Raw genomic sequence first — 71,591 nt, forward strand, 5'->3', positions numbered from 1 at the left:
ACGGCACAAATATTTGAAAGGGTGATTAAAAATCGTTTGGGAAAACAGATTATTGACAGTTTTTTGTTTTAGAAAATCAATCTATAAACACAAACACAGGCTGCTTTAAGGAGTCAAAGGGGGTCAGAAACAGTTAACATTTTAACTCCTATTTTAGAATTAACCTCTGTCTCTTTAGAGGTCTAATGGATAGTCTTTAGTTGTGTTTCACATCTCAGAATAAATTGAATAACTTGTCGTTTCATGGACAATCATCCCTCGATATGTAACATTTCGCGGCTGAATGTTTCAACGTGTGTAGAAGCGCCAAAAGGAGCTTTGTAAGAATGTCATAAATGCCTCCTCCTTCTGTATTTCCTCGTGTACAAAAGCGACAAATAGAAAGAATCAGCTTCTGACAGCTGGGCCGCACAAAAAGTTTCAAGTGCCTCTGTTGACCACACACAAAGACACTGATCTGCTTAGCTGGCTTAAACCTCTCGCTCTTTTCCTCCGCCGTGTCTCTCTTTCTTATGTCAAGCTTCTTAAAAACCCTTCTCATACCCCCCCGAACACACCACACACACTCACACAAACACACCCTGAGACTCCAGAAGCACTGTGGACCAGATAGCCGGCGCTCAGTGCTGAATGAGGATCTTAAAGACTTCTCACAACCACCTATTAAACAGCTTAGAGGCACGTATTTGTCAGCCCACCACTTCTGTCCAGAATGTTTTTTTTAAGCCACATTGTTGTTGTGCGCCACCAAAGGTTGAGTAATCCTGAAGGCTTAAGCAGCCAAGAAATGGTCTGCTTCATTCCGCTCTTCTCCCGCTAATAAGATCCTTCCCTTTATGAACACTCCTGCTTTAATTGTTTGACATTTATGCTAATTATGCTTTTGTCTTTCTTTGTAACTTCTTAGCCGGACTTACATGTATTTGTGTCACATTTTCTCCCTGTTCTGCTCAGTGTTTCCCTTCTCTTTGTGCGTGTCGTTTTAGGGTCTTAGCATATCTCTCAGGAAAGAGGAGAAGGAATAATACTCATTAGGTCTGAGGGAATAGTCAATAAAGGGTATTAAAGGGAGCAAACAGATGCTTTGATGATGAAATGAGGAGCCACATTAGTTTCTGGAGTTGAACCTAATTACATTTGTGGAAAACAATACCGCAGAGGAATCAATCAAGGAGTCGAGTTGCCACAGTTAATCAGATTTTATTAGCGTCCTTCTTGCTCACTCATGGGTCACAAACGCAAAGAAGAAATTAGGCAGCGACTTTCTCTGACGGTGCATTTGTTTTAATTGGAGAGATGACAAAACGACGGCTCCTGAAGTCTTGACGTCTGCAAGATAATTTAAAGGTCAGAGTACAAACAAAGTGAGGACGGCAACAAGCCACTCACTCCTTAATTAAAATTTTTTGGTTCCTTTCCTCCCTGACCAGACAATTACTGTATTAGAGACCTATTAACTAACGCAGGCAGAAAGACCCAGAAGATTCTGTCTTTAACAAAGCGAGATGGAATGATGGAAGATATTTGGTTGATTAAACCATCAGTTCTCTTATTCTGTGTCTTGGTTAGTGCACTCATTAGTCTGTCTGCATGCAACAAAATCCAGGTTCTCTAAATACATATGGAAATACATTCAGATAATAATGAATATATCACTTGCTTTACTCAGGGAACTGTGTCAGAGATGAAGCCATTATACAATATTTGCTCCTCTTGTCTTCCCTAAGAAAGGAAAAAGCTCCATATGTTCTGGACAACTCAATAATTATCTCCATGTAAAGAGATTTGTTTTTAAACATTTCCATGAAGACAAGTGCACCTCCGACAATGTTATTTCTGTCATCGAGAACTTAAACCAAATAAAATGATTTGAGAGATCAGAATTGTTCAATTAGCTTTCATTGAAGCCAAGTGATTGGTGGAAATGAAATCCTGGCTCCCTTCCTGGATCTCCGGGTCCCGGGGTTGAGGATTCGTAGAGAACGTGATTGGTTGCCCGTCCCTCCGAGAGTTGTCCAATTGCTGGTCCATATGGACCCCTCTGACCCCTCCAGCCTCCTCATCCTCCCAACTCCATGGCTCCATTTAGCAAACAGAAGCTGCTAAAGGACTGCTAAGTTGTACTTCAGCGGTCCTCCAGTCCAATCACTCATTTACCTGAAGTGATTTTATCACTCTCCAGAGATAATCATTGAGAGTCCGACACAAAGTGCTGGGTTATTGAACTGACAACGAACAATTAACAAAGTTGCAAACCTTGTCAGTGATTTGTGCATGTGTGTTAGAAGCATCTTAATAAGGCATTACCAGGGCGAGTTTGAGGCACGAAAAAAAAAAAAGTGTTTTATTTAGATGCTATGATGTAAATAAATACAGCCGAGTTAAAACTCCACATTAGTCTCTAAGTAATGGACGGTGGATATGCTCTCCAGATGGATTTCTCTCTGTCAAGTAGCTCTAAAAGGTTTTGGGATTTGTGGAGTGGGCACGGCCACTGGTTTTTTGCATTTTGGGTCCACTCGCAGTGGTTGGTCTGAGGGGAGATTTTAAGAGGGGAATTATCTGGAATGGAGGGTGGAGTGAAGGCGATTTGTGTGGATCTTTTCGCAAGAGTGTGTATATGAGAGAGAGAGAGAGAGAGAGAGAGAGAGAGAGAGAGAGAGAGAGAGAGAGAGAGAGAGAGAGAGAGAGACCATGCTTCAGTGGACCCTCTGGTCAGTGTAAAAAAAAACACCCAAAAAAGCAGAGGAGCCTGTAAGCATGGAGCATTTTTTGAGAAGGCTGCCTGCATCAGCTTTGCTCAGATCTGCCCTAATCCTTCCCACTTGAACCTTAGTCCACCACAATCTGCATGCCAGCAGATTAACACAATATGCAAAGATAATTCAGCCAGCCCAGGACTGACAGTGATCTCACAAATCTCTGAACGGCCAAGGGAAGATACCTCCCCAAAACCCAGATTAAGTCCACAGATCTGAAGCCTTAGAACCCTCTTAGGGCATATATTAGCATTACTGCTGCATGCTTTATTTATATATTTATCTGATTTTAAAAACAGATAATGCTGCCTGGTCAGCTTGAGTGTCACAAAATCTGCCTTGGGTAGGATGGAGGGATGAGACTATATCCCAGATTGACAGAGGAAGAGGAAGAGAGGGAGGTGGAGAGAGAAAGAGGCTGAAGGCTTTGTAATCCATATTATATGCTGCGGGGAGCAGGGAATTATTTAAGGAGCTCTTTGTTGTACTCTTTTTGGAAGTGTCATTTAGGGATAGGATGAGAACGGTCAGGCCTATTCTGTAGGAGATTATTTGATTTCAATTAAGAGGATGAAGATTGAAGATTTTAGGATTAACATTTCTATTTTCGAAAGATAGTGAGAACAATAAAGATGTGAGGGAGGAAGTCAGATGTGCCTTGTGAAAGTAATCACATGCGCTCTGGACCACAAATGTGGACTTTTCCCCTCACTACATAAAAGAGGGGTGTCAAAAGTGATACAACAGTCAGAAATTGAACTGAACTGCAGATAGTAGTATAAATAATTGTTGTTTTCTGCAGATGTGGGTCTTGCACGTCCACACTTCAAAGCCAGGCCAGCATTTTAGAATTTCCCCACTCTGGGACCCGGGTTAAAAAGAAAAAGTTTCTCATGTAAACAGGCCATTAGGGCCTTGTCTAAGTGTCCTTAGATAATGGTGAAAATGTCTTTGCTCCATAGTGCAGTAGCAAATCACATCCACGAGGCAGGAGCCTAGGCCAATCACATTAAGAAAAATGTATGTACATTTCAAATTGTCATTCATCACTGCTGTCATACTCCCTGTAAGCTTTATGTTGTAGTTGTGGATCAATACAATTTGAACATTGATAAATCAGATAAAATATGGTGAAAATAAGGAGTTGTGTCCCTAGTAGCTTTTAAGATTTGGTCTGGGGGGAAATTCATTGTCTTGTCTTCATAAACACTTCATCTGAAGCGTATTTGTCTGGTAATGTCTCAGATATACAGTATTTGTATCCAGGCACTCATTCGTAGTCTATCCTCCAATTTCTGTTGTTGTCCAAGTAAATTAGAGGTTTTCATTCAGTGGGTGTATATGAGCTATATTGCTCCACACTGCCCCCACAGGTCATCAGTGATTCTACTCATTTTCCTACTCATCCATTAAGCTGCGGTCCCACCGCACTTTTTATGCCGGGGCGGGGCGGGATGGGTTTTCGTGTGGTCCCACCGAAAAACTTGTGGATTGTACGGAAAAAAACGTGACCACCGGCTACGATTTTCCGTCACACCCTCCGTTGAGGTACCCAGCACTGAGGGACAGGTCTGTGAGGAGGAGCAACATCGCAGCCGTCTGCTGATTGGTCAGTGACGATCGTCACTCTCGACTTGTCTCCAATATTGGAATAGTACATCTGCCGTAAATCCTCCCGTTGTTGTTTACATACGCCGTTTTGCGCTCATTGGTTGTTTTGTGAACTGGGTTTATTGAAACGTCGGTGCACAACACAACACGAGGTGCAGACGCTCCTCTCAGTAACGGGAGGAGGAGATTCAGCAGGAGCTGGACGCTGCTGTCTACAATGAGAAACTATATGGTGTATCACAGAGAATGACTCAGACGCTCGCTTTGCTCGATGCGTCCCTGCGTCGTTCACAACCCCGCCTACATTTTAACCTTATGTTCTGTGTTGGGACTGTGCGACAAAGTTGGCCCTACGTGCGTTTGGCCGTACTGTACCCTCCTGCTCCGGCACGTACTGCGTGGTGGAACCGCGGCTTAAGCTCCTTGGAAATGCACCAAATTATGCAGGCAATGAAGCCTCTGTCATAATGTCTGCGTGTTTACCATTGAGAATATTTGGGCCTTCAGTTTGTGAAAACATGCACACTATAGAAACTGCATTGCAAAGAGTTTTTAGACTGGAAAGATAGAGTGGATATCAGGTCAGATTGCACCTAAATTACTTTGGAAAGATCAGGTTGTTCATATTTGTAAAAAAACAAACATTTTAAGAATTAACACTAAAACAATTTAGATTCTGAAGATTTTAAAGGTTACGCGTCTTTATTTTTGCTGCTCCAGCCCTGACATAACGGATGCGCTCATGTTCACATTTAATATAACAAGCTGGGTTTGGAGTTGTGCAGTAGAAGAGTGGTTAGCACTGTCTCCATTGAGAAGACCATTGCACAATCCCAGGCTGTTCAGTAGGGAGTTAGCGTGGTCTCTCTGGGTATTCCCTAGGTACTCTGGTTTCCTCCCACAGTCCAGTGTTGTGTGACGTGTGGGTTTGTGTGTACATCTCTCTCTCTCTCTGTGTTGTTGCTGTGACGGAGTGGCGATTTGTCCGTTGTGCATCCTTTCAGTTACCTAATATCAGCAGGGCTCGACTCCAGACATATTACCTTGCATGAAGTTGCAGAGAAATTATTGTACATGTGAAAGCTGTAAGTAAACAATGTCAGAAGTTTAGTGACTCTCACAGAAATGTTAATACAGAACATCCAAGTTGAACAGTTACCAATTTACATCTCCACCCCTCACTCAGCTCATAACTTTTGGGGAGTGTGTGTGCACGCTTTTGAGTTGCGTGTGTGTGTGTGTTGGGTAGGGTGTTGCCAAACTTCTTCCCCATTGTGTTTTTCCCAGTGCGGTGCTGGGATAGTTTGGAGAGCTTGCTCTGTTCCCGCGGCGACAGACTGCGGCCCCTCTCTGCCGCGCTCAAGGGCCCTTGAGGCGGCCATTATCTGGACGCCCGCCTCGCCGAGGCATATGGGTAATTACTGAGCTAATAGAGTGATGGAGGGAGAGGCAGAGGCAGGAGCCTAGGCCAATTAGATGATGCATTAGTGCTCTGTCTTTTGTAAGCACCTAATGTGTGGGGAAAGGATGGGGTAGATAGAGAAAACGTGTCATTTCTGAAGGGTCAGGATCCTTGAGCAAATGCAAACAGTCTCTCCCTCACATACACACATGCACACATGCACACACACACGCATGCACGCACGCACGCACGCACACACACACACACACACACACACAAAGACACACACACACACGCACGCACGCAGAACAAGCTGCACACACATGCATACACACAAACACGTGTGCCAGATCACACATTGAAACCACAATTGCATTTAAAATGCACCACACACACACACACACACACACACACACACACACACACACACACACACACACACACACACACACACACACACACACACACACACACACACACACACACACACTTGCGCGCTTGCACACGCACACACACACACACACACACACACTTGCGCGCTTGCACACGCACACACGCACTCATGCACACATATATACACACTGATTACTGTGCTTTGTTTTGCTCTTTTCTCTAAGTGTCTGAAGAGTGTGAAGTCGTAATTATAGCACACTCTGGCTTTACCTCGTGCCTGCATACGCACATAAACACACACAGACACACATACACACACACACACACAAACCAAATGCAGATGAGTCCAAATAAACGAGGAGACCCTGCCCAGTCTATTGAGGTCTGCTATGAGAATCCACTCCATCAATTACATTAAAGAGGCTGCCTAATGATGGCCACAGCTGTAATCACGCTCAGCTGAAGCATTTTACACCCCGCTTCTTTGTTTTCACCTATTATCATCCATTCCACAAAGGAGAGAAATTCTATCTCAAGCACAGTGTTTTGAGTTAAGAATGTGCTTTTTGTCACCATCCAGTTTTGTCAGATTGTGAATCACAGTTTTGGCAGTTGCAGCTGGAGTCATTGAAGTTGGCAGGAAGCTGGGAGCAGCGGAAAGTTTGCCGCTTTGACGTAGAGTTTTCATCTTTTGCCTTTTCGCTCTGACAGGTTGCAGGAGTTAAATGAAAATTAAAGAAAAAAAAGGGGGGGAAAAAAGAAAGAAAGACAGAAATGGTCACGCGTCAACCTTTTGGCTCGGACAAAATCTGTGCGTCTTGAAACGTGAAACATTTTTGAAGATGTCCCAGATGATCAGGGCTCAGTGCAATTTTGACGTCTCCAACTTTTTTTGTAAACAGCCAAGGACAAAGTGAGTCACCACATGTGCCACACAAACGTGTTCTCTTAAATCGCAAGCAAAAGAGTCCCATGTTATTAACTTAATTATTAGTCCACTATACAATTAACATCAAAACAGTCTCATCAAAGGGTGAACACGGCCGGGACTTTATTGCCGGACAAAAGCATGTGATTAACACTCCAAATCGACTTCATTGTTACACCAGTAACAATAACTCAGAGGACCTTTGCTTTCTTTTCTGTGTCGCCTGACTGAGGTTGCCGGCCACTTCAGTAAAAACCCCTCAATTACAGACATACAGAATGTGTGTGTTGTTGAATATTCTGTGAAGCATTGTTATTCATTCAATCCCAACAGATGAAACTATAATAGCTATGTATTATTATTCCCGATCAGAAATAGCAGCTCTCATTATCACACAAAAGACTCTATTACTGATATCATTATCAAAACGGGAAATGGAGGAGGGGGGTCTATAGCTTTCACCATTTCAATGACTTTGTTTCACGGCCCTTTAGTAAATTTTTACTGTTATTGGGATTGGCACGTACGTTTTTTTTTTTTGTTTTTTTTTTGAACAGGACAGCTTCACATCTTTGACCTTGTTGCTGCTGAGTGACAATGTGTGAAGTTAGTGGGCGATTATTATTAATGGTGAAGCCACTGCTCCCTTATCATGTGGTTTTTGTTTTATGGTGGCTGTGGAAATACCTTAATTGCGCCTAATTCAAACCTATCTTTGATGAGCAGAAGGGGGGGATAAACTTAACTGTGCTTGCAGTTTCGCAGACGCATTGATCTTTTGTGCTGGCGGGAGCGGCTTCAGGGAGGTTCAAAGACATTCCTTGACAGGATCACCTTGAGGATGTTGCTTCAGGTGCTCTTAGCATCACTGAGATGCAAATTAAAGTGACTGGGTGAATGGGACCCGGCATGAACATTTGTTTTGAAGAATTTTGAAAGATAATGTGACCGTTCTGCCACAACCTGAGCGATTCTGACCCAATTTGACTGGCATAAGATCTCCCACTAGAACCGCGAGATTCCTTAAAGTCTGTTTGGAACTTTTTCTAAAGTTTTGTCTTTGTTTGTGTTGTAAATGTGTGTGGGTTTTTTTTTTCTACATCTAAATGACTCATTAGGTTTTTTATTAAAGGTAATACATAAACCGACATTGGTGTGGATTGATGATGAAGTGGATGTTATTAGGGGAGAGTCTCAATTATAAAACTAGAATCTTTATTGCTACAGGAATAAACAACAGTGACTTTATATGGGAGATCTGTTGTTGAGATTCTAAAGCATCTGCCCTATGTTGCACAGCCTTTGATTTATTGAATTAGTCTCCAGGATTTTCACAAAATCAATTTGGTGCAATTTGACACCATCCATATACACCTTCTGGTGTATTAACATTCTGATGACACATGATAGTTTTCTATTTGGTTTTTTTTTTCAGAATTATTTGATCTTCTTGATATGTTGTAAGATATATAAATGTCCCTGCATTTAATAATTTGTCCCCAAATGTGTGCTACAGGTGATGGTGGCACTGTGTTTGATACTAACTTTACCTGAAAATACATTCCGCACTCAGATTTGCAGCTCTAAAAATGTACGAAGAGATTAAGTTTGACTTTATACGGTATATTTATAAGTCGCAATGGAGTGGCAACATTTAACCAGTCCCCTGACTGCGTACTTTAAATGTGTGTTAGAAAGATTTACATAAGCCTAACGCGCTGGGTAAATACTGCTCAACAAACAAGACGGAGGCTTTACCCTCCTCTCCATCGCCCCTGGCTGTTACTGATACAACTGAGTAACGGACTCTGGGACAGACGAGCCGAAAACAAAACACATGCTAATGCGTGACCTGGCTCTCGAGGCTCACCTCCTGCGATAGAGCCCCACAGTTCTCAAGTACGGCCAACCTGGTCCTTAATCTATCAATGGGAGGCCCTTCCCTTCCAACATTCAGACACATGACCATCCTCCAGACAGAGAGCGCTCTCCTATCCTCCTGTACCGACACCCCACACACACAACACACACAACACACACACACACACACACACACACACACACACACACACACACACACACACACACACACACACACACTGGCCCCTGCCCCAGCAAGACCAGTCCCCATCTCCTCTGGGCTGAAGGGCCCTTCAGACGTCTACTGAGAAAGAGCAGAGGGGTGGGAACGAGAAGGAGAGGAGTTGAGCAAAGAACAGACGAGAGCGAGGAGAGGCGAGAAAATGACAGAGATGAGAACTGAGAAAGACTGAAGGAGGCGGTTGAGGAGGTGTGTATTGGATCAGGCCCCTGAGGGTTATGGCTGTAGTTCATGTCGTGTATTAATGTGTGGAGCTCTGGTATTCTCTGTCATGCTAATCTCACTGTGTTTCTTTGTTGTTTTGCTGGTGTCTGCTGGTGTCACATGCACTCATCCCTTCTCCCGTCCTTTGCTTTCTTCTCTCCATGCGCTTCCCCTTTGGAGTGGACGATCAGAGGGAGTAATAGGGGGTAAACAGTTCTGTTGTCTAAAAGGATCACATTTGAATAATACATTGTTAGCATTAGCATACATTAATTATTCAGCCCCGCGAAGGTGCTAGTCTTTTTCCAAATAAGCCTCAGTTATTGTTTCAGTTGTTGTTTACAGAAGGAATGCTTCCAGGAACCAGTGCACATGAAAGGAAAAAGAAAAAGGTGGACGTTAAAAGCATCTCCGCTCGCTATCATCAGCGCCGGCGACCCTGGGGCTTCGCCGAGCTTCGTCTGACCTCGTTGCACACATTTTCATGCAACAGTCAAAGAGTGAAAAATTCAGAGGTGTGCGCCGTGCCGAACAGTCAGCGTGCAGTTTTTCAGTTTCCTCCTGATTACTTTATCGCTTTGAAATCTTGGACGGGAAGAGTAATTGCGAGAACGGGTCGAGCCAGAATTTCCTGGAGGTAGCATATCTCTCAAGTCTCAGTTGGTGTGGTTGGAGGAGAGGAGGGGGATCTCCTCCTGCGTGTTTATCCACAGTAATCAGGAGTCTGTGGAGCAGGAGCGGAGGCTTGGCAGTAGGGGGACACTGCCACATTAGACAGGAATGAATAGCAATGTGCCAAGCCTGGCACAGTAACGCTTTAGACACAGCATCCTTTTTGATTTGGTCAAAACTTTAGGGGAGAGAGGGAGAGAGGGAGGAGAGAGAGAGAGAGAGAGAGAGAGAGAGAGAGAGAGAGAGAGAGAGAGAGAGAGAGAGAGAGAGAGAGAGAGAAAGAGAGAGTTGTCGAGACAGTTGAGCTGGAGCAAACTGGACCATGTTTCAGTTTTGTTGTGTTTTTTTTTTTTTTTTTATTCCTCTTTCTTTCCCCCCAATCTCTCTGCCCATGAACTTTTGCAGCAAAGCAATGGGGAGGAACAAAAGAAGCCGTTCTGGGTTGACAAAGAGGAGAATAGATGGTATGCGAACGACAAGCCGCCATCTGCTCTGGAGGACGACCAAAATCTTGACACACTTCAGCAATCCCACAATCCCCTGCTCCAGGAGCGTTCCAGGCGCTCCCATTCATACTCTCCCCTCCGCTCCCAGAGTCTGTGTGATTTCCCCCTTTTCTCTCCTCCTCAATTAAGTCATTAATTCCTTTCTTCGTCCCCCTCTTAATGACCGCAGAGGCACAAACAAGCCCTGGTTGCTTCCTATTGAGGCCCTATGATTGGGCATAATTACCGCGAGGGCCTAAGTATGGAGAAGCAGGAACGAGGGAGGAGGGATGCATTGTTTTTTGGCCGTGGCGAGGAGGAGAGCACAGACCAAGATGCACTTTGTGTAGGACCCTTCCTCTCTTGACCTGGACCACATTGGTGTCAGTGAACAGTGTCCATCTTCTGGGGGGGGGGGGGGGCCGGGGGTAGAAATGAAATGATGACACCCACGACATCCAGACTTGGAAGACAATGCAAGAATGGGAAAAAACATGCTACAGTTTAGCACAATGAAAAATGCAGGCAAACTGCATAAATTTCCATGTTAAACAGCGGGTCTTTTGTCCACCTCCTAATTATTATGATACATCATGTCTTCATCATGCAAGTTTCAAGAGTGCCATGTGTGGAGCACTTCGGGGGGAAAAGGTGTTTTTGTTGGCAGCAAAGCACAGTCAACGTGAAAACCTACCGAATGACTTCAAAAACAAACATAAAAAAAAAAAAAGAAAACAATGAAGGTGTGTGTCGGGAAATATTTTCCGGCTTCATTTATTGCAAGGTGAAGTGATCAGTCATTTCTGGACGGACGCTCGGCCTGGTCATAAAGGGATTGGGGATTAGCTGTGACTGCTCGGTAACAACTAAGAGTTTCTCGCAGTGACCACCAAGGATGTCCTCCAAAGGAGTGGGAGAGAGAGACCAGCATTTCTCACTAAAAATCAGCCGTCTTGTTTGGCTGATTGTGCATTATGTGACCATCTGCAAAGAACTGGGCGTGTGTCCGTGTGTGTGTTTTTTGGTCGGAGGGCGGGGCTGGAGTCGCTGGGAGATGTGCAGGGGGAATTAGACAGTCTTTAATAACACATTTTGGGGATAAATCCATTTTTCAAATACTCACAGATTGCTCCATTTATAGATGTGGAGGAGCTGAAACAGAAAGAGAAAAAGAGAAACAGAGGGAGAGGGGAACAGATAGAGTAAATCTCCAGATTAGAGATTAGCCATAGTAGCAGATTTAAAGGGTTGTCTGGTCCCCTGCCAGCCTGTTCAGGCATCTATCTGGCTTCTGCTGGCCAGGCCTGCCATGGCCCTTCTAAGTAGATCACTCAACCCTTACTGGATGCCATGTTACCACTGTTGTCTCCTATGGTCTCTCTTTCTTCCTCTCTCGATCGCTATCGTTGCTCAGCTCTCAGAAAGGCAGACAAAAGGTTCTGCCTGAATCAGTTTTAGACAGAATGAGCTGTGATGGAAAACATTTTGTCCACCCTTCCTGGCTGGAACTACAGGCTTTTCTTTTTTTTTTTTTTTTTTTTGGCCTTTCACATAATTTCAACCCCTTAAAATAAGACTCCAAAGCCCCCTCACTAATGTCCAGATCAGAGGAGCCGCTAAGCACTGCCGTCGACAGCTCAGTTTTTGAGTTTCAGGAAGGGTGGAGGGGCTGAAAAAGGCGCAGTGTGAGGGTATTTACTGCTTTTCAATGTGTAATGATGACAGCGGGTGTTCGCGTGATGCAATGAGCGATGTTCCCCGTTTGCCTAATGATTATCTTTGGTGTTTTTTTAGGCCCTTTAAGCAGTTCTTATTGGGGAACTAATTCCTGTTTTTACATGGGTGTAAGTAATCTGCTGTAATCGGCATATTCACCCAAACACATACGTATGCAGAGAAAAAGCAGTGGGTCGGATAACTATTACACACACTTGTGGTGCAAATCCCATTGAGGCTAAGCTGGACGGGCTGGACACAGGGGGTGGCTTCAAAGGTAAGAGGTTAAATATGATTTGTGTGAACTTGTATTGCCGCAGTCATTTAACCCCGGTATGTCTTTTTAATCGGTTTTGGAGCATGTTTAAACAGACACTTTAGGCATCTGTTTACTTACCAAATCTCATGAGCATACGAGTGTATTGTCAACAGCTGGACACAACTGCAAGTGCACTGATCCATGAGTGGCAACACTATGTTTAAAAATGATCTTCAACGAGATATATATACACAAAAGACAATGGGCACAGCTGCACATGTGACATTAACCTTAAACTATTGTTTTGCAATATGCAGAATTTTTAATTAACCTCGTATTGCACATTTCTGACAGAGCCTTAAACAAAGCCTGAGCAGCTATATCTTGCCCCACATTATTCTTCTGTAAGCTGCTTACAACCCAGTTGTGGTCTGATACAGAGATGAAATCTTGGAGAGGCGTGTCTCTGGATCCAGGAAGCGGTGGCCACTGATTTGAGAATAGAGCTCTTGGATGGAGGATGTGCTCTGGGGGTATCACACACACCCCAAAAGACGGTGGGACACAATGAGAAATCACAGCTCTTTCACTTTTCGTCCATCTGCCCGCCATGGAGCGTGCTCAGTGTGTGCCACTTGGCTTAATTCTGTCCCATCAGCCACCACAAAAGCCCCCCGATCCAATCACAGGGATCAGACCAGGGCCAAGACCATGAGATGTGGAGCCAAGGAACAGACCAGAATCAACAGCCCATTCTCTCAAGATCACACACACACACACACACACACACACACACACACACACACACACACACACACACACACACACACACACACACACACACACACACACACACACACACACACACACACACACACACACACACACACACACACACACACACACACACACACACACACACACGCGGGGCAAGAAGAGATGCGGAAAAGAATATGGAGGAGAGAGTGGCAAAAAGAGTGAGAAAATATCTTCACCTTTTTTTTAATCACCAACTCCAACTCTGCCTCTGGGGACGGAAGAAGAGATAACCAAAGTCAAACAAAAGCAGGAGCGTGAAAAGTTTCCATATGTTACCTCTGTAATACCCTTTTCTTTTTAAGGCTGGGAGATCAGGATGGAAACAGATGAGGACGGAAAAATGTTTTTCTCAAATACTACACATTCTCTCTCGCTCGCTCTCGCTCGCTCTCTCTCTTTGCTTTTGCCTCACACTCACTGACTGTTAATTGTGTGAGAGCGGGTCATCAGTAGCAGTGCATTAGAATAATGGAAATAGATGGCAGAGACCTACGGATGGCAACACAAGCCATCTTCCCTATTTGCATGGCTGTGTGCTCTGGGACAATTATGTCATTATCACAGACCTCTGTGTGTGTGTGTGTGTGTGTGTGTGTGTGTGTGTGTGTGTGTGTGTGTGTGTGTGTGTGTGTGTGTGTGTGTGTGTGTGTGTGTGTTGGGTGACAGGTGGACAAACGAAGCTGCTAAGTGCCAAGGAAATGTGAACTCTCTTTCACTTTCTCTGTCGGTTGGTTAAAATCTTTTAATGGTGTGTTTTCTGTTTGTTCCCACAGTTATATATTGTCTGATTAATTGGTTTTAACTCAAAACTTAAAAATCTCTATGCTGGTATCTACTTATATAAACTTCACGTGTGCGTTTTTCCTTCAATAGGTGGAATATCTGGAGCAATTGCAATGCTTTTTGAATTAAATCAAACAACGAATTAATGTGTATGTGCTGTTCCAAGATTTTAGTTTCACCCCGTTCACAGTGGTGATGCTGAACTCAGAGTTGGACATGAGAGTCACACATTTGACTCTAAACTCACACGCTCGTGCCACACATGCCTTTCCTCACATACTGTACATCTGCAGTGTGTAGCTCAATACAGGACTAAATTTTAACCTTACGTATTCTTTTTTTAAAATGTGTTTTCATCAAAAGTGAATATTACTTTTACCTTGCGCTTAAAATGTATTTAGTGGAAATTCTCTTAAAAAGAAATACAAGGAGGAAAATGTGACAGTAAATATTTGTCTGTTTTTCCAAAATAACAATTTTTTTTCTTTTGGACTCTAATCACCTCCTTTCCTGAAGTAACATGCACAAACAAATTATTAGTTTCCATAATTCCTTTATGGCACTTTAGCAAGCATTATGAACAGATTTTGTAATGTAATATTTAGTGACTTTTTTTTTTAGGTCAGTCGAACTGGTGGATGGAGCTTTAAATTGACAGTAGTTTCACATCTAACGTTTGACAAAAAGTAAAATACATATCAAACTTTTCTTTTTTTCTTCTCTCCACCCTTTACATGTTTTAATCATGTTTACCAAATTTACTTAACAAGTTGTCTTCCCCAAGTCTGGATCTCAAAAGTCTTTCAACTCCTTCAATATTGTTTTTGCTCTCATGCACAGGAGGAATACCTGTAGTGACTGTTCAATTCAAATGGAACAAGAAGTTTCACCCTGATACTAGTATTCATGCAGCATAACCAGGTGTTACTTCTTGGGGGAAAAAAAGCTTTAATAAATGTCTTCATGTGTTCTTTGAAACCAAAAAGTAAAATTTTTGTCGATATTTTTTTTGACACCTGGGAAAGTCCCTTATTTTCACAAAATACCATGAACTAAACCCAAATGCAAGGGAATTCCCATTTCACCCCCTTCCGCCCAGCACCTTGTGACCTTTTTTAAACTATATAGGGATGCAGACGTGACCTTCCCTCATTTCCAGTCTGCTGGTGAAAAAAAACCCGGAAAGACCAAAGAAAATAGTGAAAACTCAATGAAAACATCTTCCCGGCTTCCTCCTGTTCCTCCTCCACCTCGCCTGGAATAAGCGAAGGATGTCAAACATCGCGGGACCTCTTCAGATCCCCCGGACCTAAGAAAACAGGGCAAAAAATAAAGAGGGTGACCTTTGACTTGAATAAGTGTCGGCTGTACACGCCTGACACTTCCTGCCCTCGTCACGGCGGGCGAAGAGGAGGCCACCTGCTAACCACGCACCGTCACCCCTCATAGTGGCTGCACAGTGTGTGTACGTGCGCATGTGTGTGTTTGTTCCCGCTCAGATTTGATCCCACTAAAATAAGTAACAACCCATTGAAATCGCCTGCCGAGCGCTTTTCACTGCACTTTCAAAAACAGCCGGAAACATACAAAGTACATGTTTTGATGGTGGCGGCTGGATCACGGCGCTGTCTGAATTTTTGAAAAAAAATAAAAAAATTGTATTGACATGACAAATCTGAGCAGTTATGGGCATGAACAACAAGAGGCCATTAAATCCATCAGCAGAGTCTTCAGGCTGTTTCAGTCGCGTCAGAGATGTTGGGCAACATGCATTTATCTCACTAGCAGCAGGCATTGTGGAGAAAAGGTGTGAGGTCTTTTTTTTTTCTGTGAAACCTCTTAGCGTCCCATAATCAGGAGTGATAATGTGTCTCATTCTATGCTAATGTGTGTGTTTTACAGCAATCAGGCGACAGGTGATGATAGCACACGCTTAGAGATGTTCTGCTGTGTGCGCGTGCGGGCCGGTGTGTGTGCTCGCGCGCAAGTGTGGACGCAAGGCACCATTAGTGACTTCCCAGGTCCTCTTCAGGAATACAATGGGCGGCGAAATTGCTTTAATGGAAAAAGGCTAATGTGAGATGAACACGCACACATATACACACACACACACGTACACACGTACACACACACACACACACACACACACATGAACACACCGCCTTAGCAAATCACTCAAGCCAGTAAGAGGTAGAAAAAGGGAGGATACTATCACTTACACTTGAAAAAATAGAGATGGAGGAGAGAAAATAGACAGTGAGGAGAGAGTTGGCGCTGCTCTTCTTCCACTTACTTTATGCTTCCACCCACTACACTCAGTAGTTTTCCCAAACAGAGGCACCGATTTTCTGGTTAAGATAGTTTTTTTTTTTCCTTTTTCTACCTTCCTTAAACATGCACGTGTGATATATGAAGAGAGACTGGATGGAGAGAGAGGAGTAATGGCTGCGTGACTTAAATACATGCCATTTATTATCTGCTTTTGCAGCATGTACCTAAAAAAGTGTTTCAGCATTTCAGAAGACGCCCCTTTGACTCAGACTTCTCATCTTTTTTTTAATTTATTTATGATGTCCAATAAAGCATGAATAAGTCAAGGAAGTTGAAAGAGTAGAGACTTTATACGCCTCACCTCACGGCGGCTCCTGGGGGTCACAGTCTAAACCCGCCAAATGTACAATCAACTGAAGAAAACAGCGTTCATTAGCATAGCGTCAACAAGCAGCTCACGCTCTTTGTTTTTTCTTTTTCTTTTTTTTTTGAAAGACAGGTCCAGACACACATACAAAGACACACACGTGTGGCGGCTCTGCTCGGTAAGACAAGGCACGTTCCTCCTTTGTCACTAATGGTCTCATTTGTGCCCTGCTCAAGGCTGGCAAGGCCTGCAGCATCTGTTTGACTGGAGGCCATGCCATAAGGTGCCAGGACTCCAAGGATCCTCCACACTCCCTCAAGAACGACACTCTCTGCCCCGCTAACCTCACCCTTCACCCCACCTTTCACTTTCCTTACACTTCACCCTCGGATGTTGCGCTCTCCCCTCCGCTGTAGACGTCCCAATATCACCATGCCGGTTAACTTGTGACCTTCCTCTCCTCTCCTCTCCTCTCCTCTCCTCTCCTCTCCTCTCTCTAGTCCCAAGTCTTCCTCATAGCCTCAGGCACATCAAAGTATCCCTCCCCACCTGGTTCCTTCTTTTTGTTCTTTCACTAATCTCCTCTGCCCCATTCTTTCTTCTCCTCACCTCGCCGACACCCCTCGTCCTCCCCTTGTTCCCATTGGCGGCTCCTCCTGTCAAGACGTGTGAGATGTCATCGACTTCCCTTAATCTGTCGCCCGCCTCGCTCCCCCCCTTTTTCTCCTAAAATTCCTCTTTTGCAGCCCGCCCCCCCAGGGTGCATGAGATGTCATCTGGCTGGGACTTCAACTTACAGTGTGTGTGTGTGTGTGTGTGTGTGTGTGTGTGTGTGTGTGTGTGTGTGTGTCCCATCGCCAGGAAGCCTCGCGCCTTGGAGGAACAGACAGATTAGAGGTTATAGTCTTGCTCCCAGCGCGGCGTTCAAGCTACATTCCCAGGAATGTCTCCATCCCTAACAAGCGTCGCATTTCCCCCCAGTTTGCCCGCGGCGACCCCACAATCCCAGAACGCAGCGGCGGCGGCGGCGGAAAGTGATCCGATGGCACTTGCCCCAATATTCCTGGCTTATCTCTCTTTTCTCTTTGCTGGATAATCAAAGACCTCCGGAGCTGCGACTGTAAGATGTTTAGTGCGTTTAGTGTGTGTGTGTGTGTGTGTGTGTGTGTGTGTGTGTGTGTGTGTGTGTGTGTGTGTGTGTGTGTGTGTGTGTGTGTATGTGTGTGTGTGTGTGTTTCCCTCGTATGAGCCCCTGCTGAGCTCTCACTTGCCCTCTGGAGAGAGTGGATGGAGAGAGTGAGAGGGGAGAAGGACAGAAAAAGAGAGATGTTAGGATGCTGGGAGGAGACATGGCTTGGGGGGGAGGGGGGGGTTCTTATGACAGAGGGGGGTCTGCGGCTAACAAGCAGTGTGGAGCCACAGAAGGTGTGTGTAGCCGAGCGTGAGGAAACATTGGAGACAGCGCAGGCCCACCGAGATGACCGTGGAGCTAATGCTATGTTAGTGAGCCGCTAACGGCATGCCTGCGCCCTGGCACGACGCCCTTCCACACACATCACGGAGGCCCACAGTGCAACAAAAGGAGACACCTCAGGTCTGGGGGGGAGGTTTTACTAGTGACACATCTTTTGGGCACCAGTTGGGACTCCTTTACCATCTGAGCCTCTAATATCATGACTCACACTCTGCCACGCGGGTTATATAAAGAGACCCCCTAAATCCGATGTGGCGGGGAAGGTGAGGTAGAACAACGCTCGGAGCGCGGGGGGGGGGGGGGGGGGGGGGGGGGGGGGGGATATAACCGGCACTTCAAGTCGATGTATGCAGAGGAAGCGTCACGCAGGAAGACACCCTGGGTAATCTGACTGGAAGGGAGCGGAGACATCTCTCAGGGTCTGCAGGCATTCGCGCTACACTCACGCGCCGCTACCTGTGCAGCGAGAAACCTGAAGCCACAGTCATGGCATGTTCAAACTGGGACTGCGGGAGGGAAAAACTTTTGAAATTGTTACTCAAAACTGCTATTCATGACACTGGATTTAAAGAAATATACAGATGTCAGCTGTTGTGATAAATCTCATGCTCCTATTATGCAATTTTATGCAAAGTTTTATTTAAATTGATCTAATTGTGTCCTCTCAGCAGAATATCCTGCCCTGTTTTTTTAATTTTTGTTTTTTTTTCTGCTGATTTTATTCTTTAAAAAGCAAATACAGCAAAATCCCACACAGGTACAAAAAGTAAATACATTTTTTGTTTAAATCTCACTAGATGACTTGTCGTGAGTCTCTTGACAAAGCTGCTCAGGTTGGGTCATCTATACTTTAAAACTTGTGCAGATTGAATGTTTGGATTCAGTTTGGTTTCTTCCATTAGCAGCTGAATTGAAAGAAGTACTTGTGTTTTTTTGTGATTTACCTGAAGATGATTTATGTACTAGTAATATAGGTCAAGCATGGCTTCTGGGGGGGGGGGGGGTTAGCAATGTGTTTATGAGATCACTAAACACTGCAGGCCAATCAGGGGTTAATTTCTAGAGTAGCGCTGCATTTACCAGAAATCAGAATCTGCACTCACAATGTTAAGCACCGCTCTGTTGTTTCCCTCTGCAGAGCCTAATTTCTCCAATGTAACGGACGAGTTCAGCTCAGAGACGGCGCCGCTCCATACGATGGGATCAGAATGAAGAGTGAGACGGCCTCGGGCGCGAGGGCAGTGACCCCGCTTTAACAAGTCGTATTACAGCAGTTGATTAAAGTTAGACCAGGAGGAGATTTAGATGGACCATTTTTCTTTTTTCTTTTTCTCGTGGAGGGAATAAATTCTGATATGAAATTGTGAATGGATGAAGTCAACTCAGCGCTGTCTGCAGAGGTTTTGTTGCAGATGTCTGACTTATTAGTGTTTATTAAACATACGACCCACAAAAAGTGAGGGAATCATCGTTAGATGGATTTTTCTTTGTTGTAACGACGCTTGCTGGTGATCTTGTGCCACTCGTGGACCAAAAGCCCCTTACAAACCAATTCCCAACCATTACAACTTTATTAGATTTAGAGTTTAGGAGAAAAGGAAAGGTCATTTGTTTACTTTTGAACCTCATCTTATTGAAAAAATGCTTTGATTTACAAAATGAATAAAACTTCTTTTTATGCTTCATTGGTTGCACTTTGGCCTGTCGCCAATGTTTCAACCCAAGTTGTTCATTCACTTTTCGTTCACTTTTCTTTGAAATTTGGGGTTGTTTTCGTGGATTCTGTGACTTCCTGTGCATGCTTTACTTTGAGTGATCACGTGTTTCTCTTACATTCACAGGCCAGTGAATTCAAAATGATGCATGTATGAAAACAAAACTGTACTTAAATAGCTGCCCGTAGCTCCGCTCTGTTCCTGCACTGTTTGGCTTCTTATTGACAGTCTGTGGCCACGATGGTCCCGTGTCCTCCCCAGGGAGGAGACTGGACACCACCTAATAGTGTTATTGTGCACTGAAAACATACTCTTTATTCTACACAAGTCAAACCCAAAGTCAAGACTGTCCAAAGAATAAACTAATATACAAGGTTGATTTATCTATACAGTATATTAACCTGTTTTACATTTCTGCTCACCTGTGCAACGTGCTGCTCCTCGTGTGCGTGTGTGCGTGTGTGTGTGTGTGTGTGTGTGTGTGTGTGTGTGTGTGTGAGTGCGTGTGTGTTTACAGGGAATAATGAAGAGGCATTGTGTCTCTTCATAATGACATCATGGCTCTGACAGAAGCTGGAGAAGATGCCCGAGGTCTCGGAATGGAACTCTTCAGCTTGGCGCAAGTGTGTGTGTGTGCGGGTGTGTGTGTGTCCATCCCTGGGCTATCTGAGTCCTCCTGGGCTTTGTGAACGAAAGTCAAACCGTCAAAGACAAAAACAAAACCTGACCACCAGCAATATGAAGCAGAGGGCAGGCCATTTGGCTGCTGCCCGCTTGCTGGTGCTTCTGTGTGGAAGCGATGGGTGTGAGAGCTGGGGGGGGGGGGGGGGGGGGGGGGGGGGGGGGGTACGTTTAAGGAGAGAGAGAGAGAGAGAGAGAGAGAGAGAGAGAGAGAGAGAGAGAGAGAGAGGGGGGGGGGAGACCACAGTGAGAGTGAAAAGAGGGAGAAAGGACGGATGGAGGAAGTTGCAGTAGCAGTTCAGGGGTCAATTCAGCCTCCAGGCCCGGGTGCCGCTTTCAGGGCTCAGAAAGAGAGTCCCATATTGCATCATGGGAGTCCTTGCTGTGTCCTCTTAATCTTGCCACTGACCAGGAGGATCCATCCCTGTGGCTTTGCACAAACACAAAAGCACACAAAACCCGCGCACCTTCGTTCTTTGTGTGTAACGAGCTGCATAAATGATGCAACGAGCAAACATGTATAAATACTATTAAATTAGTTCAACTTTCATCAAATCCATACTCAAGCAATAACATTCATTAGTGTGCAAGTGGCATTTTCTACCTGCAAGTGAGCAAATCAAATGATTTTAACCATGCTGTGGACAGAATGAGCGTGACATTTGTGTGTATTAACATGAGGTCTGCATGTTCTGGTTGAGAGATGAACAATAAGGCAGGCAAGACAGATGCAACGCTAAATAGATATTTTTGGAGCGATGTGTGATCTTTTCCTTTTTATGTAATGTGACGCCTTAAGTCTTTTTTGTGAGGAGTCACTCGGAGTAAATTTATCACAAAGAGAAGAGAAATTCTCAAGCGAAGCCCCTTTTGTTTTGTTGCTCTGTTTGTGAAAGGGTTTAAAGACAATCAATTAGTTTTTGTCCATACCTTTTTGTCATTTTACTATTTGAGCTCATCGAGTTGCGGTTTGAATTAAGATGAAATTGTTCATCTCAGCATATGCAGAACAGCTTGCGAAGAGGATGGTAATAAAGTCAATCAAAGCTAAAATATTTTTTTCGGGGGGGGGATATCAAACATGAAACATTCGTGTACACAAGTAGAACTAAAAAAACTGGCACATGACCTGGCAGACCGGAGAGCCCTTCGTGCACGCACAACAGTGTTTCTCCGGCATGTAGGCGAACATGTTTTCTTGTCAGCGATCAAGAAAACAGTCAATCCTCGGCGGACTCGCCTCAAACTGCCGGCGAGCGTCAAAAACGGAAAGGTCGGGTCAGGCCGAGCCTGCCGAAAACACAAACAAAATAAAGTGACTGGGCTGCGGCGCGAAGTCCTGTGATGAAACAAATCCAAAGCAGCATCAAAATAATGAAAAAAGGAAAACACGGGGAGTTAAAGGAAACGGGCTCATGTCCCAGAGCAACGCCTCATCTGTGAAACATGGCGGATGCTTCTGTCGGAGCACTTCAAAGACGTGAGCGTCGGAGCCAAAGGGGCTATATGATGCACACAAAGCTTTAAACACGGACGTAGAGTGTGTCTTTGGTTCGGGCTCGCCTCCACACAGCAATGCAGAAAACATGTATTTGAGACTAATGAGTGACTCCAAAGTAAAAACTGTGTATAGACCACCTTTGCGAGTCAATCCCTGAACCGGCAGCCTATACAAACACATGTCTCCGTTTAATGTATGTTCAAGTCTGTGTCGGGATATATCATCAATAATTAAAGGATAATTAAAGAGGTGGAGCATCAAATATGCTCGGAGGGATCCTGCAGCTCCACTTGAACCCACTGAAGGCACGGCTCTCATCGGCGCTGAGTAAGATTGACAGGTTTCTTCTCGGAGCTGGCGCGGACCTCTCGCCCCGAGTGTGTGTGTAATGTGAGCGAGGTCTTATGACGAGCACTAATCACCTCGGACTCTTGACCCCGTGGCGGTGAAGCCGTCACCGGGGAGTACACCGTGACACCGCCAACAACTGCGTGTGTGTGTGTGTGTGTGTTTGATGAGCGTGTCACTCCAGGTAATGTATTCACAGTTAAGTCAACTTACAAAGAGACTTTTTTTTTTTTTTTTTTTTTAAATCAGATTTTTTTGCACAGAACTTTAGTCATAAGAGTCTGAGGTGTGAATAAATTAAGAGTTAGCTGCACATAAACCATTGCCCGGTCCGGAGCCAGACCTTTTTTTGGAAAAAGACACACTAGTTTTATAAATATTTAAGATCTCCCAAACCCCTTTACCTCTGAAGCGTATTTTTATTCATCCAATTTTCACCGTTTGCTAGCGATGCACTCTGAAGGTTCAGACCTCTGCCAAGGCTGCTCTTCTATAAAATGCAAATCTCAAACTGCTACCACTCTATTAGTCCGGAGGTATTTCAGGATGGACACTGTGTCCTTATTATTTTGTTTTCAAGAATTACAACTAGAATGTAACTTTCTGGATCCAGTTCATGTCGGGTTTTTCGGAAAAAATAAAATAAAGACATTAAAAAAAATAAAAGGGAAAAAAGATTTGTTGCTTTGTGATCGCGTCCTGGTAGTTTTTTTTTTTCTCCCTCCAATCTAGCAAAGAGACAAACATCATCTCTTTAATGGAGGATTGAAGCGATTGCTTCAGTCTGCTGGTTTCACATGCTTGATGATGTAACAGTTTAATTAAAGTAGCAGACAGAAATGTTGACGAGTTGGAAGAGGCTGCGCGGTGGCGTAGTGAAAACACTTTGGCTCACATTGAGACGAGTTCTGGGATGATCCGGGGCCTTCCTGTGCACATGTAGATTTTCTGCTTGGATTATTTTTGTGAGATTAAATTTCTCATATTTGCAGCCTTTAGGATCGCTGACCCACCTTTCTTAAAGTGAAAGCAGCGGGCAGGTTTCCTGGCCTGCTTGGTGTTTTATTTACCTGCTGCGACGTCCATGACCCCAGGTTAGGAAATACTGCTGCGATCATAAAATCCTTTTATTTTTTCTTACCTGGATGCAAAGTTTGGACTGTCAGCTTTAAACTACACCGTCCTGCCTAATCTCTGTCAACACTGCTCGTGGAACTCGTCAATGAAGTTCTGTATTAACATACTGCTTGATGAAAAAATTGCATTTTGTTCGGCATTACAAAAATGGGCCACATGGGCAAAAAAGAAAAAACAGTAACTGCAACACAAAAAAGCCCAACTGATCAATGCCTCGGAGGCATCTTGTCAAACTGCCATAATGGGGACGTAATGACCCTCATCAGGCGTGACAGCCTCTGTAAGACCGTCATCTGTCCACCGGTTACAATCGGAACAACGTCCCCCGATCGTTATCGAGCTATATTGGTGTATCGACACAGCCTCACTACTGTTCAGGTACTCATCCAGGTGTGTTTATTGTTTTCCAGGGAGCACCGACACAACAGAGAGCACATACGAGGGTGAGCATTAGTAAAACCCAGAAAACAATCTGGTGTCATCTCTGATAAAATAAAAAAAAAAAGAAGTAAAAAGTGTTATTTAGTGGAGTTTTGAAGTCAATACTTCACATTAGGTTGAACTGCATGATATGGAGGGAGGGAGGGAGGGAGGGGGGGAGGGAGGGAGAGAGAGAGAGAGGGGAGAGCAGCAGCTGCAGTGAAGTGATTATCGGAGTATTGGTTAGACTGGGACTAACATGTTTCAACAGCTCATGAACGCTAAAGAAGAAGTGATATATGTAATGTAACCATAAACATGTAAACCAGTAACAGCAGGAGAATCTGCACGTGGTGATGAAGTGAATATTGTGCTTCAACTCAAACAAAAGATTAAAAAAAAGGTTTGAAATGTTGCACCAGATGAATATAATCAGAACTCCTGGGTTTACCTTTTTCTCAACACAACATCCTTAAAAAGATCTATTTACACAACACATTTATTGTCCAATATTGCCCCCCCCCCCCCCACCCCCCCCAAGTAATAAATATATTACATGAATCATAATTCTACATGCACAAAATGCAGTGTTTTACATTACAGAAAACTTAAAATCAATCAGCAAAAGGGCTGGTTTCAACATATAGTGCCTTGTCCATCTTTATTAAGATACAATCTATTAAATAACTTAACCTCAAATCTACTAAACTCTACGTTTCAACAATTTCTTCGATCACCTTGCATAGTGTCTGTCCGCGTTGGCTCTTCGTTGGCTGGAGGGCAACTTGCCGAGTGGCGCAAATAACCGCGTGGGCTGATCTGGGCGGAGGAATGGTACAAGTGTCGTTCATATACGAGTGTATTGCACAGGAAGTTTGTAGGCGAGGCGACGCAAGTCTGTTAGTAGCAGTAACAACATGGGGGGGGGGGGGGGGGGGGGGTGACATCTCTCATTCTCCATCATTTTGGCTTACAGCAACAACATGAGGAGTGGAAAAGTGAAAATGTGGCAGCGGATCAACACTCACACTGACTGAATAAATTATTGCACCGCACACGTGTTGCGTACTCCCTGCATCAAGAACCTGCACTGCACATACCAAAAGGAAAAGCTGCTTCTTGGCAAATGCTGTTTAAAATTAAAAAAAAAAAAAAAAAAGTGAGTGAATGGCCAAACGTACTACAGGAAAGTTTGTGCGGAAATGCATAATCGGGGTGTTCTGTAAATCTATTGGTGTGGAGGCTGGTTCATTCAGGACAGCCGGTTAGAAGGACCGAATCTACTCGTACTTGGGCCAGTCCACTAGGGCGAAAAAGGGGTGAGACTTGATGTCGTCCGCGCCTCCCACCCCCGCCCCCAGTCTCTCCGTCGGGTTGTACTGGAGCAGCTGTGGACGAGGACAAGACGAAATCAAAAACGAGAACAAAAAAAAAAAACTCACTCCTGCCCTCGGGCGGAAAACGCTGAAACCCAAAATACAGACTGAAAATTCGTCTTCCTCTCTCAATCACGTGTAGGCTAAATATAATCGTGTAATGATTATTCTAAAGCAACAACAAACTTTAGATTACATTATATTCACACATTTACCTTTTTGGAACCCATATCTTACATAATTGTGAACATTTACGCAAGTTTTTCATTCCTTGTGACTTGTGCTCTGTGCTGCTGATTCAGAGCTGACATTTAACCATGACACCCGGATTCAATGTGCGCGTTTTTAAATAATATTGTTACGTGTATTATGTCTGAAACACTAGAGATTATAAAATGCATTATATTTCATCAGATGTCAAGTACAAACCCTCAAGAGTCATTGTAAGTTCTTCTCTAGCGCCACACACAATCACACAAACGCTGGTAAAAAACCTAAACAATTAGAAATACGGACAAAATTAATGAGCATAACGACAAATAAATAACACCAAGAAATCCGTTTGAATTAACCCATCTTGCACGGTTTAAGTAAAACGAGATGGCAGATTGTATTTTCATCCACCTTCGCAGCGCAGCCACACTGGATTAGGTCTGAGCTCCATCAGTCATTTTAATACACATTTAAAGATTACCAGTTTGGAGGATTTGCAATTAGCTTTAAGATGTCAGCATGGTGCCAGGGGCCGTTATTAAGGGCACGTCTATTATCTGGAGTAATGTATATTTGTTGATCTGGAGAATATGTACATGATGTCACCACCTCCAGGAAGGTTTTGTGTTGTGTTGGAGGCCGTTGAAACACTTCCCAGAGATTCCTGCTCCACTTAAGTAGTGTGACGTCACGAGTGAAGTACGAGCAGCGGATCCTACTGTTGTTTTTAACCCAAGTTAGGTCATTTGTTTCATATTTAACTCATGTAAGCTGGTTATTTAATCTAGTCATCCATCCATCCATCCCATTTTTGGACTCCCACTTGATGTTTCTACAGTTTAACCACATGAAAGTTGACCCTCTCCGCTCACCTGCTCCAGCAGAGACCGGGCCTCCTCTGAAACCGACTCCGGGATGTTGAGGGCCGTGTGTCGACCGATTCCGGCAGGGTGGCATCGCAGCAGAGACTGTGACGGAAGTGTGGAAAGAAAGAAGACAGATATCAATCAATTGAAAACATAAAAGTGCAGCGACGCCCGCAGAGCCTCCGTCAGCGTCGGAGCTTCGGAACTGGACAAATAGGAGGAGAACAAAGAGCAGCGGAGCAGCTGAAACAACACTGATCCCACTAACTACAACAACCAGAATGATTTCACCGCTGTTGCTCTTTCTTGGATTTGCAGAATGAAAGTCACAGAGTGACACTCAAAACACGACCAGGTTTTTTTTTTGGTTTTGTTTCTTTGTTTACACAGAACAAGTTTACTGGAAGGGGCTGCCGTCAAATACAAACCCTTTTCAAATGTTCTTCAATGTGAAATCTGACCAGGTCAAAGTGTCAGTTTAGATAAATGGACATGAAAAATGGGAAAATTAAGTTAAACTAATTCTACTGGTGGGGGAGTACAAGACCTACAAATCCTTCTGAAAAGTCTGCTGTTGAAATAATTGACAATGATTACTGTAACGACTTTATGTTAAAGCCACAGATATCTTTGGCCCTGGTGAAGCGTGTGCGCGGCCGGCGAGAGCCGTAAACTGTTGGGTGTGTTTGTGTTGGGGGATCCTGTGTTGTTCTCCATCAGTTAGGTCGGTTGCCTCGCTCTCCCTCCTGATACGTGCTGCAGGAGTTCTGGCTGCGTTCCTAACCGCAGTCAAGACTGCTCCAGGCAAGATCTTATCCAGCAAGGATCAGGAGACACTATGTGTGCCTGGGTGTGTGTATGCTTGCCAGGACTGTACCAAGACATAATCATCAAAGGAGACATCTGTGTGACTGAGGGGATTTTTATTTATTTTATTTATTTTTTTTGGGTTGCTGCTGTTGTTTTTTACCCAGGTAAGTGGATGTGTGTTGTTCAACATAAAAACACTAACCTAACACCGTGACTCATGTTTGGGGCCATTGAAGAGAAGCACTGATGGCTGATAATGGCTGATATAAAAATGTGCCCACTGGCAATCAGTTAGAATTTATTCAAATTTAATAGACAATGAAAAATTGAAGGGACGCTCTGCACCTGCACTGGGCTGCGTCTGCGATCGCTGCTCTGTATGCCTTCCTCCTTCAAGAGAGCAGCAAGTTATAATTAACGTGTGTGTTTGTGCTGAATGTGCATCTCCGGTCTCGTTTTTTTTCCCCTCCCGAGCCCGTCTTGAAGGATTGTCCCTCGAATTCGAGACGAGCCGAGCTGCAGCACCTTGAGAGCTGCTTCCCTTCACTTTCCGGGCTGATCTGGGGTCGGCATGCTCCGAGTCCCGCACTGCTCCAGGAGCCAGCAAATAAGCCCGGGGAGAGACGACCCCATGGCCCAGCAGATGGAGCTCAGGCTGGGAGAGAAAGTCACACCGACACCCCTGGCACTCCCCGAGAACCAGAGTAAGAGACTGCAGCCAAGACACACCTTGCACACGCACGCACACACACACACGCACGCACCCACACACACACCCACACACACCAAACTCTAAACGCATACAGGCACACGTGCACAGTCACACACAACCTGGCACAACCATAAAGAGTGTGAGAGAGTTGAAAGCCAAGACTCCTACAGACATCCCACAACACCTTAGCAACAAACACTTTTGTTTTTTGTTGTTGTACTTTTTAAACTCACCATGCCCGTCAGAAGCTCGAACAGGATGGCGCCTAAACTCCACCAATCGCACGATGCCGTCTCCTCGGCGATGCCTCCCACCTCTGAGGAAAGAGAATAAAAGAAGGCAGAAATCAATAAATCAACAAGCAGAGAAATCAGTCGCGCCGAAGACAAACAGGCAAGAATCCTCACCACATGATAGCCGAGAAACAGAAAAACATGTATGGCTGAACATATTAATTGGTCTGAAACTGACAAAATAATTTATCCTGCTTTTAAATCGCCCACATTAAACGCTGGTTCAGTCTGACGTGTTGGATTATCTAACGTTTGACTGAATTGAGGCAATCAATTCAGAATGAGCACAAAAAACATGGAAACAGTCAGCCACACACACACACAAAGTGTATGTCTCATAAAAGGGTTATTTGCATAATAAAAAGCAGTTAAATTGAGGAAACCGTCTGCGCTGCAACTTCACACCATCTGCATGACCTGACCTCAAACACAAACACACACTCGCATGGCGCACACACACACACCAAGAAAAGTGAAGCGGGAACACTTGTGAACGAACAATAGATTCTTCTTCACTTTCATTTATCGGCACATCATTTCAGCTGTAAAGTAATAGTTAGAAAATCAATCCTTTAATTCATTGTGTTAGTTAAAATCCTACAAATTTAGATATATTGTAAAGTTTGAGTGAAGTTTTGTCTAAATACAACTAAAGGACAAGGAGGCTTCTCCTGTCATTGTGAAGGAGCCACTAACAGGAAACGTGAGCTGGGTTTAGACCGGAGTGACACGGGTTAGTTTTACCCAAATGATCATCTGCTGTTAAAATAGAAAACTGGAGGTGCACCTTGTTTACTTCTCTAACTATACCAATGTTCTAAAAAACTCAGATCCACAACAGGCCATGACCATGGAAGTCTGCAGTCCATCAGTAACAACGTCTAAGTTAACATTTGCTCACTAAAAGTTAACCGTGTCTATTTGTGTGCGTGGTAGCTTCTCTGGGTACCAGATGGCCTCTTGTGCCGCTTTGCTTCCCTCTCCTCTCCTCTCCTCTCCAGAGGGAGGGGGGTCTGGTCACCCACAGGGCCAGAACCCAGGGTCACGGCTGTGTGCGCCCAGGGATCAGGCTCCTCAGCTGGGAGAGCATATTAGACAAAGACCCCTCGTCTCCTGGAGGCTGCCAGGAACTCCAGGGCCCTGTGTAGCTCTCTTGCAGCCAAGGTTAGAGAGGGCTGTGATACGACTTGTACTTTTTGGTACACACACACACACACAAACATACACACACAAACACACACACACAAACACACACACACATACACAACCAACTGAGCAACGGGTCTTCAGGGCTCCCCAGGACTACTGTTTTGACAGCCAAGGAGAGAAGATCGTCATTGAACGGACCAGTGATACCTGTGTAGTTATGAGCTGGAGGGTTAGATACTGGACACACACACACACACACACACACGCGTGCATACACACACACACACGTCTCAGAGCAAGGTCGATGTCATCACAATGGATTAATGTCTAAGGAGCTGCAGGGAGAGTACAGTGGAGCTGGCTACACTTACCGCTCTGTCAGAGCGAGGCAGGGGAGACAGGGAAATCGAGAAAAAGAGGAAGGGAAAGGAGAAACGGCTGCATCCACAAGCCACGGGTCATTCAGAGCCACCCTCTTACAGTTTGCTGTAAGATTTGTAAATGTGCTAATGCGAACAGCTTTTTTTCTTACAGAACAGCACATGAAAAACAAAAGGATATACGGAGGAGCGCAGGTAGAATGGGATAACATCACAGTGTGTTCACCCCATGGCCTCTTCTTCTTCCCTTTCCTCTCAACAATGCAGTTCCCTGCTGCTTTGTATCTTAATCACAGTGCATCTCCTCCCTCCTGGGGGCCATAAGGAACTTTCTCTCTTCTCCTCTTAGACCGACTTCCCTATAAAAATCAACCGACGGTCATCATTGAAAGAGGAAGCTAAGTGTAGGCAGGTAGGAAGTAAAGATGGATTGGTGTGTTGAAAGTTCAAGGCAAGGCGAGCTTATCTCTAAAGCACCATTTAATCAAGGCAACACAAAGAGCTGTGCAGAAGACATCAAGACATAAAGATAATACATTACGAAAACATACACAGGCCAAGAAAAGTAAGATCTAAAAACGCGCACAAAAAAAGACTGACCTGCACTTAAATTGTGTAAAAAAAGAAAAGCTTTTAATTTTCTAATTTCATTATTAATGGCTCATGTTTCCTGGAATATTTTATGTTCTTACATGTTCCGTCTTTTCAGAAATTTGTGAAGCCTTTTGAATTTCTGAACTGCTTTTAACATTCATGAAAGAAAAGGAAAATAAAACAGTGAGGTGAGAAAAAGTTAAATAAAAAATGTGTTAAATGAGTGTTACTAGAATTGTGATGAATCAAAACTAAACGCTGCTTGTCCATGTTCATGTGTATGTGATCTTTTCTGTTTCGGCAGAAACTCAAGTGTCCTCCTGAGGATAGACGTTTTCTAATTTATAATAAAATCTTAAGGCGATTACGTTCCTATGGTGTTCATGACCATACTAAGACATCCCAGTATATTTGATTGTAGGGAATAAAACTGTGCCATTACTTTGTTTTCTTCATCGGGTTCACAAAACTTCCCAGTGTTATTTTACTATCTAACTTAGTAATAATGTCACAACTCAGTGTACTTGATGTATTCACAATACGATCTGCGCGTTTCTCTGAATACGTCCTTTGAGCTGATGAGGTACAATTAAATCCCATCTACCATGAATCCATTACACATCTGCACACCAGGACTGAGGAGTGATATTCAAATAACAAAGCAGAAGTGGTTTCATAAAACAATGTCTTCCACGGAAGACCTTTAAAACAATGAGCGAGCGGCTCGGTGTCAGAAGAGGAAGTGAACGTTATCTTCCATCAGCTCGTATACGGCAGCACAGGTAAAAAAGACTTCAAACAGCAAACAGTGAGCGTGGAGATCCTCGGTAACTGCTCAGAGAGGAAGAGCGCTGCATTTCCCTTTTCTTAAAAACCGAAGACAATAGCCACGCTTCCTTCTCAACCGAACAATAAACAATTCTCATTTCTGGTCAGCAGTAGGGTTAGTTACATTTACCCAACAGCTTGTGTTTTTGGGTTCTTATCACAGAGCAAAAAGATTAGCCATCTGATGTTTATCGAGTAATGGCAGAGTGGTGGGAAAATAAATAAGCAGAAGTGCAGGATAAACAGATTAATACTATGTCACTGTATTTTCCAAGTACACTCCTGTGTTTTTTGGGTGTGAATGAGTGCGCTATAATAACATGTTTCCCTATTTCTTGCGTGCGCACTCACACACGGTCACACACGCACACACACGGTCACACACACATGCACAGCAGGCCCCCTGCTAGCTTTCTGGCAAACAGTCATAAATCTGTCATCAGGAATGAAGCCATCGCTGGGGCTGACCCTGTCTGGGTAAACAGCAATACATAACAAGGGCAGGAGAGAAACACTCACTAACCTCTGCGTTAAAGTGTACTCATATATCCATGAACATATGCGCGTACGAGCTGCAGGGAGCTGCAGGTACACCAACAGTGATGAAAAGCTGAGCAGATAACAGCCACTGCTCTGTGATGCAAGTTTACATCTGTGTTTAACAAAAAAAAAAAAAAAAAAAGGAAAACAGAATAAGTGATTAAAAAAAAAAGAGAGGCAAAGTTGCCAGTGATCGTCTCACTTAACGGCAGTGTCGCACACCCCCTGCTGGTAAACAAAAGGTATTACACTTAATGAGCAATAAAGTTTAGAATTTGACTATTTGGTTGATAATTTAACAAATTCAAAATAGAGTACTGCTCTTTGGATGCTTCTCACCACATCACCATACCACAGTGGCTCGTGTGTTTCGTATGTTTGATTTATTCCCTGCCAGGCGCTCGTCCTGAGTCAACCCGGGTTGTGTGAGGTTATGGGCCTTGCTCATGGACCCACAGCATTAACCCGTCTGCAGTGGGATTCAAACCAGCACACTTCTGGTCAAAAGCTTTTTCCTCCTAACCTCTGCCCTTAAACAGCACAACAGCTCAACAATTTTATTACTACTTTTCTACACTAATTCTTCTGTGCCTTAAAAGTCAATTTTGATGAAAAACAAACAAACAAAATAAAAATAATGTAAATGCCTCCATTATGGGTGTCACACAGCGGTTCAGCTTTCTGTCTGGCTTTTACATGGTCATGTGCATCCAGCCTCAGTTGGGTAAAGCGGTACAGAAGATAGTTGGATTTCCCCACTGTGGAACTACGACAAAGTGTCTTAACTGTTGACCGGTTGTATTTCTGTACGTTGGTGAGACAAAAATCACAAGAAGATCGAGGGGAAAAAACTCAACTATTAACCGGCTCTGCAGGATGTGAAATATCGAGAACTTTGCATTTTGTTTCTATTAAAGTTGTATTGCTATAACCTATTTAAAGCACCCGTTCACACATGAGAGTAGAGCGAAAGGTTTTTTCTGCTTTTGATGAAATTACATCAACCAAATTTCAGAGTTTTGTGTTTACAACTTTACACACCCCATCTCTTTAAGTCTTCTGGGCCGTCAAACAGATTCCTCAAGGCAAATTTATGTATAGAGCCCCATTCAAACACAGGGTATTTCACAGTGCTTTAAAAAAGAAATGAAAGAAATACAGAAAAACTTTACAAAGACATAAGAAATATATTAATAAAAGAAATACAATAAAGCTTTAAAAGAAATTAAAGATAAAAACAGCATAAAAGTTTAAAGAATAAATAAGGTAAGCGATTTGTTAAGATAAATTTAATAAAGTAAGTAAAATCTATTGTTTATTCGAAAGCCGGTGCAAATAAGAATGTTTTAAGTCCTGATTTAAAAGAAGTGAGTGTGTCGGCAGTCTTCAGGTGTTCAGGAAGTTGGTTCCACAGGTGGGGAGGTAGGAACTAAAGGCTGCTTCACCTTGTTTGTTTCTGACTCTAGGAACACTGAGTAAACTTCTTCCTCAAGAAATTTTATTTCTATCTGTGATCTTTAGAATTAAACTGTGTCTGAGGGAATACAAATGGAGATGATTTCTTACAACTGTGAAACACAAGAAGGATTTAAACCTGAAGTGGCCTTTCTGGTGTGAGGTAGAGGATGAAGATGAAAGCAGAGCTTAATATGAGAGTATGGACGCATGAATGGGTGTGAGGGTCATTCTGCTCTGTAAGTCCCTGAATGCACCCCTGCGTTCATGTAGTCATCGTCTATCCTGCATATTTAAGATAAATGGTATCTCTCACACACACACACACACACACACACACACACACACACACACACACACACACACACACACACACACACACACACACACACACACACACACACACACACACACACACACACACACACACACACACACACACACACACACACACACACACACACACACACACACACACACCTATTTGACTGTTGCACAATAGCACACTCTACAGGACATTACATGAATTACACCATTGTCAAGCCACAAACCTGGAAGAAAACTTTTGAGTTGGTTTTCACATATATTGATGCAAGCGGTCGTGAAAATATAACATAACAGTAACAAAGTTGAGGATTTTAAAAGCAGACTTGTATTGGCCAACACATTCTGCTAAATTCAGATTTTGTACATTTGGAGAAAATCATAGTTAAGTATTTTATGGTTACTTAAAAAGGGGCCTATATATAGAATAACTAAAATCTTACTCAAAACCAGACCTGTAGCTCTCAAACACAGACGTAGAGACGAATGTAATAGAGTCATTATCCATGTCCTACCTGGAGCACAGTACATGTTCTCAATGGCTTCTTTGTTACAGGACTCCTCCACTTCACACCAGCTACAAAAGTAGGTGAGCTGAACATGACCTACGGAGACAAGAAACAATACATCTGGTCACATTAGTCAATTGTCACCCTGACATTAAACTTTGCAAACTGTTTACTCGTCACTGGAGCACTTCCTTCATCTTTCCCTTTTCTCCCTCTCCACATCCCTCCGTGAGCTTTTCAAGCACACAGCCCTGGCGATTACTCCTGTTTAGTGGCTACCCGTTAACGCTATCATTAGAACTAATGGTGTCATTAGGTAGCCGTGGCCATTAGCCGGGGCTAGCCAGACTGATGCACCACACTAGGCTGTTGATGGGCCCTTTAGAACAATAATTACCACCACGGAGACGAAAACAGCCACTCAGCTAATTAGATGCTTGTTGATAACGAGGTGGAGAGAGATGATTGTAGGACGACAAAGGAAGAAGTTGAGGGGGATTCTGTGACCTCAGAGAAAAACATTGCTTTTCCTTCAGGAGGGGCTTTAGTTCTGGTAAATGGATTAGATCATGGTGGACGAATGCAGGGAGCCCAATACCGGAGACTACATCTCCAATTACAACAAATCAATTATTTTTCATGAAATAGACCAGCTAAAAAGTCCCGACATTTATAATATGTCTCCTAACAATGTAGGATCATGTTGTTTTTTTTAACACTTTTCTAACTATGTATTTACAATGCTGATCAACTGTCAGAGCTATGATTAGTTTTATTGAGTGGAAATTTACCCCTTTCTTGTTTAGCGACCTGATGTTTATATATATATATATGTTTAGTTCCTAGTAATTCATTTATATTTTAATCAAGAGCTTCAAAGCAACTTTTGATTGCTTTTACAGTAACTTTTTGAATCCTTCATTAGTGAAAAGGAAAAATGCCTCGTTCATTTCTAAGAAACATTTGGCGGCTAATTGAATTTGTTTATATTTTTACCCTGAACTCACCTTGAAAGTAGTCATTCGCTTCACTAGTATACAATATACAGAGAAATGGAAGAATCAATATTAAACTACAATACAGAAAGAAGTTATATATAACCTTGGTGGTCAAGCAGGATGTTGTTGGGGTTTAGGTCTCGACAGATGATTCCTTCGTGATGCAGAGAGTCCAAAGCTGTCACCATCTCCACTGCCCAGCACCGTACAAATTCCTCTGGGATACGAGCTTGGGACGCAGCCAGCGACAGCTCGTCCAGCTCTGCAAACAGCCGCGATACTTCTTTATCAAATTCACTGCCACCTGTATTACTAATAGGTCTTGATGATCCACCATCAACACCTAATAAACCCTCAACTGCCGCACAAGCCTCGCTCCCATTTGTTCCTGGGATGGAGCCTGCGCTGCTGCTACTGGGGTTTGGAACCAAATCCGTGTCGACTTTACTACTGGGCTCTACTTCTTCCCTACTGGAGTCGGTATCTACCATGTCTGCGTCCAGTGGCCGGTTTTGGCATTCAGTGTTTTCAAACATTTTGTCAGAGGCCTCCTGTCCAAAGGTCAGGCTGTAGTCGTCCCAGAGTGAGTTCAGATGTGATGTAGAGACGACACTAGTGTCACAAGTTGCAGAGGCTGTACATAGAGACGAGGCTTCCTGCTCCAGTGGCTGATCCTCGGCTTCTTCGAGCTGACTATGAAGCTGCAAAACATCAGGCTGGATGAACTTTTGAGGCGAGGAGGTGACTTCGAGGCCCTGACACACACCCGACGTGTCCAACTCCTTTAAAGAGTCTACAGGCCCACTCGTCACGGGGAGATTGACCAGAAGGTCTGGTGGATGGCCTTCATCCTCAACCACTGCTTCCTTAAATGAAATGACAGGCACGGACTCATTGGAGCCTTTATCGCTACAGTCCAAGCCCCAAAGCTCCACGCTGGGGCCTTTGACCTCCTGAGCCAGCTCCGGAAGATCCTCAGTGATGTCTGAACCCAAGTCCGATGTTGAAAAGAGGGACACCTGCTTATTGGAGGGCCTTTGCTCTCCCGAGTCCAGGCCAGTCACTTCGCTCGCGCTGTCTTTGCTGTCGATTCTAAAAAACTCCATCGGGGTGTGCTTGGACTGGTCCAGCGACAGCGGCCCAGCGGGAGACTGTGCAGGACTGAATACCTCGCTGTGGTCCTGCGCCTCACTGCGGCACGGGTCGCTCTCGGGAGCGTGGCAACTTTTGTCCGACAGCTCACTGAAGAAGCCAAGTTCCTGAGAGCTGATGGGCGAGGAGAGGCTGTCCTGGCTGATCAGTGAGCGGCTACGTGAGGAGGTGGTGGTCGCGGTTGCATTGGGCACCTCCAGCGACAGCATCTCCTGTTCACTCTTCTCCTCTTCCTCCTCCTCCTCCAGCGCATCAGGTTCTACTTTATCTTGTTCGTATTCATTGCAGAGTGTCAGATAGCTGTTGGTGCACTCTTCTTCAGACGTGGCTCCCGAGTCCACAGACCGGGTCCTGGTTCGCTCGATGAGCCTGGGAGGGACAGCACTTCGAAGAGGAGACGCAGAGACACTCTTCACTTCTTTTAGCAGCCCCGAGACAGAATCTGAACTGGGAGCGGGCCCCGAGTCACAACTGGCTGAACTTGCATCCATTTGTTGTATGGCGTGTTGTGGAGAATGAACAGCGGCTGTGTGGCTCTTCTGGATAAAGGGAATGTCAAAGCTCTCATCTGGGCTGGAAGTACGCAGGTATTTTCCAATGTGAGACCAAAGCTTCCCACCTGAATATAGACAGAAGACAGTTAGAAGACAAAAAAGGAATGTAGTACATAAAACAGGGAGTAACTAAATGAAGTAGGATGAGAATTGATGAGGAAAATCTTGACGCGTACAACTGAAATACCTTCTCATGGAAAATTTTAAGAACTTCAAAAACTTCACTTGTGCAGTTATTAGCAAGGACGTAATAAGACAACACTTGAGTTGGAGGCATCTTTCTCCACTGCACATGAAAATGCTGCATCAAAAAAGGGTGTACACAAACACACACAGACAGACAGACACAGACACACACAGACAGACACACACACACACACACACATACACAAACAGCTGTGGTGTGAGCAATTGGAAGCTAGCATCTGTTGTGGGTGATGAGAATGAATAGGGAGTTCATAGTGATGATAATGATAGCGGGGCAGCTTCGAAAGTAAAACCATCCACATGTTTTGTCCAATGTCACTCAGGTCACTGCTTTCCTCCGTCTACTTTTCTATCCTCATTCAACCCATCACCTGCTTCCCCGTATGAAAGAACACCACACTAAAGGAGCATGAGGAGAAATCCAGAACGTTCTGAGGCAGGGAAGTGGGACACAACAGCAGTAGAACGTTATTTTTGTGATTGAACTGGCATTTGATTAGCTTTATTAGATCATGTCGAACAGCCCCATATGATTTTCAATACTGTCCACTAATATTAGCACAGGGTGGTTATGGAGTACGCCAGATTGAATGGGTTACAGGGCATTAGAAAATATGGCTGCGTTTTATTGTATGCCCTCACCCACACATACGGTGCACACACACATCCTAGAGTGAGTGGGATGTAAGGAGGCCCAGGTGTTGGCATAGCTAATGAAGCATGGCGCCACCTGGTATTCAGAATAATGACCTGTGACACACACCCATCTCTATCAAACATCTGTCTGGAACAAGGGCACAGAGAGGGGCGGGGGGGGGGAACAGAGAAAGAGAGATCAGGTGAAGGCGGGGAAGTGGAGGCGAAGGAGACAAAAGAGGGGCCATCAAACAGATCAAACAGGAGATGTGTCTCTTACCTTCAGCGTAGTGCAGGAGGAGGAAAACGGCGTCTTCTGAAACAATGAACTTTCTTAGCTGCACCATGTGGGGCACGGAATGAGGCATGATGGTCCTCCTGGTCCGCCCGCAGTCGCTGCTTTTTCTTAGACCCTGCAGCAAGACGGGAGAAAATCGAGGAAAAGATGAATAATTAAAGTGAAAGCAGGCATACAAATAAATAACCGTTAAGGAGAAGAGGAGAAAAGGAAAATTAGCCTAAACACGGAAGACGGGGAGGAAGGGAAAGAGAAGGATGAGGCGGGGATGCATTTAGGGAGAGTGAAGAAAGAGATGTACAAAAAAAAAAAAAAAAAAAAGAGGAAAAGGAGTGTGGCAAAGGAGAAATATCTCATTAACAAAGTGCCTGCTATGCCCCATGGCAAGCCAAAGTCACTGAATTCATCAAGGTACAGAGCGCACATGACTTTAAAAGACCAACGCAAATCTATCAGCGCAACCCACAAAGTTCACATTGGGTGCGAGTGTGTGTGTGTGTGTGTGTGTGTGTGTAGTCATTTGTGCCTGCGTTGTGCGCTGGCATCTGGCACACATCTCACACCTGAGAGCAGAGGAGCTGACAGGGACAGGCCCATTAGAATCAATTACAGCGGTCACACACAGGGGCTTCTGGCACACTTCACACTTACAGTCAGGACGACGAGGATGCAGGGCAAAACACACACGCACACACACTACACTTACTTTGAGGATGAACGTCTCTTGTGTTCTCTTGTCCATGACCAAAAGAACCTGTGATGGAAAAGTGCCATTAATTGCTTGGTATGGACAGACATACACGGTCTAAGATGATGTAGTGGTTGTGTCCTCCAAAGCAGTGTTTTTTAACCAATGGGTCAGGGCACACATGAGGGTTGCTGCAAGATAAATGTAGGTCCCTAAATTGCACTAGAAAAATTGGCACTGGCACGTTGGATCCTGCCGTGTCGATACACGGAGATTAAAAGAAATGTATAGATCTGTCAGGTCCAAGCCAAATGGAGAAAATCAATGCTAAAGTAGCCAAATTAAAATCTGGTAACATTAGCGAATAGAAAACGGTAAAACATCATAATCAAAATGTCAGTGTACATAATTTGCCAAATATATTAGAATTTCCTTCTCAAGAATTCCCACAAGTATCAGAAGTAGGAGGCAGTTCATCTTTCAAATTAAGACTTTTTGCATGTTATTGTATCTAAATAATAACCCGTTCAACTTCAAATTCAAAATTTGACATTTTGAGTCGGAATAACTTACTTTGGTTTATACAAAATGATGACAACCACTATAATATTTTCAATGACGGAAAAATGACCAAGTCACAAACGTGGTCATTAACTGCCTCCCTAAATACAGATTTAAGCAAAAAAAGGTACTCAAACTGATGTACCTTTACAATATGATTAATATATATTAATAACAATATTATTTTCCTTTGAACTGCTGGAGCAATTCCTGTTTAGTTGTGCCATTACTTATTAAAAATAAATTCTCCAATGACTTCTGTATTTTCTCTCGGCTTGTTCTTATTAGGATCTTAATCTGCTCTCTCCCTCTTGTCACTGACATCTCCATTGCTCGTCTCCTCCCTCGCCCGTCTCGGAGGAGAGCTTCAGCATATGTGTGCGACCCGCTGCGTGTTTGTGTGGGTTGCGGTGCGTGCGTATGTTTTGTGGGTGCGTTCGCTCCAAGTGACCCTGACTGGGACCAAACAGGTGCAGGCTAAATGGATATGAATGGAGCTGTGAGTAAACAGAGTGGCAGTGCTAGCCAGGGCGCTAATATAATTAAGAAACAAACATCAGGGAAGGGGGGAGGTGGCGGGTGCGGGGGGGGCAGTAGGGCGAGGAGCTCTCTCCATCTGTCCCCTCTGTCCCCATTTAAAGTGAAAGGAGGAGGAAGGAGGGGGAGAAAGAGAAGAGGAAAGCCAGGCTGGATAACTTTGATTCTGCTTTGGGCTTTTTCTTGTCTTTTTTTTGTTCTGGGACCAAATGGTTTCTGCCATATTGTGTACTTTACGTGCACCTCTGCGGAGTAACACATGTTGGTATTGTGTCAACATTTTCCTTGGGGTTCAGTGTGTGTGTGTGTGTGTGCCTGTGTAGGATGAGCATCATTGATTCAATGTTGTGTGTCCCTCTCTCGGAGCTGCTTGCCAAGTCATTTCATGGCTGAGTGGTGAAGTTGCTTCGCAGGCAGCTGGTTGAGAGGACCAGCAACCCAAACTGACCTTGTGGTAGTCATAACTGACGCTAAACATACACACACTCAGCCCTCGCCATACATCCAGTAAATCTATTAGGCTTTATTGCCCCAGATAAAGGAGATGGTCGAAGACGGAAAGGACACAAGGAGGAGAAATCGTCTGGCTTTATGATGAAATAAATGAATGTCTGCTCGACCCCAGGGTAATTACTCCGAGAGAAATTTCTGTCGTTAAATCACACAAAGTGAATGTTTACTTTTAACAGAGAGCAATTTGTGTGCGCTGCAGACTCACTTTGTAGTAAAAAGATAAATCGATGATGGTCTTGACGGATAAAGCAAAGATCTGGCGACAATTTAAAGGACGTGAGAGAGAAAACTTACCTTATCAATGATTCCTAACACCCTGTACGCTCTCAGCTCCTCAGATGGACTCTGCTGTCCACCTCTGCAAGTAGAAGTGCAGCACTGGGCACCGAAGGCCTGGAGGAGAACCAAAAAGAAATGATGTGGAAGTCGTGAACAGAGCTGATGGGACTTTTAAAATCAAGTCTTTGGTTAGGCACAGTAAATCACCTTCTCAGTGTTTTTTAAGCTTCATATAAAAATCCTTTTTTTTTTTTTTCTTTACTTTTACACAAGGACCCGCCGATCTTACTTCATCTTTCAATCCTCTGATAATGCTATCACTGTTACCAACAAAATGTTTCAATGTGAGAAAACCGGACATCAACCAATCGAATCAACTTATTTGTGCAAGATTTTATATATGATATGTATGGCTTCTCCCTGTCTGCTGGCAAAGCGGCATTAATCACTCTGAATGGAAGATTGATTTTATTTCTTTCTCCGTATTTCAGCAGTAGAGGAGATACGTCGACCAGAGAGGCTGTAGATCCTCTCAGCAAATCACTTTGTGCTCACAGCCCTGTAGGGCGGCGGAAGTGCAGTGTTGAAGTGATGTCTGCGAATAAGCTCTTACATATTAGACGTGTGGTGCTTCTCTCCCACGGCAGGTTTTTACAAAACGCGTCACAACTTCCATCCTGTTATCCACTGGGAATTCAAAATGTTTCCTCACGGCTGCCATAACAGTACGCATTATAGGATGTGTATGAAAAAAGAAATCCTTTAAATTAAGGTTTTCTGGTTTGGTATAAACCGCTTAGAGGTACATTGTGACAATAAAAACGTGGAATAGTCTGTGTTACTGGTTTGTTACCAAAGTAATCTAACCACTCCAACTTTGGTACTTTTCCAGAAGAGACAATTACACAAAGGTTAATTATAGCCATACCATACTAGTTTTTAAAACACTGACTTTCTGTCATTATTCCACGGCCCTTTGAAGCACCTGAAGGACCCTGATGGATGAACGCATTAAAAAAAAAAAAAAAAAAAAAAAAAAAAAAAAACATTTACATAATCTAACGCAGACAGCATGAGGGCCTGTGACATTTCCCTCCCACTCACCACGGTCTGTGTTGAGCCTTGGCCCATGTTGCTTCTCAGATGCTGGCTGGATATCAGCTCTGCCCGCATCAGATACTCGGCAGTCTTCTTCTTCACCGCCTCTCGTCGCGTGGCACTGGGCTCACCTGCAGTGACAGTGTGACGTTAATAATCTTTCATGAAGAAGTGGCGTGCACCTGTAAGCAATACAGTAGAAGTCGGCGCCTTTAGAAAAAAAAGAGTCAAACAAAAGGTGGAGTGGACACTTAAAAACAGGGCAGATAGTTACTAGAAACCCACTTTTCAAACTTTTATCATCAGGCAATTGCAACAGAAGAAAATCTCACACAAGCAGAAAGCCTCTACCATTTCTTATTCACCTTTACTACCCACACATCACAAACACTTGCACTAACGTAACTCCCAGTGCACCTTATACAACCAGTCTGTCCAAAATCATTTATCTATATTTCTTTCTTTTTTTTATTGGATTTGTTTTGGGAGAAATGTAGTTGTATAACAATAAATCATTTTCTATTTCCTTTCTTTACCAGTGAAATTTCTAAAGGTTAAAACTTCATATAAATGAGCCCGCCCACATACTTTTATCACTTTTTGTTTACTTTGGATTACAGGAGGTTCCAGGACAGCGGATTCACCGTCTAGGTCAGGGAAAGATTTTTTAATGGGTGCACTGGCCAACAGTGAGAACAGTAACGCCATGTCATCCGAGGTCCTGGAGAGAGCTTCACAGTGTTTTCAATTTATAATTAGGCTCAGGGACAACACAATCTGAACAAAAGCGTGCGTTACAAAGAACGGCCATTTATTTTTAAACACGAGGCCACGATGGCCGAACAAAACTTCTAACTACATAATGGGATGTAATTTTAAGGGTGTAAACTGTGTAAAGAGACTGAAAGCACTGCAGAAATGACTAAACTTTCCAAGTCATCAAGCTTTTCTGCAATTCTGATATGACTGGCCTTCCACCAGTAACAAAAGTATCGCATAGTGAAACACAAAGTGTGATCGTAGGTTGTTTTAACAACAAACCCTGCTACCCGGAATTCTTTTAGTCATGTTGCTCAACATGAAGTCTTGATTAAATGAAAGATCTCACTGAAAAAAGAAATGTGTGGCAGAAGAACAATTTGTTGGCTCAATTCATTAGGTCATCTGTGTGTAGGCAGGACAGTGGATTCCAGGTTGCTCCTGATAGCAGGGAGCTCACATGGCAACTGAACTAACTGGTGAACTGCTGTCGGTTTGAATGTGCAAGTAAACAAGAGAGAGAATCACATTATGTGTTGTGTCTCTGCTCTGAATATGATGTAGGAAGGAAGTTCAATTAGATTCTGATGATAACGCACATCCTCTTCAACAACGTGTTTTTTCTTTAACTCTGAGAAACCGTCGTAAAACCTTTACAAAGCAGGAGTTCATTGACATAAGAAAACTGAAAAGGTGTATTTTTGGTTTGAGCACTTTCGAGGACAATGCTGACTTCTTACAAAAAGCTTCTGAGGAAACTCACCTTGCACTCCTTGCAAAAGCAAGTCGACTCCACTGCGGTAGTACGAAAACGCTGCCTGATAGTCCTGTTCTTTTTCCTTTTGAACAGCAAAAGAGATGAGCTCGCTGGCTTTGTCCAGATAGTCGGACTTTGCATCCTTTGAGTTTCCAGCGCCAACTTTCTTCAGGCTGCTGGAGAAGAGCGGCGTGCGGCCTGGCCAGCTGACCTCTGGGTTAGGGGCTGAGGAGGCAGGGACTGGAGCAGGAGATGGGGTGCGCCGGTCATGCAGGGAGGGCAAGCGAGGGCTGCAGCTGCTGCTAATGTTGGTGGCTCCCCCCTGTGGCTGGTTTGGGGAGGTGCGACCTGAGGCCATGCCATCGTCAACCTCGGCTAAAGAGTCTGTATCCACTGCTAAGGAGGTCAGGTCGCTGTCACTGGACGGACCTGGTGAGCATAAGAACCACAGAGTCAGTACACGCCCTTATATTGATCCCTAATCGGTAATGAGTCCACCAAATTCCAAGGAAAACAAGTTTTACCTCCATACTCTGATGTGATGGTCAAATCGTCTGCACCACTGATGTCTCTTTGAACTGAAAGATTTATTACAAATCTTAATAGTGAACACACTTTGCCATGTGAGTTAGGATCAATTTCAAGAACACACGGTGTCTTTAATCTCACCATCAGAGCTACAATCAGACAAACTGTCAGCCAGGAAGTCAGAAAAAGGCTCAGCTGGTCCAATGAGCTCCGAGCCGTCGTGAACGTCACCTCCCTAAAACATTAAAAAAAAAAAAAAAAAAAGATTTACATGCACACCACTGATAGTAATCCATCTGTTTTTACTGTACCACTTCTGTGTGTGTTTAGATACCTTGAAAAATTCTTGAATGTGCTGACTACTGTACAGAGCAGGAATGTTGGCAGAAAACTGCAGAAGATCCTCTGAGCACTGTCTTCTTTCCTCAATCACTGAATCATCAAAACGACCTAGACATAGAAAAACAAACAGATATAGGTTATTAACCCTTTTCCAAAAAAAACCCCCTCTAAAATCTGAAGCTGCAACAGTTTGAGACAAGATGATTAAAATCAAGAGTTTGAAAGCTGCCATCTTTATCAGAGCAACGAGCGAATAGAGGATAAGAGATAAATAGATTCTTACCAAAGACTTTGGCTTTAGCAAAGGGAGGAAACAGCTCAGACTGGCTACACACATTTTTGTGCAGCTGCCAGAGATTCTGATGTAGCTTCCGGAAATCGCTGTATCTCTTCCATACGGTTATCTGCAGACAGAGCGAGAGAGGACACGGATGAAGACACCATCAAGATGTTTGTGTTTCAAGATTCTTTAAGATTCTTTAAAAGTGACCGCTTTAAGTTGAGCTTATTGAATACAGCATGAAAGTGACATTTCAAGTATTTCTTTTTAATGAGACCATTTCAATTACCCTTTGCTCAAGAGAACAAAAGAAAAGTAATCCATAGTTTCACATAAGGAACTGCTTCAAGACATTATTCAATATCACTCACACGAAAGGCAAAGTAATCAGCTCACTACCGTTTCTATCAATAAAACCTGAAATACAAGACACAATATTGTTCCACAAACCTTAATGAGACATTGACTGACACATCATAATGGCTAAATGCTGAGCTGCTGTGAGGGAAAACTTGTCCGATCCCTGCTCAGTAATGTTGGACACTAATTGGCATCATGCCTGTTGCATTAGGGCTGACTTCAGCCTACACTGTTTTATTTAGTTTGCATGAACTATATGCACATTTGTCACTGCTTTTTCCGAGATTTTTCACAGCCATTAACAACTTTGTTACTTTCAGCTTGTCATGTTTTAAACAACTAATGTATTTTTGGGGCTTTCCAACCTGAAAGGAAAGTCCTTTCAACATATTTACCCTCTGAAAAAAATCTGTAAATTAGGTTTGAATATAAAAAGCAAAACAAAACTCCTTACCTCTTGTACATCCTCAGGGTTCTTCCTTGAGATGATCTGTGTGGGCGAGAGAGGAGAGAAGTCAAGGCTGTGGAAGCTCCATGCAAGTGTTCCCTATCAATGGGTGCAAACAAGTCTGCGAAGACTTGCGGGGACACACGGCTCAGAGTGTGACAATGAGCGCACTATAAGGCAAATGACGGAAGTCTTGAGTGTTGCAGCGGGACATCACCAACATTCATGATACACACGACGGCAGCCAGTTGGAGATAAAGAAATTTTTAGAAAGAAAAAAATTGAAAGCACCACAAAGCAGAAGTAAGCTTCTGAGTCAGCACTCTGCTAAAGGTTGCATGACGAATTACAAATGTTGCACTTCTTAATGAAGTAAAACAGACTCAAACCATTATTCTTCGAGTTACTTACAGATTAAGAAGATTACGCTATTATACTACTAGAAAACCACACTATGTCACAAACATTGAAAAGCTTTTAAATGGACCAGACTAGATTATTGAATCTCAAACTGTGGAATGCTACCACCAGTGGTGCTTGGGCGCCCTCTTGTGGCATGTGAAGGGAAGGCATACAATGGGCAAATTAAATCAGTTTTCAAAACAGTATAGGGCATTTCATAAAAAAGGACCACCTATATGTAAAATATATAAAAACACGTGAATCAGAGAAATCAGAATGATCTTTTCCTTGAGTTGAACTTAATGTTTTTGTTTGCTGTGATTAAGAGAGATAAAAGATGAAAGCCTGTGTCTTGTCAGGATAAGTGCCCGTTAAAATAACTTTGTGCAGTCTGAGTATGAGTGGTAAACAATATCAATATTAAATAATCCTCATATTAGGGGTGAATATGTCTTCTTTGGGATCTGTCAATCAGGTAAGCATCCACAACTGGATTAGTCACAGTGGCCATACTTGAAGAGTTGAACAGTTTTTCCATGTGAAAGGTTTGAGAACAAGTACAAAGAGTGAATCATCCTCTTTGGGATAATCTCAACGAGAAAAGACTGTTGAAACTACAGTTGTTTTTGGTCTGGTTCATTGTGGTAGAATACCATCACATACCAACAGCAACCTGCCTTACATAATGTCTTTGCCAATAAGTGTAAAACAGACAAGAACATCCTAAGGTTATTTTTGCATCCTGCCCACAGCTTGCGTGTACCGAGAGATTACAAATTAAACGCCACAGGTTCATATCACACCATTTACACAATAACATAGCACAATAGGAGAAATTCATTTGTAAATAACATAAATCCTAGTACATTTCTTTCGATGTGATTAAATAATCTTTCATCATGTTATAAGTTGGCTCTGAATAGTGCACATTGTTCTTGGACAATGACAATCAAGACTATTGACTGTTTAGCACTGTCACACACAGGAGACAATGCTAAACATTGTCTTCACTCCTCCCCCCCAAAATACCCCAACATGCTTTTTGCAGGATTGGTAAAGTTAAAATAAAATTTTAATGAGCAGCTATAAACTTCAGCTTTGTGATTACATCACTAACTGGGTATCTGACAGAAAGTTTGATCATCAGAGGATATAATGGTCTTCCACAGCAGTCAGTGAGCAGATTCCCATCAAATTGAATGTGAAAGTGTGTGTGGGAGGGCATGTAAAGTACACAATAACACCCTGACAATGCTCCAATGCAGCGTAAAATAATCAAAATAAGCCAACTCTTCTAAGAACATTCCGTCTGAGAAGCTTGATAACTCCTCTAGTCCATATAACACTGGTTTATGCTGTTTTTCTGCTGGTCACCATCAAGTTAACCAGCGTTTGGCTCAGATTCACAACACGCTAATGCAAGTTAGGACCGAGATAAACAGGGGAAAAAAAACATTTTATAAACTATAAAAGTCTGAAAGCGCTCTATAGTTGCCCCCGTGTTTATAAAAACCAGCTGTTGGTGCTGTCGGTTCACCACATTGGTGGTTTTAATGTTTAAATCTGCGCATTATTTAGCCTGCTAGCACATCTGCAGCTAAACAATTAGCCGCAAACACGTAGCATTAGCATTAGCCGTCCGAAGCCCCACACCAAGACTCCCGTTTACGTACCCGCGCGGTGACTTTGTACACAGTGTAGCCTTTCTGGTGCTTCTTGGGATCTGTGACAGTATAAAACCGAGCAAGTTCTCCTCTGTCCCGCTGCGATATCATTCTGATAATGACAACATTGCCGATGCTACCAGCCGGCTAGCTGTACACATTCATTCTCTGCGCTGCACAGTGACAGTGAGCAGCAGCGCTGTAAATAAGTGAGAGCGCCCTCCCGCGGACAACCTGGGTATTGCATTCAATCACTTTCACAATAATGGACAAATATCTTTTGTTACTAAATCTAATCTTTATTCTTTATTTATCCGTGCATGTGAAAGGCCGTATTACAGTGCGTTTTAAACTATATAGACAGAATACAGAGATAAATGCATACCATAAACTCACTTTTTTCGTGAGATAATCCTGCTGTTACTTCAAGACAATGAACATTGTTTTTCTGATTTTCTTAAGAAGTTTATCTTATCTCGTTCCACCCTCAAACGTACAGTGTGTAATATTTATGATGCCAGGATGCTTTTGTGCGTTGATTGCTGATGTGCCCTAAAAGCTATAACATATTTGTCAGTTTTGCTTCTTAGTTTTGCTTCAGCTATTGTGCTGTGTTTTACAGTTCTATTTAACAATGTTTTTATTCATCTCAGGACATCTACTTGCCATACTGATTCTCTACTGCATAATGTGATTGGAGATGGAAATTCCCCCTGATCCATGTATTCCCCTTTTAATGAATTATTCTTACCACAGGGAGGATATAAACATATTTCCTCATCCTCTAAAAGCTGCTACACCAGCAGACCACACACCAAGAAACTCAGATAAATGTTTTCAGCTGTCAAGACTACAGACAGAGTTCTAAATGATATAATTGCCTGTGAAGTAACAGCCATGCTACAGTCTGCTCCACACCAAGTAGCAAAATTTGGCTGAATGTCAGATATTGATATTTTCAAAAAACAAAAGATGATATTGTCACCAGCTTGATAAGCGATAGTAAGAAGCATTCACAGTGAAAGATATGGTAAGGATCTGCAAAGGAGCATCTGTAACATTGCTTATGGTGATACGATATATTGTATGTCCATTGCATCATAATATTGTTTCCATTAATTCTGACCTCAAAGATTTAAAGCTTTGTGTATATGTCACCCTCAACATCTGCTTTTATCACAAATAGCAATCTGAGCAAAAAATACCCAAGTCCTTTTGAAATGCCCTTATAAAGTTATAATATAAAGTTTTGTGACTAACAGTGTGGCTAATAGAAATAAAACATTATCTATGAAGGCAGAAAATAAAATTTAAGTGATCACATTCCAGAGAAGCAAAGTGATCATTCCCGCTGCGTTCACCATCCAGGAAGTGCAGAGTTTGTTGCAACTGTTTCTTTTACAGGCAACAGTGGGTGTTGCCATCAAATCTCTGATTGTACCATTATTAACTTTGTAGTTGAACTGTAAAAACAAAGAAAAGACGTTAGTGATGCAAAAACAAATGCTAAAACAATGCTTTGTTATCAGTAACTTGAACTGAGGTCAATCGTGTTTAAGAAAGATGCTATTAGGAGCAGGGCTGAAGTCTGTGTGACAGCAGTAAACACTACCAGACAAATGACATATAGCATTTTCATTCTCATTCTACACAAAAACATTACATCGATTTTACCGTCTGCAGCTAGAAAGAAAAATTATAATAAATATCCATTTCGTTATCGATGAAGAAACAAATACAAAGGTAAACATTTAAAAAAGTTTGGATTAGAAAACAGGGAAATAAACCATAAAAAAAATACACAATGATACTTACATTGTCATCAGTGGTCACCTCAAGTTGAAGTTCAGTCTTTAACAAATTCTCATACGCCGCAATGTCCTCATAGATTGGATTTTGCGCGGACGTTCTATCGGAATAACTGTAAAATAGTTCAGCAAAGGATGCATTTGCATGATTTGAAAAAAAAATGCAATGTGTGTATTGACTATTGCAGCACCTTTACTGTCTCTGCAGAAATTGCATTGGGTCTTACTTGTCACTTGGGTTTGTTTTTGGAAGTGCTGTGATTGGATAGCTCGTACATGCGGCGATGGGGATTGCAGGGTAGTAGAACAGGAAGGCCAGGCACATCTCATCAGTGGTCGCTAATCCAAGCTGCAACCGAACAGTGAGAAATATGACAGGCTTCAAAGACGTGACAAAAAATGGGCTATTTTTCTTTCCATGTGCAGAGGGATTCATTACAGCGCTCCTATAGAAAGGGAGATTACTCACAACATGGATAGTGATTACCTGTGTGGAGTGTGGGTATGGGAATAGAAGTTGGATGGAAGGGTGAATGTTTCAACACAATTTGTTTAATCAAAGTGAATGGGTTATTTTGGGTTGCTGAGTTTTCTCCTGGGCAGCTCTGTTTTCTGTCTCAGTCTGTTGCATGAAGGATTTCAAGTTCTCACAGAGTCCACCCACCTGGGTGAGCTCAGCACGATCACTGGTACTGTAAGTGCACTCGATAACGATCTCATCGCCCTGCGGTGGCAGAAAAATAACCCAGAGTTATAATAACACTGATCCTGTCTTCTGAAACAATTCTTGCTTTTTCCTTGTGAATAAAAACACGTGAAAACATGAGAAGTTTACCTGCTGGATCGTTTTGATGTTTCCCAAGCTGACAGTCTGTTGCATCTCAAAGTTGTAGTTTTCATCCAGGCTCAGGAAGTCAATCTGTTTTCCATTTCTACAGACCACCAATAGTGCATGCATTAGTCCCCGCCCATTAAACCTTTTTCAAAAGTGGATTACTCCTGCCATAAGCCCAGCCACACGGCACATCTCAGAAAAACAAAGACCCACTGTTTGCTTCTGTGTGCAAAAATCAGCTCAATTAGAGTATCTAGCTTCGACACGTAAATGAACGTAAAGGAAACAAATCGGAATATTTGTTTCACCTGAAATGGCCAACTCTGATTTTTCTCCCGGCCAAGTGAGTGTGCAAGAGCACACCAAACACATGAAGATCAGACCAAACGTTCCCAAACTGCCAGAGGAAGACACAGATTTTCAAAAATACAGTTTAACAGAAGATTTAAAAAAAAAAAAAAACATGATCAACTTTTAATGTAATAGAATTAATTATGATTGTGATGAACAGAATTACACAGAGAAACCTGAGAAAAGGTGGCAGTGTCACAGATGGCATAGCTGCGGAAGAGATCAGCTTTTGGCGGGATCTTATACAAGGAATTCATTGGTGGCAACCCTGTGAACAGAATGCCCACGTCATGCTGCCGGAGCTGTGCTGTGTAGAACAGTTTCAATCCTGAGCTGTCTATGATGCCTATATAGAAAGAAATAACAATGAAGAATGAAGGAATAACAGTTATAAAGACAATGACAGCAGCACCAAAACAACAACAATGAGCAAGCTGTGAGCGTTTACCTGCTTTAGCCTGTGGATTATTGTAATGGACTTCCAGTCGATATGTGTCATTCTGCCTGTATCCAACAGGAATTCCCACATTTTCAGGAAACTCAAATATCTGATGTTGCAGAGGCAAAACTATAGATTAACTTTAATATTCATCAAAGACTGTCAGTAAAACCAATCTATGAATGGAAGACTAAAACTACAGTATGGGTGTAAAATCGTCCTCACCCCTCCTCCCACCGCCCATGAAGCCACGACGACAAAGCAGGCGAGCCCCTGACTGTCTTTGTAGCAAGGACCTTCGGACAATTCTGTCACAAATGAGGGGCAGCGGTACAGCAACATGTGATGAACGACGTCTTGGTTGTCGATCACCGGCTCAATCTGAGGTTGTAACACAGAGACAGTTATTTGAATGATGGGGAAAGAATTGTGTTCATAGTTCATTTGTATATGTACTTGCTGGACCACGGAACAGGGTTGATACACCTAAATACATTCACAAACGGATCAATGCAGGGTTTTACTTTTATTAAAGAAAGCATGATTTTTAATCATCTTTAGAATTCTTGAACGCACAATGGCACCAAAGTGAAATATCTTCGTGAAGACTAACAGCTGATCACGGGCAACAGAAGAGTGGTGAAAGGATAAAAAGAATATTACCTGATATACATGATGTTTCGCACCCAGCTCTGGGAATGTCAGGAACGTACAGTGATAATAGGTTTTAACGGGCGGGATAGTGATCTGGGAAAAAAGAAGAGTAATGTAGAGTAAAACGCAACTTCTTTGTCTCTGAAAACGTTTCACAGAAAACATAGAAAAGTACTGATGACTCATTTTACTGTTTCGTCTCTGCAACCGTCACATCAATTTGCACTCATTCATACTGTACATTGTTGACTCTGGCACTGAAGTAGCTGGAGCTGCTCTGAGTTGTCCGTGGCATATAATTCAGCAGGTTTATATCCTTTGTGCCTCTGCGCGAGCCGTGGTGTTTGATCTCATCTGTTGTTCCATAAGCGTAGATTACCTTGACAGGCTGAGCCTTCAAGAGAAATGCCAGTCGTCAAGGAACGTGATACCGCACAAAACCCATTCTTGAGTTCTCTATTATGCCATGCTATTGTCTTCATATTAAAAAAAACAACAAAACAAAACAAAACCTAACCCCTCGTACTGGACATAATCAACATCTGAACAAAAGAACTGGAATAAAGGAGTTGATATGGTGACAAGCAGGGAAACTTGAGCGTCGGAACTCCAGTAGATCAACAGAATTACTTGTTTTGCAAATACCAAACACAGTCTTACAGTAATATGGAAGTCTTTGTCATCACATGCTTGAATGGACCTCCGAAAGGTCATATTGGTTTGGCCATGGCTCTCTGTCATGGAGAGAAGGGTATAGCTTTGCTGCTCATCCAGTAAAGGCATGGAGTTCCCAACAGCATGGCGATCCTGATGGATAAAAAGACCAAACATTTAAACAACATAAAGCTTGATATTGGGAGAGCGTGGGGTTATTCTGGTTGTTCAACAAAAAAAGCTTGAGCTTGAGTATCGACACAAATGAAATGAGTTGTTTCACAAACAGTTTTATCTTACGGTGAAGTAGCGCCCGTCAGACCCGAGGCCTCCAATGACCATGTCCGACCCCTTCATGCCTCCGTTTGGACTGAGACCAAAGCCCACCCAACCTGTCGAGTTGACAGCCAGCTTGAACGTGATGTGTCCTTGCAGATTGTCAAAGCCCCATTGCAGACAGACCAGGCGGTCGGGGTCCAGGTACACCATGAAGGGCATGTCCATGTCCATTGTCCACGTCCCTTTCAGCAGCAGGCACAGGACGGAGAGCAGCGAGAACATGATGCTTCTGCCAGGTTGGAAATCTTCGGACTGAGCTGAGTTCCTGTGGAATTGCCAAACTCCCTCCCACCCCTGTGACACACCTGCACAGCGAGATGAACTCAGGTGATACAGGCAAAAACTGCCCAGTCATTTTCCATTGCACCCTTCTTGAGTAACAAGTACACCACATTTTTCTGTGCCCTTCATCACATTTAGAACGTTTTTCTGCTCACCGTCGCTATGATGTCACATTGAAGGAGGATCAAAATAATGTCTACATTCTCAGAAATCCTCTCGTGCGAGCAGTGAGACCTTCCTGGTGACTGTTGCTGAAGTATTTCTATATGATATTACTTTTCAAAAAGCTTTGATAAGGTGGGTGGGAGACTTCAGCTGAAAGTCTGAAGGTAGTGCACTGGTAGTGCACCAGCGGTCAAGTCCTCACTCATAGAAATCTCCTGTTTCCTTTCACTGCCACTTTCAGCGCTGCTGGACTCGGGGGCTTGATTTATGAAGAGGTGACGAGGAGACAGAAGAAATGAAAGGTACAGTTTTCTGCTGCCCATACCCGCTCACTGTCACCTTCTCAAATATCAAACACTCGCTTGGAGCCAATGCAGTTTCATTTGTAGGAATGTAAGCTTTGCCATCACTCTCTGGTCGTCTGATCTCTCACGCTTATTCTTTTCATTGTGTGATTGAGTGTCACATTTAGTTTTTCATCTGTGCAAACTCCCGCTGAAGCTTTGGCAGCCAGAGAGGTTCAGGGGAACAAGCTGGGAGTCAGGAGGAGATTTTCCCTTTAAAATCTTGAGGAGAAATATTAATAAAACACCATTTTTACAACACAACTTTGCTGTGAGTGTAATGGATATTAATTAAAACGACAACATAGAGTTGTTACAAAACCACATGTTTAACAATTAACAAATCTTTTCAAATTAAAGCCTCTAACATGAGACATTAAAGGCCCGTGAATCCCAACACTCAAATATAACGTCTCAATTGATGGTCTGCCATTCCACCAAGATTTCTTTGAAAGAAATGATAAGTTATGGAACTTTACAGACGTACTATAGAGCAGTGCTGGTATTTTATATACCACAAACCCCTTTAAACGTCTTACATCTGAGAATATAAAGAAACCATACAGGAAACATGTGCACACACACATACAGTGACAGTCTCTACAATAAATAAATGAATAGAAACAATTTATTGAATAAAACCAAAATGTTTACTGTTTAAATCATTTAATGAGAAGTTGATATGACATTACACAACGTTGAAAACTCAATGTAACTCAAGTTGATCAGTCTTTGAAGCATGTTTTACTGCATACATCGGATGAGAAGCAGAAGAAAATGAGAAAACGTACGGCATCATATCACTGTTATCAAAGTATATTTGTTTTCAGATTTGCATGATAATATTTCAGCATATGAGTCAAATCATTTAAAATTAATGCAGTTCAACACGGTCGCCCTGCCTTCAATGTGTTGTCGTAGAGACCAGCCTGTGTTGTCGCTGAACTGTATTGTGTTTCACAGACAGGTGATTCTGTTCTTTGGCAGAGCACCACTCATACACACAGAGAGCACAAAAAAATAGACTGTTGGAACAAACTGTGATAGGAGTAATTACATGGACCTGTACTTGGTCCTGGCACCTGTTTGTATTTCTGTGGACAGAGGTAACACACTTGTGCTTCATGGTGGCGGAGTGGTTAGTACTCTCGCCTCACAATGAGAATTCCCACAGTCTGAGTCTCGTCTCATTATATCTCAGCGTGTATCTAAGGGTGTCTATGTGTTAATTCATTGGGTTTAACCCAGGGTGGAACTCTGCTCCCGTAATATTTGTTGCCATTTTATTGGATTTTATTGTTTTTCACTGATGGTAACTCGTGCTTTTAGATTTTTATGTCTATTTATGTGCACCACTTTGGTTAAGCTGTGGTCGTTTTTAAAGTGGTCTAGAAATAAAGTCGAGTAGATTATAAACATCTGGATTGTACATAAACCAATCGTAACCTACTTCCAGCACCTCCTCATTAGATATCGATAGGTGCTGCAGCGTTTGTGGTTTAGTTTTGTTTTCTGATCTTCTGAGTCGGTACAAGCTGTAAAAAAAAAAAAGTTTGAAAACAACCAGGTGTTCATACTGTGGCTGCAGTATCACACTGAACCCAGCAGAGGGCGACTCAAGTTCAACAAATGAGCTGCGGGTCACTCCCTACATGAGCTGTCAGAAACTGAACATAGAAAACAGGAAACCTGAAAAATACACACGAACCTTGCGCATGCTCCGCTCAGGGGAATAAAAACAAAATAATAAAATGAGATTAATAATTTTTTGTGCTCATTCTTGGGCCTGCCCTAGTGGCAATGTGCAAAGATTAATATCCTAGGCGACTGTTTAATTTTATTTTTAGAATATTTATTTTTTGCCATTTGTTTCTCCGGGTAACTAGAATAGAATAGAATACTCCTTTATTGTCATTCAGGAGCAATGTTAAAACACTGTGTTAGCAGCAGTGAAATAACTAGCACCACACAAAACGCACATGAAAACGTGCGGAATATTCAGGAATATTTTGCTATGTTTTTTTGTTAACGATTCGGCAAACCTTTTCCGAATAAATCCCCCAAAAAACTGTGGGAAAGGAGATCAGAGGAGATCCGCATATGTTGACATGGAGACGCTGAAATCAAAGGAGAGGCAGGCACACAACATTTTGTGAATTATTTTTTATAGCCTGCTCCACATATATAATATATTCCCTCCACATATGTGTTTTCTAACATTTTTAAAGTGTATTTTTGCACAGTGAAGTAGACCTGGACCACCTTTCCGGTTTCTCCCTCGGTCGGTGTAGCAGCCCCCCCACCCCCCCCGCCTCTCCTCCTCTTCCTCCTCCTCTTCCTCCTCCTCGAGCTGTCAGCACTTACGCGGTTCAAACTTGGCCGTTGCACTCAGCGAATCCCGCGGTTACCGTCTCCTTTTTCTTCCAGTTTTTAACGGAAATCTTTTTTTTTTTTTTTTTTAAGTCTGCGTCGCGTTCCAGAGGGAATATCCGTGTTTACGCCTGAAGTTTGAGGAGCAGCGGCAGCGGGGGGAAAATGTCCAGCTGAGGAGTGGAAATCCTGAAAACTGCAGCGGGGCCTGTTTTGTAATGATTGATCAATGCTTCGATAATGGCGCATAAGGTTAGTCTGACAACTTTTCTGTGCTTTAATAAAGCCCCGATCCGCCCGCAGCGAATCGCCTGGCGTCGTTTACCTAATTTTTTCCCCCTCCGACGATAAATGAAGGCTGCGGAGTTGTGGAGTTTTTACTTTAGTTTTACCATCGACACAAAATATTTTGATCGCGTATTTAAAATGGCACCTTTGGGTTTTTTTCCCCCCCGAAACATATGCTGGGATGACATGTAAAGCGAATATTATGCGCGATACATGGAAAATGTGTCTCGTTAAGAAAGTGTCTTGTGACATTTTACTACCTTTCCAGTTCGGGTCATTCCTGCCCCCGTGGAATTCTGGGAAATGTAGTCCGTGTCTGTGTACTGTAACTGTCATCTCTGCACCTTTTACAAAGCGAATAATGTCATTGTTTACATTAGTTTGATTTAATAAGGGTGTGGTTTTAAGACTGCTAAAATACTGACATTAAAATGAGGATCAAATATTTTAGATAGAATAACATTTATTAAACTTTTTTTTTTTTTTTTTTAATCTATTGAAGTGGTTTCCAACCCGGGATGAGGAACACAATGTAGGTCAATTCTCGGTCAGTGTAAAGTTTTGATCATTCAGTGAATAGAGAGAGGGTCCATACTTATCAATAGAAGCAATCTGGAGATTCTCCAAGGGTAAAAATGTTGAAAAGCTCTGCACTTGATCGTATTGACAAACAATAACCGAGCCCGTATGTGAATCATGTTAGTGCTCCTCATCCAGTCTCTTTGACAGATGACAGGTAAATAAACCTGAGTTTTAAAACTTGTAAATGTACAAGTTAGTCATGAGAAGGACTCGTTAATATATGTAGTGATGATCCGGCAACGCTCCACACAGACACATGTCCGATAATGAAGGCAGTAGGACTCTTGAATGGCACAAACTGAGAAATTAAACTATTTTCAGTTTTACATTAGTGTCTATGTCACTGAGAAACTTTGGGGAATGACAGATTAGTAGACGTGGGCCTCTGTATTAAACTGAAAGCAGGTAATGTGGTGTATCGGGACTTGTTTTGATTGGATTTTAACAAAGTCAGCATAAGATACCAGGAAAAACTAGTTCGTCCAGTTTCACTTTAACCTTTGTTGATTTAATAGTTCGACTTCTACAAGTGCTTTTTGGGTGTGTTTCTTTTGTATTTGTCTGTGCATATATGAAGATAGTGCATCATGCACTAAGCTCTGTATGTGTGTTTGTTTGATTGACTTCAGGCAAAGGTTATATATGACTTCAGTGCTGAGCCTGGAAACAATGAGTTGTCGGTGAAAGAAGGCGAGACGATTACTATCACCAATCAGGTAAATATCACCAGCTTTTTCTCTTATTTTTCTTGACTGGAACCATTACCTGGATGGCATATATATATACTGTGTACCGGTATATGTATTTGTGGTTACCAAACAAAACACTGAATGTGTGGCCCTGTGCAGTTTGGGCTGACATAAGAGGTTAGGAACTCCTGTTGCAGGGCAAGCAAGTAAATGAGTAAGAAAAAAAAAAATCTGTTGCTTATAAAATGAATAAATGCGGTGAGCTGCAGCATGACTCATCGGGACATCTGACACACTTAGACAAGTAGAGAAAGAGAAAACGTTTAATGTCAAATACTCCAGCAATGATTTTCACAGCAACTTGGAGAAACGAGATCAATCAAAACTAATACATGGACTCAGGATAAGATTGGGGAAATTGTATTTGTTTATGTCCTCCAGTATGATGTTTTTGTTAGTTCTTTTTAAATTAGTATTACTTACCTATAATCAAACTATATATTAGGACCTATAATCCAGTGTAACAGAAGTTCTGCTTCTTATAGTGTTGTTCAGGTGGAAATTACTTGACCTGCTGATCAATGATGTGTGTCACAAATATCTACGAAGGAAGGAAGGAAGGAAGGACAAGGGAAGAAATGAGGGCGAAGTAAACATGAAGTCACTTCTGCCGTTAGCAGGCAGTTCAAAGGTCACTCACTATGTGCTGACCTACATAGTTTCTAGACAAAGTCCGTTTTAAGCTGCACTCAAACTACTTCATCACAAACTTGCTCTGTTAATGTTTCTGATTATTTATATTGTTTGGGAATCTTCTCATTGCTGTCACAGACTTTAAGATACAATTTTCAAACTTGATTTACTTTATTGCAATAAGCAATTAAAAGAAATTGGCAACATATCTCTAGTAACTTGTCTCTATTTGTCAGCAACCATGAAAAACATAAATGCAATTATCTCATACCTCCTACAGTGGTGGTTAACGCAGATGTTTTTATATTGGTAACTATATCCAGAGAATGGACAGCGTGTGTCTCCTGTGTTAGTCAGTACTCGTCTTAAATAGAACAACAAAATCAAATTTGTGCCAAAATAAAAGTCTGCCTTCCCCAGCTGCACCAGACCGGTGACTCAGCCAGGTCGACCTGATTACGGCGGGTGTGAAAGTACGTGAAAGTGAAACATCCTTTAAGGGCACAGATTGAACAACAGCAAATCATCCATCCATCTTTAACACAAATTTATCTGATTCAGGGTTGCAGTGAGCTGGATCTGATTCCAGGTTGCTAGTCTATCACTGAACTCAACTCAGCTTTATTTGTAAAGCACTTTTAAAATCAGCTAAACCAAAGTGGTCGGTGAGCAGAAAAGGAGGAAAACAAGCCTGTGGCAGCATTTGATAGGATACCACGTAAAGCATTAACATCAAATACTCACTTGTTTATTGTCGATCATATCATGATTGTGTAATGAACAAAATGATCACATGTTTTACTAATATCTTGCATTCTTAGTGTGAACCGGTAAACCAAACCAGAGGTTTTTCATTAGTTACACTTTGCAATCTGTCCTATTGCTTTAATTCAAAAATAATCCGTGAATAGTAAGAATCTCATCTAAGTGTTGTAAGTTGTACGGTGTTTTTAAAGTGATTTTTCCACAAAAAAGCCAATTCATATCTCTCTCTCTCTCTCTCTCTCTCTCTCTCTCTCTCTCTCTCTCTCTCTCTCTCTCTCTCTCTCTCTCTCTCTCTCTCTCTCTCTCTCTCTCTCTCTCTCTCTCTCTCTCTCTCTCTCTCTCTCTCTCTCTCTCTCTGTCTCTCTCTCTCTCTCTGTCTGTTTCAGAGCATTGGAGGAGGCTGGATTGAAGCACAGAATTCCAGAGGGGAGGTTGGACTGGTGCCCGAGGACTATATCGAGGTGAAATGAGCTCCCATCACTGTCTGTTGGTGATTTCAGCAAGCATTTAACTTGACCTTTAGAGAATTGAGCAACAAGGCACTCTGCTATTTTGTCTGGAATTGAACTTGTACAAGATGTACTAGTAACATCTGTCGGATGAAAAAAGAAACTAGTCACATTGACTCTTTTCAGGCAGACTTTATAGGACGTCTGTCTCTGGATTTTAACTACAAAATCCCAACAGGATGTGCCTCCTTTGACGTTCTGCTGATTAAGGTGTTTGTGTGTGTCCAGCTTGATCCTGTAACTCTTGACTCCACCGTGGGGATGTGAGTCACTGAAGCTGAGAGACACTTGGATGGAAAGCACGAATCTGTGTTGTCGACAGTTTAGCCTCTAAGCTCTCACTGACAATGTGGAGTTTGTGCGAGTTCAAAGATTTGCAGACATGTGGTTGTGTTTGTTCGTCTGACCTGAGGTTACCTCAACATCTGCCTCCACACTGTTTTGTTTATGAGTCCAATTTATTTATGATGGAGAAGAAGAAAAAAAAAAAATACCCTGATGGTGTCTGTGTTTGTAGCTTATGTAATGTCCAATGAAGAACCCCACCTGGCTGAGTGCACTCTGCTGGTTGAAGTAAGAGCTGCAAAAACAAAAGCAGGTCGAACTCCTGACGTGTTTTCAGATCGATTAAGTAGAAAAACAAATGTCGCTTCTCTCACATTTTTGGATAAAGAGGAAGAAAAGCCAGGAAACATCGTGGAGGCACCGTCACGTTACCACAGAAGAATGTACCTTTTGGAGTCACAATGGAAATTTAGATTTCCCCCCCTAACCAGGCCATCCTCTCTCCCTCTCTCTTGTTCTCGCTCTCTCTCTCTTTTTTTTTTTCCAGCTTGGGAAGCAAACACCTGTTTTCCAAGCAGCTGGAAACGTTGCACCGACTCCAACTGGAGGAAACGCCGCGTCCTCGGACCTGTTTTTGTTTGACGCGTACGCCCCGGCAGCAGCGCCTGCACAGAACCAGGTAACACACTTATGTAGTCAAAGGACCTCTGCAGCCCTGACTTCTCTTATTACTGCGGCAGAACGTGTAAATATACACACGGGCCACTCGCAAGTTGTTTTTTGTTTGTTTGTTTTTTGTTTAGTTTTTTTTATCAAAAGAATTTCTGATGGTGTGAAAAAAGCAGAAGGTAACGGCAGTTTTACTGAGTGCAGTGAGATGCAGAAGTGAGAGCAGCTGCTATGGTAGATTGTCACTATATTTGTGACATTAATAACTGCGGCAGGCTTGACTTAAACAGAACAGAGAAGAAATAAGTTTGTAGAAATCGTCTGCTGTCAGTAGGAAGGAAGTTCCACAGGAATGAGAGCACTGCTGGATCAGTCTTTTTTTTTTTTTTTTTTCGAGGCCTCTGGTAAGTGGTTGAGTCAGGGCAGGAAATGTGTCAGCCGTCGTCCCTATTGCACACGCTCATCCACACACACACACACACACACACACACACACACACACACACACACACACACACACACACACACACACACACACACACACACACACACACACACACACACACAAGCAAACGCACACTGTGGCATCACGTTAACCCACTCCCTGCTCAGTGTACAGCTTCGCTCCGTGTGCTCTGTGATGACGTCGACTTCTTTTCCCCTCAAGGTGGATGCTGGGGGCTTGAGTCCCAAGCCAGACACCCCCGACACCCCAGTTTCCCCCTACCTTTCGTCCCCCGATGAGGTAATCGCCACTTGGGGGTGGTGGGCGTGGCCAGAGGCACAAAGCCAGAGCCCTTCCACCCTCAGCCATCCTCTGCCCAAAGCCAAGCGCCTCTCTGATTGGTCTGCTTTGACAAATTCCCCCACCTCTACCTAGTGCCTGCTGAAAGCATGATCTCATCCTCGCCATTAAAGGACAGACACACTGACGCTGCTACACCAATCAAGTCTCACGCGTCATATTTGAACTGTACAAATCAGCACCAGCACAGTCGAAACATTTCAAGATCCGAGTTTCTTAATCTCACTTGAATAATCACACTGACAAATCACAGGAGCTTTTAGTCCAAACGATCATCGGAATGCATTTTATTTTAATTCTAATCATTTTACAAGTCCTGTTTTTTTTTTTTGTGCAGTAAAGTTGCTGCCAAATGCAAGAAGCTGTTTGTGTGTTGAACCTCACTACTTTAGTGTGTGTTTATTTTAATGACGTTGCAGCAATTTGCTTTTTTTTTTGTGAATGTGCATTACATTGTGTATTTACCACACCGAGTTTAAGTTTGATGTGAAACTAGTATCAAGATATACAAGGCAAACACACGGACACTGCTGCATGCATGTGCCTGCATGTTTGTTAAGGAGTGTGTATGCCTGCTCTGCTAGAACGGCATGCAGATGCATTTTGCAAACACAAGAGCTGTAAGTAGAAGTGTTTAAGGTGAAATGGAAACGTTTGTGGGTAAGCATGTGGTCCCTTTTTAAACACTTGTTTGGGTACTTTCATTTACACCGTCTATGAGGCAGCGGTTACAAGCTGTGCTGTTTTCATTAGTTTGATTCATCCATCAACAGATTCCTTGGTGAAGGCCTTGTCTCCATCGCACCTTTTGGAAAGCATGTTTTTTTTTAAGATTCCCCGCAATACGGCAGACTTGACTGGAATCCATTCAGTCCTTGCTGTCTGCGCCGTTGTTTAATCTGAGATTATTCTGTCGCCTGCAGGCTAGTAATGGTAACGATCCCTGGTCAGCGTGGAACACAGACGCTTCTGGAGCTCCCAACAACAACAACAACTGGGCGGCCAATCCCGAAGGCACCCAGACCGGAAGGGGTGCTGCGGACCCCTGGGGGTCACATGGCCATCCTCAGGCTTACCAAGGCCCCGGTAAGCTTGATAGACCAGCAGTACAGTCAGCTCTGATGCTATATTCACATTATTGATCAATATCTCGACTTAAAACGGCCATAAGAACAGGAGGATTTTATTTTGAAACGTCTCTACACTTTCCACGTCTTTGTAAAATGCTCCTTCCTTTTCACATCGTGGTGTTTGTTTGTTGTTCAGTGTTCGCCAGGCTGACGCGGCCGTCACATTTTTATTTAATTTTTTTTAAACCACAGGAGTAATCTGGTAAATCTGAAAACAAAGACTGTATTGACATTAAGTGTGTTTGTGAGGATGCCTTAATAGGACTGCTGGACTCCAAAGGTCACAAGTTGTTTTGTGCCTGAGTGTTATAAAGTTTGTTAGCCATTCGGAGAGGGAGCGTGGAGATAGACTGCTCACTCCTGGAACCTCAGATTTACCATAGAACCCCGTGCAGAGATGTCCTCTGTGACACAACAGTTGATTATTAGCAGTAACAGCTCAGGATTCAACTTCTCTCGTATTATTATGTCAAAAAAAATCTGTTAGTTAATTTACTTTGTCACTCTTAAATTCCTCACCTTCTTCATTATGTTATGTTCATATTTCATCGTAACCCCGAATCGTATCACAGAGGCTGAGAGAAGTAACGCTGCACTTTGGAGGATGTGAGGAGACGTTGAAGCAAAACGTTTTCGGAAAACTAAAGTTTAGTACAAAGAGAAACGATGCCGTGAGCCACCATGATCCTTTCGGCAAAGCTTACATTAGCTCTCAAAAGCAAGGATTCCAAACATTTGATCTTTTTCACCATGTTAAATATTGTTCCAAGATAAGATGCACTTCCTCGTTCTTGCAGGGTCATTGATTTCTGGCTTCAGTTCCCTCATGTGTAGCTGCAGAAAGTCAACTCTGGCATTCGGACAGATTCGTTTTGATATTCTTAATGTACCAAAAAGTCGTATTACCCATCAGTGTTTAACCTGTCACTGACAGAAATGTACCCAAAGTCCCCTCATCTTCACAGATTTGCAGTGACTTTAGACTCCAGATGCGTTTCCTCCGTCGCGCCACCACCGAGACGCTCCAGTATATTTACAGGACATCAAATCAAGATTGTGCTTCTTTTTTTTCTTTTTTTTTTTTAAGAGACGGTGGAAAAGTTAGCCTCACTCATGACTCAGACAATTACTTGACCTCTTTTTCATAATTTTTTTTTTTCAGTCGCTTCTGCAGAAAAATGCACGAAATGTGCAAAAGAAAATAACCGATTTTTCCTTTTCTTTCTCCCTTGCCAAAGATATCTACCCCTATCCTTACCTAATTGATTACACAGGTATCCCTTCTCAGTCCCGTTGGAAGCCTACTAATTCTTGTGTGGATTGAGAAAAGTGTGAAACGCTGCACATGAGAGTTTAAGGGCCCGACTCACATTTTGAAAACGTGTGTGCAGGTTTGATATTAACGCTGTATTGAGGCTTTGTGACGGCATGTCTGACCTGATTAGACAGACAGGATGTGGGATGGCTTTTTTTTTTTTTTTTTAGTAAACAGAGATTGTTTCTGCTTATTTTAATCATTTTCCTTTTGCACAAATGTAATGGCTATTTTATACGTTTTATGTGTAATTTATGAAGAAACACTTGAAAGTGGTTGTCTTTTAGTTAAGCTAAACTATTTTCCTTGTTGGATCATTTAAACCTCATTTTGACCCAATATTTTGATTTGCATTCTTTCTGTACAGCCGTAATCTTTAAATATATTTGAGTAGAGACATTTTCTCTAGTTGCTTGAGCACATATTCAATCTTGCTGTATGTTTTGCTGTTGTCGGCATGCTTTTCTTCTAACATTTAAATTTACAGACTCTTTGAGAGAATGGTGTTCAATGATTAATATCGGCTTTAGAAGAAGTTTGAGGTGGTTTTGTAGCTGCATGTGCAGTTTTGAAGCAATTCTAATTATAGAGTGCGCATTTTTGACATATCGTCACAAGATATGATTGGCAATATTCAGGGAATTTGCAGCATTTGTTTTAAAAAAATGTTGCTGTAAACATATCTTCAGCGCATGCCAGTGACCCACTTTGTTTGGGTTATGACTCTCCCTCAAGCTAATGCAAGTCCATGAAAAATCAACTGTCTTTTCTCAAAGTTGGAGAGCCCGCGTAGGAATGAGCGGCGCCTTAATCCATGAATATTTTTACAGCTTTCCAAAGTGGAAAAATCGCTTAGCGCAAAGTAAAGCTGGCGGTATTTTCATTGCCGCGCTGACTGTGTTTTTCTTGTCCCTGAATGTGTAACGAGCAGCTTACTTGCGCATGTATGTGATTAACCTCAGGGGCAGAGGACGATGAGTGGGACGATGAATGGGATGATGTGAAATCCACCGGCGGTTACCCTGAATTGGAATCGGGAGACAGCGGGGCGATACAGAGAGGGGCTCATGCCACTTCAATGAAAATCTCCCTTAACAAGTAGGTTATTACGTTTGTTTCTGTTCTTAGTGATGTTTCCACTCCGCTCCGATTTTTGCGGAAGAGTTTCAGAGATTAAACGGCAATGTTTTCACTCTCTTCTCGAGCAGGTTCCCGGGTTTCTCCAAGTCTGGCCCAGAGCTCTACCTCCTGTGCAAGCAGCTCACCAAGGGCAAAGAGAGGCTACCAATTTATGTGAGTCAGCTTTGATTATTTGAGCGTGCTCGATACGATATCGCACAAGTACACGTGGTATTAATGTCGTTCTACCTGATTTGAATATCTGTGTAATCCGCAGTACTGCAGTTGTAATGCGGTTAGTAGAAGTGCTATGCCAGTGGTCTGCAACCTTCATGACCAAAACAAGCCATTTTTTATCATTTTTGCCACCAAATCAAATTTACCTGGAGCCGCAAAACACGTTTACCTTTTAAAATGAGGCTTACGCAGCTTCTAAAGTCTCATATATACGCCGCCTTTTTTTTAAATGATAGAATCTGATTAGTTTAAAGCTTTTTTTAATCCGTGAGATAAAAGCCATTTTCAGAATGACTCTGGCGTGTAAATATAATAAAAATATGATTCAATGTTTATTTAGGTATAGCTTAGTGAAAGCGTCAGGGGGGCCACTATGGAAGGAGCCGCGGGTTGCAGACTCCTGTGTTGTGCTTTTGCCACATTGGCTTTAGAATTGGCGTGACGTGCTGTGTGGACAAGCGTAAAACTAAATCTTCACATTTGGTTCTCAGATGGGAGAAGTTGGGCCCGTGTGGTCTTACCCACAAAGCCAGCTGGATTGTGTTGTTGCGGACCCAAAAAAAGGCTCAAAGTTGTACGGCCTCAAGAGCTACATCGAGTACCAGATTACACCCAACGTGAGTATCCAGACTGGCTTTTTTTTTTTTTTTTTTTTTCCAGAATTCAAGATGTGCAAAAGTTGGGTTTTCAGCAGCCTGCAGAGGGCTCTAATCCTGCTTTCATATCTGTAGACCACAAACCGAACCGTCAATCACAGATACAAGCACTTCGATTGGCTGTATGAGAGACTCCTGGACAAGTTCCGATCAGCCATCCCCATCCCTTCTTTGCCCGACAAACAGGTGACAGGTGGGTGTCTGAAGCGAGAGGTGTCAACAAATTCTAGATAATACATGGCAAGGAAATGAATCGAAGTGTGATCTCCTCATCCTCTGTTTAAAGGGCGGTTTGAGGAAGAGTTTATTAAGATGCGTATGGAGCGTTTGCAAGGCTGGATGACCAGGATGTGCCGACACCCTGTAGTTTCCTACAGCGATGTCTTTCAGCTTTTCCTCACATACAAGGATGAGAAGGTGTGTGTGTTTTCAAATCTCTTTCAAGATTCTACATAAAACGCTTCACTTGAGCAATACATTCAAATTCGAACCATCGATACTGTGCTGATTTAGGATTGGAAGATGGGGAAAAGAAAAGCGGAGAAGGACGAAACCGTGGGAGTGATGATCTTCTCCACGATAGAGCCCGAAGGTGCAGACCTGGACCTTATAGAAGTGTGAGTTGGGATCGAGCTCATCCGGTCAAAGAATTCCACTTAACATGTGCCGACGGCTGTATACTGACGCGACCTCCTGGCGTGCAGGGAGCAGAAATGTGAGCAGTTCAGCAGGTTTACCAAAGCCATGGACGACGGGGTGAAGGAGATCCTCACGGTGGGAAACGAGCACTGGAAGAGATGTACAGGCCGTAAGTTCAAGCATGTGTTTCATCACACAGGCCGCGCCCTTTACGTGGTGCACCACTTCTCTTTATGTTAAAGAGTCGTATTTTTGAGTTTTCACTCTGGGGAAAACCAATCCATGTGTGGTTGTCTCTTTCCTAGCTCTGCCAAAGGAGTACCAGAGAATCGGCAAAGCTTTCCAGAACCTTTCCTCCGTCTTCACCAGCAGCGGTTACCAAGGTAAGAACACGCAGACGGTGTGAGAATTTGCGGCGAAGGAATTTCCTCGGGTGTTGACACTTGCAGGTTCGAGCATGTCGCCCTCTTGTCTTTGGTTGAAATGTCAAAAGATCAAAACGCCGCCGCGGTTAGACGAGCGGCAGACGCCACTCGCTCTGCCGTCAGTCATTGTGTGTGAGCGAGTTGAGAAGCCTCGTGCGTTTCGCACGGACCGTTGAGAAACAGAGTGGTGACATACTTGAACCCCTTCTCTGCCGCAGGAGAGTCGACCCTGACGGACGCCATGACAGCAGCGGGGAAAACGTACGAGGAGATCGCTCAGATGGTCGCCGAGCAGGTTGGTTGAACAACAGCCGCCGTGAGAAGTTGCGATGTCACTGCAGTTAAGAGTTGCACAACTCAAACAAGAAAATTGATCCCGGTTAGGATGGTGGTGATAAGCATTCTGGCCAGAGCGTCAAAATAAATAAGGAAGTTTAAAAAACAATGTATCCCTGACATAAGTGTTAGATACTTTCTTTGAAGCCTTTCACATTATCGGTGAACATATCCTGATTACAGCCAGTGTTTACATTCCACTTGTACTGTTTAATAGAGTTCTAACCTCACAACCTAGATACGTACCTCGGTCGAAGTCATTTTCCCCCACTTCCCAAGTTTTTATTTTGCCCTTTTTATTTCACTGTGGCTGGTTTGAGAGCTTTCTGTTGCCCGAGCAGTTTGCAATAAAGTCCACTTTTGGCTTTCTTGGTGTCTCAGCAGCTCCCAGATGGAGGACTCGTCTGGTAAGCTTGTGTTGCTCCAGACAGTTTTATGTTAGTCCGACTTTAGAGGAGATAGTTTGAGTCGCAGTTAAGTGTTGGAACGGTGTAGATTTCTTTCCTCCATAGACGCTGCCGCTGCATGCAGCATTGCTTTGGATAACGGAAGAATGTTACACACTATATGAATATTTTGGATCATATGTTATTCTGTGTATATATTTAACTCCCTGTTGTATGTTTCTCCTGTCAGACACACAGTTGTTCTGTCCAATCATCAATAGTTTCCGTCTATTCATTCTTATCATTACCTTGCATCATTTCCTGCCCTGACGTTAACATTTATTGTTCCAATTGGAGGCGCTTACCTTTTCCTTTTTACGTTAATCTTGTCTTGTGTGTCTGTCTGCTTCCTTTTTTAGCCCAAGAAAGACCTTCATTTCGTCATGGAGACCAACAACGAATATAAGGGTCTTCTGGGATGCTTTCCCGACACAATCGGGTTCCATAAGGTACATGACAATATATATATATATATATTTGTGCTGGAGGTTGTTAATTTAGAAAAACAGACCCCTAAAATATTTTTTCCTATAAATTTATCATGTTATTCTAGAAAAACAAGTCTAATTTTTTTCAATGGAAATGTGGTTGTTGAATACCAGGTCCAATTGTTTTTATTTTCCCCATAACTAATTTATTTTTTTTCTGATTTTTGTAAGAATGTTCTACCTCAAGAGGCTTTTTTGGTAGTAACATTTAAAAAAGAAAAAAAAGAATCCTTTCCAATTGAAATTGAAGTTGTGTTTTTTCTTTTCTTTTCCATTCCCACAGGCGGCCATAGACAAAGTGAAGGAAGGCGACCAGCTGGTGGCCACCAGTAAAATTACCCCTCAGGACAAAGCCACCATGGCCAAACGGGTCAGCGTCATGTCCTATGCATTACAAGGTACCGCCCGAGTCAAAGAAATATTACAGTAATGCTGATAATCACAGTGTGTCGCCTGATCTTCTTGGTTTCCTTTTTCTTTTCTTTTTTTTTTCTTCGTTGTTGTGTGGCACAGCTGAGATGAATCATTTCCATAGCAATCGTATCTATGACTACAACAGGGTCATGCAGTTGTACCTGGAGGAGCAAGTCAAGTTTTACGAGACGGTAAGACACTTTTATTGACCATCCGTCACATTAAATGCAAGTCGTTGTCCTTTTCATTGAGTCACTACCCACGGTGGGATTGTATAGTGCTGAGAAATTAAAAGTGTCACATGACTATTCTTTTTTTTTTTTGTTTTTTTGTTCATGTCAGCATTTTCTTGTTTTGTCCCCCCCAGATTGCTGCAAAACTTAGACAAGCACACAGTCAGTTCACTACGATGTGAAAGCAGCCGCCAGAGTCGCACTACAAGACGGGAAGAGTTGAACCAGTTCAACGTCCACAAGACTTTTTGTTGTTGTTTTTTTTTTTGCTTATTTTGCATTCTTTTCCCTCCCTTTAATTTAAATTTCACTTCTCTGTTTCTCTCGCTCTTGCCTCACTGCTGCATTTCCTTCTCGTGCGACCGGCCCCAGCTTGCGGAGTCGCTCTCTGTTCGTCGCTCTCGTTAGGTTATGAACAGGTAATGAGGATGTGCATCAGGAGAAATGGGGGTTTTTTGGTTTCGGAGCAGCAATGATAGCATGTCATTATCATGAGCGATCTCCTCTGTTCAAGGTCCGCAGCTTTGAGACGCGGGAAGAAAACAACCAAGTTGTGGCTTATCTCAGTGCACAAGTTAAAATAATTTTTAAACAGGTTTTGGTGCAAACCCTCTCCAGCAATACTTTACTTCTTTTTTTTTTTTTTTTTCTTCCTTTCTTCCAAGTTACAAAGAACTCTGGCAAAACTGTCGTCGGCTGCAGTACTAAGACCTAGAACTAAGAACTAACACCAGAAAAACCAAAGTCATTCACTTTGCTTTTAACAGGGAGAGCCAATTAGTTGATTTTTAATCGTAGCTTAAAAACATCATAACCGAGCTTTACTCTATATTTCTCATCCAAAACCAGGATCGTTTGAGTTGTTTTCGTTTCTACACATTCTGAGAAGTCTCCAACTTTTTTTGCTTGAAGCTGAGGTGTAGACCTTTAGGAATCCGAGTGCTCGAAGAGTTGGTGAATTCAGAGTGTGTGTCCTCTGTATGTCCACTGCTGGCAGTGCCTTAACCCCCACCCCCCCCCCACGTCCTGCATTTCCTCAAAAGCTAACAGGAAGCTCCACCTTCATCCCGCTTTTCCCCTTCGAGACAAAAATAACATCACTTCACTTCATTGTGGCCCTCCAGTCCTGCGTATCACATTTCATGAGACAAAATTTTGGATAGAACTCTACTTTTATCTAAAGCTAAAAACTCGGTCGGTCTATAATCTCTTTGCCAAACTAACTATCCCTTCTTGGACTCCCGGAGAAAACGTGTCCTTTGTCTGGTGTTTGATATGAAGGTGTAATAGCAACAATAATCGTAACATATTTGTACTATAAGAAGAGTTTGTGACAAAGACCTGGGTTATGTCATGTATGAAGTTGTTTTTTGGGTTTTTTTTTTGTTGCTTTTCACTGCCCGAATTTCAATCAAACGTTAATCTCTTTCACTCTTTGTTCGTCAGGCTTGATCTGTTGCCGCATCATGTATGTCTGTATGTATGTGTCGGACCTAACAGGTGCTTCTTGTCGTGGAGAGATACTATATGTATAGAAGTATTTGCAATACATTTTCACTCAAAAGAGCAAAAAAATAAATAAATTGTTTGATTTAATAAAACCATGATTTGTACTCAGTGAGGCATTCGTTGATTTAATGCTTGAATGTGTGTTTGTGCCGAAAGAGAGACGTACCGCCGTTGCTCTATATGGTGCAGACTGCATAACAGTGCACGCTTTGATTTCCTCACGGCAAAGCCCTCATTCAGTTCAGCAGAGTATTGCGCGGACGTGGGGAGGAATGAAAATGAGTGCCGTTTGTGTGAGGAGGGCAGTTTGTGTCGTCTTCTGCTGGAGGAAGTGAAAGAGCCCTTTTAGACGGTCGAGCCACTCCGGCTGCCATCAGGTGCAGCTGGATATGCAGAGATAAGCTCAGAATATTCCCGTAATTGTGAGTAATTATTAAAAGCATGCATGTACTTTGCAGGTCTTTTTATTGGCAATAAAGCCTCTGTTACCTCTGTTCGTCACATGAATGCTGTATTGGCGCGGCCCTGCCAATATCCCAAAGGTCAACAGGAACTCCAGTGTGAAGTAATTAGAAGGTAACTGAGTAAAGCGTGATAAAAGCTCCAGGTGATCGGTGTTATATTGATATAGAATTGGAAGTTTTTATATGTTCCACATGGTTGTGTGGCAGTCAGTATTGAGTTTGTGTATTCTCTCTGCATTGGGTTTCCTCTCACAGGCCAAAAACATGAAACTGTTTGCTGTGCGAGTGACAAACTGTCAAAGTATTCAGGGTGTATATTTAATTAGAAAAGACATTGGTGACCTTTATCTTGGAAAGCAATTGAAAAAAACGGTTTCTCGTATGCCATAATTGTATATGTTTATTTTTCTTAATCCACAAAACATTATTCTTAGATTGCAAATCATCTCTGCATTATTCTATTTTTAGACAGGAGCACTTTAACATATGAGTTCAGGTTTGAGTAATGTCTAATGAAAGATTTATTCTTTTTACCTTGGCTTAGTTTAAGTGATGGTAATAAAACCTTAATATTAATACAAAAATACACAATTGATTTGCTGAAAGTCAGAAATGTTGATTACAACAAAACACTCATAAATGGTGACATATAGTGGCTTTTTTTTGTTGTTGGTATAACTAAAAGTGTGTCTCATGTGAGGTTTATCAAACTACGGTACAAAAAAAGTAAAAAAAAATGGTAAACCTTACTTACCATGACTGAATGAAAAAACATCCAAGAAATCTACAAAAACAAGATCAATGTAAATCAAAAACATAAAAAGGACATTACCCAGTAGGTTCGCTCACTACAAAACTGTCCATTGAAATGTTCTGGAGTTGTCACGCGTTACTATACACAGTCTCTTATCCCTGCCGGTCCCTGTGCTCACACTGTTGTCACGGTGACAGTGGCTCAGGGTGACACGCGGGTCTGGAAGCTGCGCGGTCGGATCATCATGGCCACTTTACGCAGGGAGTAATAATCGGAGTCTCTCCAGGAATACCAGACGATCCCGTCAGGACCCAGCGGTCCCAGCCCTTTTGGAGTGTAGTGGCCTCCCTGCAGGGTAGAGGAAGAGTAAACACTACGTCTGTAATGAAGGAGTAAAGTGAAAATCTGTGCGACTTACCCTGTAGTAGACTCCGTTAAGGTTGGCATAGAAGCACTGGTTGTACCACCAACCTCCGTGTGAGATCTCGGCACAGATGTTGCCACTGTCCGGTGTACTGAAGCCCTGCTTGTCGTGGTACCAGCTGAACGAGTCCTGCACCGTGCCGCTGAAGCCTGCCACATGGATACGGTACTGATGCTCCTCATCTTCCACACTGTGAACACAGCGGAGCGCTCAGCATATACAACGTCAGGGATTACTGTGTCCGTGTTTGAATGATTGCTTCAACACAAGCTTCAGACGCTGACCTGAAGCTCTGATAAAGGGCATGGTTATGTGTGTTG

At 42.9% G+C, this 71,591-nt stretch overlaps 4 protein-coding genes across 7 annotated transcripts in view; 1 reads left to right on the forward strand and 3 right to left on the reverse strand.

Annotated features, from left to right (window-relative positions):
* Positions 1-24,001: 24,001 nt before the first annotated feature.
* rps6kc1 (ribosomal protein S6 kinase polypeptide 1) lies at positions 24,002-47,344 on the reverse strand. The gene is made up of 16 exons (XM_080490263.1): positions 47,166-47,344; positions 45,097-45,132; positions 44,286-44,406; positions 43,995-44,110; positions 43,802-43,895; positions 43,657-43,710; positions 43,139-43,561; positions 41,623-41,747; positions 40,534-40,632; positions 38,647-38,694; positions 37,923-38,055; positions 35,197-36,864; positions 34,102-34,191; positions 28,257-28,339; positions 26,508-26,603; positions 24,002-25,434 (listed from the first exon to the last, which is right to left on the reverse strand). The coding sequence occupies exons 1-16, from the start codon at positions 47,265-47,267 to the stop codon at positions 25,327-25,329; spliced, it is 3,396 nt and encodes a 1,131-aa protein (XP_080346389.1). The 5' UTR covers positions 47,268-47,344; the 3' UTR covers positions 24,002-25,326.
* Positions 47,345-49,187: 1,843 nt separating this feature from the next.
* On the reverse strand, positions 49,188-52,395 carry moxd1l (monooxygenase, DBH-like 1, like; the record flags this gene model as incomplete). Its single annotated transcript, XM_080491077.1, has 10 exons — positions 49,188-49,313; positions 49,629-49,688; positions 49,800-49,896; positions 50,108-50,196; positions 50,327-50,496; positions 50,599-50,698; positions 50,815-50,970; positions 51,485-51,637; positions 51,904-52,050; positions 52,198-52,395. 10 exons carry the CDS (start codon positions 52,393-52,395, stop codon positions 49,188-49,190), a joined length of 1,296 nt encoding a protein of 431 aa, XP_080347203.1.
* Positions 52,396-55,353: 2,958 nt separating this feature from the next.
* Positions 55,354-69,741, forward strand: snx9b (sorting nexin 9b). Of its 4 annotated transcripts, none has more exons than XM_080490198.1 (19): positions 55,354-55,649; positions 56,897-56,983; positions 58,801-58,875; positions 59,756-59,887; positions 60,545-60,622; positions 61,606-61,768; positions 64,090-64,225; positions 64,333-64,420; positions 64,975-65,100; positions 65,215-65,332; positions 65,426-65,556; positions 65,653-65,756; positions 65,844-65,947; positions 66,084-66,161; positions 66,422-66,498; positions 67,345-67,434; positions 67,757-67,871; positions 67,987-68,078; positions 68,255-69,741. In XM_080490198.1, the coding sequence occupies exons 1-19, from the start codon at positions 55,638-55,640 to the stop codon at positions 68,300-68,302; spliced, it is 1,854 nt and encodes a 617-aa protein (XP_080346324.1). In that variant the 5' UTR covers positions 55,354-55,637; the 3' UTR covers positions 68,303-69,741. The 4 variants fall into 4 exon arrangements, with proteins under 4 accessions (XP_080346324.1, XP_080346325.1, XP_080346326.1 ...); XM_080490199.1 differs by having other exon boundaries at positions 64,336-64,420; XM_080490200.1 differs by lacking the exon at positions 60,545-60,622.
* Positions 69,728-71,591, reverse strand: part of LOC308126089 (angiopoietin-related protein 7) — a 5,467-nt gene continuing 3,603 nt past the window's right edge. The window contains exons 7-9 of the mRNA XM_080490202.1: positions 71,556-71,591; positions 71,266-71,461; positions 69,728-71,195 (exon numbers count right to left, since the gene is read on the reverse strand). The exon at positions 71,556-71,591 is cut by the window's right edge and continues 181 nt beyond it. Coding sequence (XP_080346328.1) covers positions 71,049-71,195; positions 71,266-71,461; positions 71,556-71,591 — 379 coding nt within the window. The 3' untranslated portion in view covers positions 69,728-71,048. The remainder of the gene's footprint in view (positions 71,196-71,265; positions 71,462-71,555) is intronic.

The sequence above is a fragment of the Lipophrys pholis genome (genome assembly GCF_963383615.2).
Source record: "Lipophrys pholis genome assembly, chromosome: 21".
Classification (NCBI taxonomy): domain Eukaryota; kingdom Metazoa; phylum Chordata; class Actinopteri; order Blenniiformes; family Blenniidae; genus Lipophrys; species Lipophrys pholis.

Bases quoted from the DNA above. Each gene is read 5' to 3' on its own strand.
- rps6kc1 (XM_080490263.1), bottom strand. From the start codon at position 47,267: ATGATATCGCAGCGGGACAGAGGAGAACTTGCTCGGTTTTATACTGTC. The intron at 36,865-37,922 runs GTAAGAGACACA...GTCTATATTCAG, and splicing joins CCTCCTGCACTACGCTGAAG to GTGGGAAGCTTTGGTCTCAC. The intron at 34,192-35,196 runs GTTATATATAAC...TTGTCTCCGTAG, and splicing joins CATCCTGCTTGACCACCAAG to GTCATGTTCAGCTCACCTAC.
- snx9b (XM_080490198.1), top strand. The intron at 60,623-61,605 runs GTAATCGCCACT...TGTCGCCTGCAG, and splicing joins ACCTTTCGTCCCCCGATGAG to GCTAGTAATGGTAACGATCC. The intron at 64,421-64,974 runs GTGAGTCAGCTT...TTTGGTTCTCAG, and splicing joins AAGAGAGGCTACCAATTTAT to ATGGGAGAAGTTGGGCCCGT.